A 57,245-nucleotide genomic window follows, 5' to 3' on the forward strand; every position below is an offset into this window, starting at 1 on the left:
TCTGTTGTGCAGTTGACCTTGAGCTTGAACATTCTGAATGATTCACATTAAATGATTTTAAATATTTAGTCCGTCAAAAATGGTTTATATAAGGAGTCCCAATCCTACTGGTTATAGACTGGAGAACAAAAGAAACAGCACATCGGTTTTGTTGGAGACATTGAGCGCACTGACTTATCATTTAAAAGAACTTGTAATTTAACAATGTTTATCATGCTTTTTTCTCTCTAATGTTTTATTTACTTTAAACTGACGTGTTGACCCAAGACCCGTACCCTTCTGGATCTTCCTGATATTTTTCTCTTCATATTTTTTTCTATCTATCATAGTTTTCAGACTAATATTCCAAAACGAAAAAATTAATCCGATCCATTTTAAATTAGATATTCTTATGATGATTGTGGTCAAGTTTGGTGTTGGTGGTTTCAGATAGGAAAATGTTCTTACAAAGAAACCAATCGACAGCCACTGGATTACAGCTTCCATGGTAAGCAGATCCTGCTCCACATGTGGCACCCGTCGTGTTGCTTATGTGATAACAAATCCGGTAAATAGTCTAATTCGGTAGGTCACATTCATGAAAGGGAAGGGGATTGTAGTTACGACGTAAGGAATATATCCGATATCATTTGTGAAACGGTTATTCCATAACGGTCAACCAACTCGTGATGGCGTTCGTAAAATTTACGAAGGGATGATTTCAACTTCACCATTTGGAACTCTTGGTTTAATAGCTTCTTTGTGAGCAGCAACCCTCTATCAAGAAAATCATGATAGGAAATGCAAGCACGGGAATATCGTATCAATTGGGAGATATATACCCTGTATGCAGGTGCTGCTGGAATGTTGCTACTTAGAAATGGAAAGTTCACAATTGGAAAGCTGAAATCATCTCTTTTGTCGTAAAGTTTTGTTTTCAACCGACATGTGCTTGTATTTATATATCGTCATTGACAGCGACAGTCAACATTCCTAAAGTTTTAACTTCATATATAATAAGATGCCTTTATATCACTTTACGATAAAATATATTCTTCAGAATTTTTTTTATATAACTGATAATGAAGAAACAAACAATATAAATACTTATTTCTTATGCAGCAAAAATACTGCAATCTGATTGGTTGACTACCCCGGTGTAAATAGCACCCCACCCTTGTTCACCCGGGGATAAATAAAATTTTGCCAAAATTTTTAAAAAAATTAAATTTTGCCAAAAAAAAATAAAAAATTAAATTTTCAAAAAATATAGAAAAAAAAACAAAAATTTAGAAGAAAAATAATAAGAAGAAAATGCTAAAAAAAAAAAAAAAATTTTTAAATATTTTTTTTTTTTTTTTTTGTAAACTCAAAAGAACACAAAAATTTTCAGAATTTTTCCAAAAATAAAGTAAAAAGTATTTGACAATGTGCAGCAACATGGACATTGAAATAATATTACGCTGGAAGTTTTTCATTACCATTTTTACAATTTTACGTCCTGGTTTCAAAATGAGTAAAGGAATTGTTCATAAGAAATAAATTCGTTATCTTGGTGTAATCAGGGGTGTACGGAATTTTACACCGTTGTTGAAAATTCATACACCCGTTCGGCTGCGCCTCAGGGTGTATGAATTTTCAACAACGGTGTAAAATTCTGTACACCCCTGATTACACCAAGATAACTAATATTATCCCCGGCTTAGTATATATCTAGGATTTTGATTGGTTAACGCACGTCGTTACAAAACCCATAGCCCCTGGGTGTTGCTAACCCATATCCCCGGACGTTGCTAACCATTATTCCGGGGAACTTCACGCAAGTTTTCCTTAGTTCCATGATTGCTCCTTGTGAAATATTGAATTTTATAGATTATCCATGATGTTTGTAATTAAATATTTAATTCATTAACGATTTTGTCCTATTATACCGATCATTTACACTCATTCCATTAAATGCATCACTTGAATGCCACATTTTCAAGGAATGGGACTACTGACCTAGCTATGCAAATGACCCACGTGGACGTCACACCATCTATGGCGTAACTCTCACAACATTGAGCGCCAAATTTGACTCGATCCAGTTTCTCTGTCTTTGTGATAAAAACGTCTTATATTTGACTACCTGTAGGGTTCTACCAAAGGTAGTACCCTACACCCCGTAAAAAATATGTAAAATTTCCAAATTTCAATAAAACTTTTTTAGATAATGAAAAAAACGTTGTTTTCACGTTACACTTTGTACCCGAATTTTTATAAAACTCGCCCGATTCGGACTAAGACCGGGGATAAATTCGTTATCTACGTTCATATCCGTAGATATGGATATTTTAACACCCTGAAGTACCCCGTTATCTACGTTCATATCCGTAGATATGGATATTTTAACACCCTTCAGTACCCTGTACACCCTTCGGCTACGCCTCATGGTGTACTTGGGTACTTCAGGGTGTTAAAATATCCATATCTACGGATATGAACGTAGATAACTTATAATAATATGTCCCCAACAAGTGATGATGATCAAGCAAAGATAACTCTTACAAAAATAAATAAAGGTGCACAGTAGATCTCTTGTGCAGAAAAAAAATTAGATATGTCCTATTTTCAATTGTGTCATTTGTCATTTGGTCATTTATATTAAATCAAGCATTTAAACTGAATTACTATATTCAATATTTGTAATTTATCGTTGTGTCCATGTGTCCGGACACAAAATGCATGTCAACTATATTTTGCACCGAAACCTTGCCACTAATGAAAAAAAATACTAAATAAATTATATTTCTGTTATTTATATGAATAAATATTTATTTTATTATTATATTTTATGTTATAACCTCAATAAAAAAAAAATTGTGGACGATACGTCTCAAAATGTGTGGTCGATATGTCCCATGGACGATGTGGCGGTATGGCCGACACATGTCACACATCATACGGCCGTCATGGAAGTATGGCCGTCGCGTCTCGACGTAGTCTCCGATATTTGTTAACAAACAAATTGTATATAGTCAATTTTATTTTAATGTAGTATAACTGAGACTTGTCTCCGAGTATTATAAATGAACTATTTAATCCTTTTTCATGATTTACAGTTCGTACATCATTGTTTTTATTTATCAAAACAAAACTAAACATTTGTTGTAATTATTAATCCATCAAAAGACAAGTATTACAACAATCTGTGAGATTTATCAAGTCATTGAACAATTAGTTAATTAATTATCCTGAACAAGCCAACAACTTTTAAATATTTCCATATGTTTTCATAAATTTCAAGAATATAAACCATATAAATATCTGAATATCAACTGCAATACCCTGATTTTTTGTAGGCCGAACGGACTCTATGGGCGAACGAACTCAGAGCAAACGGACCCAGGGCGAACATGTTATTAGGGCGAACTGACCCGATACCATGAAAGGGGTGCAATTTGTGCCTATAGGAAAGCCTACAACTTGTCAATGATATTGTCGAAAGTACATATTAAAATGTTGTCCATGACTGAGACTACTATGTGTTATAGTAATCTCAGTCCATGAGAACAAATTAACGTGTTTTTTGAATTTAAATACAATTTTCTCATGTTTTTTTTCAAAGTGGATATGTTGTAAAAAGGTAAAGAGAAATGTTGAAATAACAAAATTATGAAGTACAATTATTTTAGGAAGCTTTTGTTTGTTTACAAAGATTAAATTATAATCCGCGGGAAATTAACTTTTTAGCCATTTCCGGTGTTTAGATTATGAACCGGATGTTGCGATCACAACGAGGCTATAAATAGTTTATGAAGGTGAAGAGCAAAACAAAAGTGCCTTCCTTTGTTTCTTTTAATAACTAAAGTAGTAGATAGCTTAGTGGAAATGTTTTGAATCTTCTGTCAAAGGACACAAGAGTTTGTTCCAGTACATGTGTTCAGTCATTTGACACGGAAGAAAGTCCGAAGGTTTCAATCTGTATGATCGGATAATTTCCTTGCACTACGTCGAATGCAGGCACTTTCGAGTGCTCATTCATTAGTCACAAAGAATTTCCGTGTGACATACTGTACTCATAAACGTGATAGGTTGGAGTAAAGTTATATATCTGACCTAACCAGAAAAGGGGGTTACCCTGCTGGGGTTTTAACCTCAGAGGTCTAAACTTAGTTTAGACAAAGGTAAGCCAGACCAGACCCCCAGACACAATGGCAGACTTTGACCCAGAGACGTTGTTAGAATGGCTGCAAATGGGACAGGGAGACGAAAGAGATATGCAACAGATTGCCCTAGAACAACTTTGTATGCTGTTGTTGATGTCTGACAATGTTGACAGAGTATTTGAAAGGTAAAATTTTTAATTTATACATGCAGTGTTCTCCCCAGGACCTTTTCATATCATGGTTATGTGATGATATCTGTAATGGTTATCTTATAGGTTGTGTTATGGGTGTGATGCTATAATTTTTAGATACATGATGGTGTTTCAATTTCCCCTGTTACCCAGGATGCTAAATGAAATATCTGGGGATAACATATATTATAACCAAACTGAATATATTGTCACATGTAGAACTACATGTCAATGTGCATGAAATGTATGTTCTATGTCTTTTATGTTTTATTATTAGTATTGTGTATGATTGTTATGTAAATGTATGGATATTTCGGTTATAAAAGCTCTCTGTTTATTTGTTATGTAACATGCCAACTATATCTAAAGCTTTGAATTGAATTAAATGAATTGAGTCACTGTGACAGAAATAAAACAAAGTTTGGAAGCCTATGTGTAATGCTGCAGTTCAAAAGTTCATGAAGTAGTGGCATTCTGATAAGGCTTAAGAAATTTCATACAATGTACATGTACAGGTACTTAAACTTTCAAATACATGTAGATACCTTAAAAATTGGCAATGTTCTCATCATGGCTGAAATATATTCTGATCAATCCCTGAAATCGGATATACAGTCATGACAGTGGAAAATAAATTTGAATTAAGGAAAAATAATTCAAAGTGAAAATGGTTACATGTACATTTTACAATCAAAATTAACTAAACCACAGCAAGACAGGAAAGTCAGTTGTGATACAGGCACTAGTAAATATAATTATATGCAATTTAGCACGTTTCTCCTTGTTTTTCTATGAAGTAACCCAGTTTTAACATAGACATTTATTCTTACTCGCACAATTTAAAAAAAAGTATATTGCAGTATTACTGATCTCTTCACTTGTCATGCTTGTAGAGCACTCGCCTCAAAGAAACTCATGGGTCAAACAAAAAAAATTACAATCAAACAAATTTTGCTTGCTTGTCCCATATTTTTTGGAGCATTTGTCGAAAGAACTACAAATCAAATTGGTGTGGCCTTAGGACTAGCAAATCTCACAATTTTAATTATGTCAGACATCTTTTGAAGGACAGGTCTATTTAACATGTTTAAGCTGTTAAGTCTATAATTCTGTGTTAACATGTACATGTTTTTAAGAAACTGTTTTTTTTTCAGCTGTCCACCAAGGACATTTCTCCCAGCTTTATGTCGTATCTTCTTGGATGAATGTGCTCCAGACAACGTGCTTGAGGTGACAGCAAGGGCTATTACTTACTACTTAGATGTATCGGCAGAGTGCACCAGACGTATTGTTGCTGTAGATGGCGCTATTAAAGCTTTATGCAATAGACTGGTGATTGTTGAAATGTCATCAAGGACCAGTAGAGATTTGTCTGAACAATGTATAAAGGTAAATGCTTATGAAAATCACCCATGTTTTTCACCATGTTTAAATTTACATTATTTTATTTATTTATAGTTTTTGCCAAGCCTGATCCCTTTTAATTTTATTTCACTTGTATTTGAAATTCCTTATAACCACATTGTATGAAGTTTAACAGGTACCCTTGGAATTACAATGTTACAGTCAGACTTGATAAATCCATCCTAGAATTAGAATTTAGGTCTTCTTTAGATAATGTTACATGTACTGTACATGTAGGTAAATCAGTGCAATAAGTGTTTAAAATGTCTTGATATCATTATGTTAAAACGAAAAGTTGTAAGTTAAGCATTTGAAGTATTTCATTCTTGCCAAATCCAATGATTTGAGTAAAAATATGCATATGTGTAACTGTGATGAGTGACATTGTATTTTTGTTACATTTGTAATTTACTGTTGAGTATTTTTTCATGTTATGCTGTGATAGACCCTGATTATGAAGCATCTGTTTTAAATCCCTTTCTTCACAGATTTGAGTAAGTCCTCTTGTTTATTTTAGACAATAAGCCTTGATTAAATGTGATAACTAAACTTAAATACAATGATTACATTGTTGTACATAATAAAATGGCAGAACAAATTCTTGTCAGTTCATTAACCTTATATAAGACAGATAACCTTTTCCATTTGGCCAAAAGATTGGTATATTATTTATTTTACAAAAGATTTTGTTTTATTAATCCTTTTTAGCAATTACTTGTAGTAGAATAGGAATTTCATAAAACTTGTAAATATACAGTTCTTTTACTGAGTTTACTATTAAAAAGTCCATATACATTTAAAAAAAAAAAGAAGAAATAACCAAACAAAAAAAAAACTACCTTTAGGCACAATCTTTTTTATGGCACTCTGGCTTTGGCAAACAATTTTTTTTTTAAATATGTCCCTACACCAAGAATTGATAGACCCAGAAAGAAGTCTATTATATAATTTGTAATGAACAATTACTATTAAGAGATCATAATTTTTATTGATTTAATAAAAACTACAAATCCATCATGCATCGTTTAAGTTTTATTTTTCGTCATTTTTCATTATATTATTATTAAGACACAAAAAATTACATGCATCCTGGACTCATTAAAATCTTTTTGGACTCACCATTTTTAAAAGTGATGAGTGAGTCCTTCACCATGAAAATTTCCTAGTGAGAACCCTGATACTCTAGAAAACAAAAAAAAAATCCAGGAAATACTTTCGATTTTTAAAAAAAGATGTGGAGTTATTGTCTCTTATTTTAAAAGTATTTTTTAAAAAGATATATGAAATTTGTTTTACTGACAGTTGAAAAGTTATAATTATGGGTTTAACTGCTTGAGATTAATGGATGAATAAATGTCTTGGAAAATTTATGAACTTTTTAGTAGACCACTAGGCACTATGTTAGATGTTTCATCGTTTGTCCCTTTGTCCTCAGTTTTAAGCTAGAACTTTACATGAATCACCATTCTAACTATATTCTATAGGTTATGGAGAGAATGTGTACCAGAGAATCAGGAGCTGTCTTTGATGCTGGAGGACTACAGTGTGTTCTCACCTTTATCAGAGAACATGGATCACAGGTTCATAAGGATACCTTACACTCTTCAATGTCTGTAGTTTCTCGTCTCTGTGGTAGGATGGAACCCCAAGACCAATCCTTGGAGACTTGTGTAGAGTCACTGTCTACTCTTCTAGAACATGATGATCAATTTGTATGTTTATATATTTTACGACCAACTGGAAATAATAGCCAATCTACTTGCATAATAAATTGAATAATGCATTGGGCGTGGCCTCCAGGGTTATAACTTTATACAAATCCCTTTAAATTTTATAATGTTCAAATATCATTAAAAGAGTTGAGGTACCTAACTTCTCAGACATTTTAATTTTTATGAAAATGTGCCAAAGAGACAACAACCCCAACAAAGATCAGAAAAGTCCACCAATGGGCCTTCAAGCTCAAAAATGTAGTATGGTTGAACATGTTTTGTGAGATTTCGACCCTCCCCCTTTACCTTTAGCCAATGTAGAATAAACGCACACACAGCAATACATTGTACCATGAATAAGGACATTTTACTGTGTTAAAATGACAGTGCTAATTATCATGATCATTATATAGAAACTTCAAGCATTTCATATAAAAAAGCATGTGAGAATGCTTACATATATAAAGTGAAGAGATGAAGTAGGAAAGACATACTGTACAAATTTAACTTTTTGGGTTAATACATGTAATACTTGTATGTTTAAACAGGTAGCAGATGGAGCCTTAAGATGTTTTGCATCTTTAGCTGATAGATTTACCCGTAAAGGAGTAGATCCTGTTCCACTAGCTCAGCATGGACTTATAGATGAACTTTTACAGAGATTACAGAGAGCAGGGGAAACCAGTCACAATGTTTCCTTAGCTAGCACTCCAGGAGCAAAAACTCCAGAATCAAAGTCTAGTCCTAGTATATCAACTGTCATAAGTTTACTATCCACCTTATGTCGGGGTTCACCTGGTATAACCCATGACCTTTTGAGGTCAGATCTTCCTGATGCTATTGAAAGTGGACTGAAGGGAGATGAAAGGTAATAAATTCAAATTTTATTTTTTAATATTTACATGTATATATCACATCTTCATACACATGTACAAATGTGGGACATTCATTAAAGTTGACCACTCTATGTACTGATTATCTAAAGTAATATATTTATATGAATTTTCTAAATTAGCAAGATAATTTTAAACCTGGCATGACATATCAGAATGTGAAAGCTTGATTTAGTTGTCGGTACAGTACAATGATGCCGTTAGTTGACTTTTTTTTATTGATGTCATTATTTGAAGGAAGGAAGACATTCCAAATGTTTATGTTTTCAGTACATATTTTTTTCTCTTCAGATGTTGTCTAGACACAATGCGTTTAGTTGACCTTTTACTGGTACTGTTATTTGAAGGAAGGAAAGCCCTCCCTAAAACTGGTGTGTCGAGTATAAGTAGTAGGATCTCTAGTTTACGTAGGATGGACAGCTCTGGAGAAAGATCTCATCGTCAGCTGATTGATTGTATTCGTAGTAAAGATACTGATGCTCTCATTGATGCTGTAGATAATGGTAAACTATTGCTATGAAAAAATAATATGTTAATATTCATTTGTCAATAAAGTTTTTTTCCTCAGAATCAAGGTAGCATATGAATAGTAATGGTATTCTTCACTAAATATTTAAGCATCATTGTAAATTGTACAGAAATCTGAGAACCTTTATTAGTTTTATTATGACAATTTGCGTGTGACATATAAAAGTTGTAATATGAGGGAAAATCAGAAATATTTTTTTCAGGTTATTTTGCTTAGAAAATAACCAGATTAAAAGTATGAATTGTTTGTAACCTCATAGCTAAATATTTTGCTTTCTATTTTAACTTGGATTGTAAAGAAAAATAAGTGAAATATTGTTCACTTCCATCCATTTATTATATCATTCCTATAGTCCAGTCAGTGTATTTATGTTGATCATTCTTATATCTGACATATTCAAGGCGATATAAACTTAATTATTTATATGTCAAAATTAAAAACAACAATGCTTAATATAGTTTTACACATATTTGAAAACAAGGGATGTATAATTACTTGATTAGCTGTATGAAAGAAAGGGACATTAAAATAATAGCCAGAATCCTTCTAATATGTATTTGCTAAACAAGTTCACCTTTGTGTCATGTTTAACAATTTAATTTTATATTGTTTCTTAAACAGGATTTGAAGTAAATTTTATGGATGATGTTGGGCAGACATTACTTAATTGGGCTTCTGCATTTGGAACTCAGGAAATGGTGAGTAGATTATCACAAAATATTTATCAAGAATTGCCTGTACTAAGTAATTTGTCTAGAAATATCCTATATGATAAAAAATTACTGCTAATTAAATAACAATGGCTTTGATTTGTCAATTTTTTTGAAATCTCCTCAAGAATAAACAAGGAAAATGTTAGACCCTTATTTTGTGTTATTGAGTGGCAAACATGGCAGCATTGAGGGTTCATATTTCCCATTGAAACCCCAAGGAAAAAACATATTTTTATCTTTGGAATTGCATGGGTGATTATGACCAAACATTGCAAGAAAAATTAATGAAAAGACTCCTTATTAATGTTTTTCATTTGGTGCCACAAAGATTTTGAAAAAATCCAACGGTGCAGTTTTTATTTCTGATTGGCCATTTTTCTCTGAGGAAACTAATATAATAGGCAAGATGACTTGGCACTATAGTTAAGTTGGGGAAAATGGATCCAAAATGTTGCCAAATTTCCTTGAAGCAGTATCCCCCATATGGAAAATCTTTTGAAAACGCTGCTTAAAAATCTTATTTACATTGCAAATTTGAAATATCTTCTTTATTTAATTTGACTGTACTGTATTTGTGTGGTTTTAACAGGTTGAGTTTCTGTGTGAGAGGGGAGCAGACGTCAATAGAGGATTGAGATCATCATCTCTCCATTATGCAGCTTGTTTTGGAAGACCACAAATTGTTAAGGTAGGTGAACAATGTTTAACAGTATGAATTTTGCATATGTAAACTTCTATTACAGTGACTTGACTGTTAGTGTTGCTCTCCACCAATTGCAAGTCATTCAAAATTTTGACCAAATTGCAATTTGTTCAGTCAAATTGTGAAAGTGCAAGGTGATAAAATAAAACATGCTTACAATCCCAAATGATTTTTGTCCACTTTAATGTTGTTGTGACAAAATAAGTCTATCAGTTTGTAAAGGTTTATTGTGGTCATTACCATTCTATAGGTGAACTGTTGTTATTTTGAATTGCTATAAAAATATCCAAACTAAGCTTTCATACAGTCAAGTCACTGTAATACAAAAAAAATCTGTAACAGTTAAATTTATAACTGACAATTTTTTTATCAAACAAATACTCAATTTGTCAATACTTGAAATAACTAGTAATTGACAGCTATAAGTGTAATATAATTTGACAAATTACAAATTATTGCAACTATTGTCATACATTTATAAAGGAAGTATGGGCAAGTTCATGATCATTTTCAATATTAGTTTTAAAGTGAAATGTTAAAATGAATAGCAGACATTTTAGTTATCTGTATTTCTCATTTAGACATTGCTTAGATATGGTGCTAATCCAGAACTTAGGGATGAAGATGGCAAAACTCCTTTAGATAAAGCTAGAGAAAGAGGAGATGAAGGTCATAGAGAGGTCATACAGATACTTCAGTCCCCTGGTAAGTTCAAATCACATAAAGGTCATATAGATACTTCAGTGTCCTATTAAGATAAAGATTACAGAAAGGTTTTACATATCCTTTCTTTAGTCTCCTGTAAAGCTGAAAATCACAGAGAGGTCATACATCTTCTTCATCATAGGCAAAAATAGTAAAGAAAACATATACCATAGAAAGGAAAGATTTCATAGGTTATTTTGAATTTCAAGGTCACAAATATTTTTCAGAATCTCTAGACTGCTAACGATTCTGCTGTACAACTTGTCCAGTTGAATGCTTGTGTTAAAAGCCTGTTTAGCATTACCTGTTTGTTCATGTTTTGAAAATTTTCATTGAATAATTGATGAAAAATAAAATTGTACAGTTGAGCAACCTTTTTTTTTCAATCAGGAGATTGGATGTCTTCAGCCACAAGCAGAGAGCCACCAACTACAACAGTGACTACTACTGCTACAGTGGTTCCCCCATCCCCTACAACAACCCCTCCAGAGATCCCTCCAGTGCCAGAGGTAGTGAGGGAGAAAAAGGAAGATTCTACAATAGAGGAGAAGGAAGAATCTAATGAACCTAAAGGAGACCCTGAAGTCGCCCCTATCTATCTCAAACAATTACTGCCTGTATTTACCAATGTCTTTCAAAGTACTATGTTGCCTTCAGTAAGGTAAGATTCTATAATTATATGTATACAGTTTTAGTTATCTTAATTAAATTCCAAAAATGCTATGAATGTTGTTTTTTTTTTGTTGTTGTTGTCTGCTAGCTATAGCTCACCTTTAAACAAAATTAATAGTTTTTATACGACCAAAAAATTTTCAATTTTTGCGGTATATAGGTATGACGTTGGCGTCATCGTTGTCTGAAGTAATTCGGTTTTTGCACTATAACTTTAGTATAAGTAAATAGAAATCTATGAAATTTAAACACAAGGTTTATGACCATAAAATGAAGGTAGGGATTGATTTTGGGAGTTTTGGTCCCAACAGTTTAGGAATTAGGGGCCAAAAAGCCCAAATAAGTATTTTTCTTGGTTTTTGCACAATAACTTTAAGTATAAGTAAATAGAAATCTGTGAAATTTTAACATCAGGTTTATGACACCAAAAGAAAGGTTGGGATTGATTTTGGGAGTTTTGGTCCCAACAGATTAGGAATTGGGGGTTAAAAGGGTCCAAAATTAAAGCTTTGTTTGATTTCATCAAAAAATGAATTATTGGGGTTCTTTGATATGCCAAATCTAACCGTGTATTTAGATTCTTAATTTTTGGTCCTGTTTTCAAATTGGTCTACATAAAGGTCCAAAGGGTCCAAAATTAAACTTAGTTTGATTTTAACAAAAATTGAATTCTTGGGATTTTTGATATGCTGAATCTAAACATGTACTTAGATTTTTGATTATGGGCCCAGTTTTCAAGTTGGTCCAAATCGGGGTCCAAAATTAAAATTTGTTTGATTTCAACAAAAATTGAATATTTAGGGTTCTTCAATATGCTGAATCTAACCATGTATTTAGATTTTTGGGGAAGACGGCTTCAAGCCGTCAATCCCCAATGGGGTTGACCAGAGTGACATTCCCTCACATCTTTCATTTTGTTTTTATAGTGTGGAAAATCCCCCAACAAATCTTACTGAGAATGATGAGATGGGAAGACACAAATGAATAAATTGACTATAAACACTTTTTTACACATTTCCCTTCTGTTTCTCTCGAAATTATCGTATAATGAGCTCTCATTTACACTATTTACGTTTCTTTTACAATCCGGAAAAATCAGTATGACGAGATATGCTAAATATATCCAACCTACATTATATTTTATAGTGACTTCATTGTTGGAATGCCACACTACGCATAAGCAGGGATATCCTTCACTGGTTATTTAAATCATTCTCAAAGATTGTGCACTTATTAAAAAATAGTATTTGTTAAATTTAAACATAACGATGTTTGCTGTAGATGATTCAAACATCAACATGCAATACTTTAATTTGTAGGTCAACAACTTTCAAAGTAAACAGGAAGTCCGAGGGCTACATGAGATCGGGGAGAGAAACGATCTTTTCCATTTTTTTCTTTAAAACTCTGTTTTGAGAATCTTCCTCCAATTCAGGAGCACCTCAATTTATAAGCTAATTATCAACTAAAATAAACATCTAAAATGTGACATTTAGTATATGATAAGTAGTCTTCCATTAAAACTAAATTTTGTGTACCAACATAATCATTGTAATAGTTACAAAAAAAATTACAAATGTTGCATTTTGTAGTTTAAACCCCTTCCCTTTCCTGAATGTGACCTACCGAATTAGACTATTTACCGGATTTGTTATCACATAAGCAACACGACGGTTGCCGCATGTGGAGCAGGATCTGCTTACCCTTCCGGAGCACCTGAGATCACCCCTAGTTTTTTGGTGGGGTTCGTGTTGTTTATTCTTTAGTTTTCTATGTTGTGTCGTGTGTGCTGTTGTTTGTTTGTCTTTTTCATTTTAGCCATGGCGTTGTCAGTTTGTTTTAGATTTATGAGTTTGACTGTCCCTTTGGTATCTTTCGTCCCTCTTTTAAACCTATTTATTCATGAAATTTTTACAAATATTTCAAAATGTAGGATTTGGAAACAAGCTTCACACAGTTTACATCAATCATATTGTTATTATACCCCACGCAACGAAGTTGCGGAGGGTATAATGTTTTTGACCCGTCCATCAGTCCGTCCGTCCGTCAGTCCTGTTTTTTGTCATCGCAACTCCTCTCAAACCACACAACAGAATTTCACGAAACCTTTTCAGATAATAAGGACATACTATGTAGTTGTGCATATCAACAGGAAATTACAATTCAATTTTTTTTCTAGGAGTTATGCCCCTTTGAACTTATTTACTTTAATGTACTACTGCAACAGTTTGTCATCTCAACTCCTCTCAAACCACACAACAGAGTTTCACGAAACCTTTTCAGATAATAAGGACATACTATGTAGTTGTGCATATCGACGGGAAATTGAGATTCAATTTTTTTTCTAGGAGTTACGCCCCTTTGAACTTATTTACTTTAATGTACTACTGCAACAGTTTGTCATCGCAACTCCTCTCAAACCACACAACAGAATTTCACGAAACCTTTTCAGATAATAAGGACATACTATGTAGTTGTGCATATCGACGGGAAATTGCGATTCAATTTTTTTTCTAGGAGTTACGCCCCTTTGAACTTATTTACTTTAATGTACTACTGCAACAGTTTGTCATCGCAACTCCTCTCAAACCACACAACAGAATTTCACGAAACCTTTTCAGATAATAAGGACATACTACGTAGATGTGCATATCAACAGGAAATTACAATTCAATTTTTTTCTAGGAGTTATGCCCCTTTGAACTTATTTACTTTAATGTACTACTGCAACAGTTTGTCATCTCAACTCCTCTCAAACCACAAAACAGAATTTCACGAAACCTTTTCAGATAATAAGGACATACTATGTTGTTGTGCATATCGACGGGAAATTGCGATTCAATTTTTTTTCTAGGAGTTACGCCCCTTTGAACTTATTTACTTTAATGTACTACTGCAACAGTTTGTCATCGCAACTCCTCTCAAACCACACAACAGAATTTCACGAAACCTTTTCAGATAATAAGGACATACTACGTAGATTTGCATATCAACAGGAAATTACGATTCAATTTTTTTTCTAGGAGTTATGCCCCTTTGAACTTATTTGCTTCAATGTACTTCTGCAACAGTTTGTCATCTCAACTCCTCTGAAAACACACAACAGAATTTCATGAAATTTTGTAGATAATAAGGACAAACTATGTAGATGTGTATATTGACAGGAAATTATTATTCAGTATTTTTTCTTATACAATTTTTTTTTCTTATACTTATTTAATTTCTCCAATGACAATGTGGGGGACGTGGGGTATGTGAGCGTGCTCACTAAGGTTCTTTAATTTTTATTAGTACCTGTATCCCTGTGATGAGAGATGTAACTGGGAACTTTATCAATGGAAATTTAAAACTGAATAGATTTTTCAGTCCTAACTTTCTTAAGAAAAAAACTTAAAATCTTAAGAGTACTGTCACAAAAAATGGAAAATGGCCCTAGCCTGCAGTTCAGTCGTACACTATTAAGATTTCAAAAATAATTGTAGTTGTTGTTAAATGACAGAATTCAACTAGTTGAATTTTAGATAATTAACTATCAACTTTAATTGAATGTTTAGATTTAGAAGATGCAGATCTCTTCCATTGGTCTAAATTGAACCCTAAACCAAAGAAACGAAATTACATTAAACAACAATTGATTCCAATAGTGTCAACCTTCCACATGTTCTAGCTGTTCTTTTTTTTCATTCTTTATATGAAGACTATCAAAAGATAACCCCCCCCCCCCCCAAAAAAAAAAAAATGAAATAGAAACAAGGGCCGTCTTTCCCCTCAGAGCTATTCAGCTCTTCGATTAATATTTGGGCCCAGTTATCAAATTGGTTCACATTGAGGTCTAAAGGGTCTAAAATTGAACATTATTTGATTTCAACAAAAATTGAATTCTTAGGGTTCTATGATATGCTGAATCTAACCATGTATTTAGATTTTGGATATTGGACCCTAATAGGTAAATGTCCAATTTAAATTTTTTGAAGATTAAGTTCTTAGACCACATTCATTCTGTGTCAGAAACCTATGTTGGGTCAACTATTTAATCACAATCCAAATTCAGAGCTGTAGCAAGCTTAAATGTTGTGTCCATACTTGCCCAAACTGTTCAGTGTTCGACCTCTGTGGTTGTATAAAGCTGTGCCCTGTGGAGCACCTGGTTCAGTTCTTGCATGGTTAAAAGTTATCGGTTTTCATGTATGCAAACATTGATGTTCTGTTATGATCACCATTAGGAAGTCTTTTCAGATGATTAATGATGAGGCAGGTAACCTTAATGCAGAAGTTGCACTTGATATTTGATCTCTTTCTGGCACAACTTTTTGGATTTCCATTTTCTGTTTAAGATTTCTGCTTTAATTATTTATTAATCAAAACTTCACTGACATGTTGATTCATGTAAATTGTCATGTTGTAGATTTCCATCAAAAGATCAGATATGTTGATTTTAATTTTATATGTTATACAGATATTTTTTTGCACCTGCTGTTTTACCCTTGTCTGTATGCATGTACGTCCCAAAATTGGTTTCCGTTCTCTAACCTGATTTAGCCTCAACCAAATGTTATGAAACTTATACAAAATGCTTATTACCACATAACTCAGATCAAGTTTGAATTTTGGTGGTGTCACTTAAACAGTTCTAGAGTTATTCCCCTTTATAAATGGAAAAATTGAAAAACTTTTAGTTTCCGTTTTTTAACTTAAGATTGCCTTAACCAAATGATATGAAACTTATACACAATGCTTATTACTACAAAATACAGATCTTGTGTTATTGTATGCTACAAACAGTTACTTTTATTTTCTCATAATAACTCCTAAATATTATTGAAACTCTTCTTACAGAAAATCCTGTTTATCATTGTTGAAAAAGATGATACATTACGTCACCAACACATTGATATGTGAACTGTCTAATCCAGAGGTGAATGTTGTTAACTTTGCTGCTGCCCTCACTGAAGTAATGACTAATGTTCTGGATCATGAGGTAATGATATAGTTTGAAGGAAGTAGGTTTAGATAGATATTTTTATTATCAAGCTATCTGTAAAAGAAAATTTATTTATAACAGAAATTAATGTTAACAGATATAGATTTTCGATGGATAAGCTACGTTTTTAAATTTCTTTTAAATTTTGATATTTTCTTTTATACCATGATGATTTTAGGATACATTTTTTGCTTGCACAAGTGATTATTTTGTCGCGTCCATTCTATGATTAATTCAATAGGTCTACATTAACTTTCATATAAGATCAAATATTTGATTGAGATTAGAATTATAAGATTTATTTTGTCAGGATGAGGACGAGAACCACCAGATAGTACTGAACATCATACAAGATATGATGAAGAAAGGCCAGGAATCTCAAGATGTCTTTCTTGAACATTTTGGTAGACTGGGACTATTTGGTAGGGTCCAGTGCATAGCTGGTCCTATGGAGGAACTGGAAGGAGCTATAGCCATGGAAGAAAAGGTATGTTTGTTTTACTAAGAAAAAAATAATTATAGATCATTCCTATTGCGACCAAATGAAAATTTCCCCCAGAGTCATCTATTGGTCAATTTATTTAAACTTATGTCCAATTGAATAAATACAATAGCTATTGTTCTCTGTGTAGTTTATTCTCTGGTGCAGAATTTTTTTCTAAAAGAAATCCATTGATTATTTGAGTAAAAAAATGTCTTAAAAATACATAAAAATACATGTTTCATATCACAAAACTGCATGTTGTGATGTCTTTATTTTATGAATAATATTTTTTATACGACCGCAAAATTTGAAAAATTTTTCGTCGTATATTGCTATCACGTTGGCGTCGTCGTCGTCGTCCGAATACTTTTAGTTTTCGCACTCTAACTTTAGTAAAAGTGAATGGAAATCTATGAAATTTTAACACAAGGTTTATGACCACAAAAGGAAGGTTGGTATTGATTTTGGGAGTTTTGGTCCCAACATTTTAGGAATTAGGGGCCAAAAAGGGCCCAAATAAGCATTTTCTTGGTTTTCGCACTATAACTTTAGTTTAAGTTAATAGAAATCTATGAAATTTTGACACAAGGTTTATGACCACAAAAGAACGGTTGGGATTGATTTTGGGAGTTTTGGTTTCAACAGTTTAGGAATTAGGGGCCAAAAAAGGGCCCAAATAAGCATTATTCTTGGTTTTCGCACAATAACTTTAGTTTAAGTAAATAGAAATCAATGAAATTTAAACACAATGTTAATGACTACAAAAGGAAGGTTGGTATTGATTTTGGGAGTTTAGGTTCCAACAGTTTAGGAATTAGGGGCCAAAAAGGGGCCCAAATAAGCATTTTTCTTGGTTTTCGCACCATAACATTAGTATAAGTAAATAGAAATCTATGAAATTTAAACACAAGGTTTATGACCATAAAAGGAAGGTTGGTATTGATTTTGGGAGTTTTGGTCCCAACAGAATAAGGGGCCCAAAGGGTCCAAAATTAAACTTTGTTTGATTTCATCAAAATTGAATAATTGGGGTTCTTTGATATGCCGAATCTAACTATGTATGTAGATTCTTAATTTTTGGTCCCGTTTTCAAATTGGTCTACATTAAGGTCCACAGGGTCCAAAATTAAACTTAGTTTGATTTTAACAAAAATTGAATCCTTGGGGTTCTTTGATATGCTGAATTTAAAAATGTACTTAGATTTTTAATTATTGGCCTAGTTTTCAAGTTGGTCCAAATGGGGGTCCAAAATTAAACTTTGTTTGATTTCATCAAAAATTGAATAAATGGGTTCTTTGATATGCCAAATCTAACTGTGTATGTAGATTCTTAATTTTTGGTCCAGTTTTCAAATTGGTCTACATTAAGGTCCAAAGGGTCCAAAATTAAACTAAGTTTGATTTTAACAAAAATTAAATTCTTGGGCTTATTTGATATGCTTTATCTAAATATGTACTTTGATTTTTGATTATGGGCCCAGTTTTCAAGTTGGTCCAAATCAGGATTCCATATCAAGTATTGTGCAATAGCAAGAAATTTTCAATTGCACAGTATTGCACAATAGCAAGAAATATCTAATTGCACAATATTGTGCAATAGCAATTAATTTTCAATTGGAGTTATCTTTCTTTGTATAGAATAGTAGTTGATAATATATGTTGGAAATTTGTCAGACATGACTATGATGTCATTTTCTATTTTTATTTGCCAATAACTTTATGTTAATAACTACATTGGAAATTTGCCAATATAAAATGTTGCTGATGAAGCTTTTTTTCCTTATCTTATCTAAAATGTTTTTAGATAATGTATGTTGGACATTTGCCAGACATGACTATGATGTCATTTTCTATTTTTATTTGCCAATAACTTTATGTAAATAACTTCATTGGAAATTTGCCAATATAAAATGTTGCGGATGAAGTTTTTTTTATTGTTTTATACAATAAACAATGTATATTCACTTTTACTACCAACCAATCTTTACCATTCAGTGATAACAAGCACTTTATTTTACATTTTAATATTTTATGATGTATTTAAAAGAGTAGTTATTGTTGCAAACTCCATTAGAAATTTGAATTGATATCAGTTTTGGAAAAAGGGAAACGGGGATGTGAAAAAAAAGGGGGGGGGGGTTTAAATTTTTCTCATTTCAGATTTCATAAATAAAAAGAAAATTTCTTCAAACATTTTTTTGAGAGGATTAATATTCAACAGCATAGTGAATTGCTCAAAGGCAAAAAAAAAAAAAGTTCATTAGACCACATTCATTCTGTGTCCGAAACCTATGCTGTGTCAACTATTTAATTTTAGATTTAAAAAGTTTGAAGAAGAAATCTTTAATTGATTTGTAAAATCTTGACATTTGTTTTGTGTAAAAAAAAAACCATGTAATGTCAAAAATTTGATCACAATCCAAATTCAGAGCTGTATCACGCTTGAATGTTTTGTCCATACTTGCCCCAACTGTTCAGGGTTCGACCTCTGCGGTTGTATAAAGCTGCGCCCTGCGGAGCACCTGGTTTAATCTGCAATATAAGAAGGTACAAGGCTATTTGTAAATACATCTGCCATCATACTCCACTATATTATTGGTATATATCTCCTATTTATCCAGAAATTAGCTTCCCACCTCGTTATTTGAACTATTTGAACTGTTTTGCAGGTTGAGGAAGATAACTCTTTAGAAGATGCTACAGAGATTGTACAGGGTAGACCGTACCATTGGAGAGACTGGTGTATAGTACGTGGACGTGATTGTCTATATCTCTGGAGTGATGCTGCAGCATTAGAGCTGTCTAACGGTAGTAATGGATGGTTTAGATTTATACTAGATAGTAAATTAGCTACAATGTATTCCAGTGGTAGTCCAGAAGGAGGGTCGGACAGTTCAGAAAACAGAGGGGAGTTCTTGGAAAAATTACAGCGTGCTCGTAGCTTGATCAAGAGTGGAACTGTCAGCCAACCATTATTGTCACATCTTGGTTCACCAAGACTAGTTATTGGGAATTGGTCTTTGTCTTGTAAGAAAGAAGGAGAGTTACACATACATAATGCAGATGGTCAACAGGTTAATATAATATAAATAATAGAATTGTGTAATTAGGATGAAAATTCTGACCTTATGAATGTATTAGTGAGGACTAGGGTTTTCTTCTGAGACTTTCTTTATGCTGAAGTAAAGTAAGTTTTGGTTAATTGATTCTTTCCAAGTTATCACTAATTCACCTGTATTATAGATTAAGTTCTGACATTAATGTGAGATATCTTTACTTTCAAATTCCTGATAACAAATAAAGTAACAGATAAAACTTGATAAGATTCTAACTATGAATTTAAGAGTAGAAGTTTTATTTATGTTTTTTTCTCTATTTTCAGTCAACCATTCTGAAGGAAGATGTACCAGGGTTTATATTTGAGTCAAATCGTGGAACAAAACACTCATTTACAGCAGAGACCTCCCTGGGAGCAGAGTTCTCAACAGGATGGGGAGGAAAGAAGAGTAAGAAATTCAAATCAAAGACAGAAGAAATAAAAACAAAGGTAATTGCCATAAACTCAACATGTGTTCTGTGTTCATATTTCTTAATTTAGAAAAGGAAGCACTTTAATATTAGTCTTTATTTTTCTCACATTTTGATTTTTTTTGTGTTGCTTATCAGCTAAGGTAGCTCAACACATAGGGATCATTTTCTTTCATTTTGCATTGTCTTGTCCTTTTCACACTTTATTTCAACCTACAACTCATCTGAAACAACTTATGAGTTCCACAGAAGTAAACAATTGATTTTCCTTGTTTCAGGTGAAGAATCAAGCTAGAGATATTTATGAGCAATATTTCAGAGCAGCTGAAGCCATGCCTAGAGGTGTGGTAGCCAAGATTAGAATCATTGTACAACAGCTAGAGGCAGCTTGTGCCAAACAAATTAGTCAAGTAAAGGTTAGTTTCAATAACAGGAGAAAATTAGTTCAGCTTGCATAAGGCAGATTTTACAATAAGAAGGAAATATTGTTCTTTTGTATCCATCAAAAAAGCAATTGCTGAAACTGTGAAACCGACTGTGTAATGGAGTAATGCATTATGTTATTGAATAAAATGTGTCTTTCTGAGTAAATAAAAATAAAAATTACTCTGTGTTTGTGTTTTTTGTTAGAATTAGAGGGTTTTCCATTTCAAAATATTGGACATGGAATAGACATCATGACCTACTTTACTGACATCCAGCTTATTTGGAGTGGAATTTTGAAGTATTATTTATAAGTGGAGCCTAATAACATGGACTTATATTTTAATAAAAAGTCTTCTTTTGTGTTTTAATCATAACTTTAAGGCAGTTTTTTATTGGTAAAGGCTAAAAAAGGTAATTTAATAATATTGTTGCTAACGTCACGTCTTTTCCGTCCATTGTGGTATGTCACGATCGCAATTTTCTTGATGGTTCTCAGACAGCCCATTGTAGTTATTTTTATCCTGGGTTTTATAAATAATTGAAAATAGCAATCATATTAAATTTGGATGACGTAAGGGGTTCAAAGGACTTGAGGAATCAATATCATTGGCTGTTTTATTTTTTGCGAACGTTACTCTCGACGTTTCCGTCCAAATCAGTGTCACGTGAGCAACATATATTTAGATCTGTAACTCTCCTGTATAGGAGTTACGATATCGCCCTTTGCAGAAATAGATTCGGAGTCAGTTCCTTCACATGATGGGGAAGCAAAGATGGAAAGTTGTATGTAATATCGTTACAAGAGGACCTTAAATGTATTCCGTCCACCAAAAAGACGTTCGCAACAAAACGTAATGTCATGATAGTAGATGTTGCTAATGTTACTATTACGAATTGGTTTCTTGTGTATTCAGTTGATATAAAGTACACCTGCAAATGACATTCTGTATATTTAGAAATTCTAAACCAGACTGTACAATTTTATTACTCCAGGCATATATTAAACATCACTGTGTGCATACATTTTAACTTTTAAAGATGTTGTTGCTCATGTGACATGTCCAAATGTCGCTAACGTTACTCATTTTTGTCTCTGTCACGTTAGCAACATGAAAGTAGGAGACAGAACACAATACTGTAAAATCTGCCATAATATAATCCTAAGTAATATGATTCTATTATTTTACTTCAAAAATGATTGACACTTATCATAATGGTTCACTGGATCATTACTTAAATATTATAAGTATAATTTTATTTGATCTTCACTTTTAAATATGCCTGTATTGTAAAATTTTTAATCATTAACCATTGGTGATAACGTTAACTTTTTATTCAATTGCTTGATGGTAAAGAAACGTTACTCTATTTTCAGTCCCCTGATGGTGAAGTAGCTTGGAGAGATGACATGAAGGCCTCTTTTGAATCTCTGGTAGATTTACTGAAAGAAGAGCATACAGTATCCTCTTATGAGCTGCATTCCAGTGGCCTTGTCCAAACACTTCTTAATATACTTAGTAATGTAAGTAGCTTTCTCTTTGCCTTACTTTAGAATTGTTTCAATTGTGACTTTAATTTATTTAATTTATTATTATCTACAATATGTTTCATGGATTTCAGCCACCAATGAATGAACATTAAACTAAAAAATTAGGAAAGAAGTGAATAAATTTTAAACTTAATTTCTATGAAATAATGCATTCAAATTGTAAAAGCTGTTTATATGACCAAAAATGGGCATTGAAGAAACCTGTCATTGTCTACAACATTGGACAACTGGTCTAAATCCTAAGAATTGATGTTGCAAAGTAATTATATAAAAAAAAAAAACTAAAACGTTCAAACCCTTCTTGTTATAGAATCACTCTAAATGTATCTATCTGTGTTATTCCAGTAATGCACCTTTAACTTTGATTTAAATCACATGTTTATTTTTTACTCAGAATGTAGAGGATTCGGACAGTAAAGAGAGCAAGAAAAGGACAAAAGAAAGAATCAATATATTTAGGACAATCTTCCAGGATCAGGGAGAGTAAGTTGTACTTATTTTGATAAGAAATGCTCAATATACACCAAGTATGTTACATGTGATAATGATTGGCTTGGTGAATTTATCAGATCATTCTGTTGATATTATCACCGATATTGTGATGAAATAACTTTTCAATTTAGATATTTTATATTAGTTTGAAATATTGAAAAATTTAAAATGACTAGAATGGTAAAATTTTTGCAATTATTTAATCAGCCAAATGTTGTTTACCTTTCATTAAAAGTTAGTTCTTATATCTTTGTTTGAAAAAAACCCACATGAAGAATGATGATTGTAAACATTTACAAATATAAGCCAAACAAAAGCTTTATGGTAATGGAAACCTTTGTAGATTGCATGACTAGCTATTTTAATGTTTACGGCTGTACTATTACTTAATCACAGTTGTAGTATATTACTGTAAAGTGATAGAATTGGTTTAAATACTTATAGTCTTGTTTTATAATTTAAGCTTATCAGAAGAAGGGTGAGCACTTAAGCTTAATCTACTTCTTTATTTATGCTACTTACATTTTTGCTTGTATCAAATTATACATGGGCTTACAGTGTTTTCCCTAGGCTATTCATGCATTGGGGTGCCGCTATGCTTAAAATTCGGCTGCCATGCGTTTATCATAGCCGCAATGCATCCCGCTATGTGTGAATTTTTTATTATCTTATAATGTGAAGTGACAAGGGACAATACTCTACAGGTGTTTCAAACTCACTGGACTGACGCAACGCTCTGATTTTACAACAATGTTGATTAGATAGAACAACATTCAAGACTTTGATTACATAATAGAAATTGGGAGTTCAAATTGTTTTAATGATAAATAAACTGACACAGCTTTCAAATATCCTTCCGTGAAAAATAAAAAGTAAACCTTTTGCAGTATAAATTTTACGATTTTGAAATTGTATGTTTGACATCGTTATAACTTAATTTATTGAAATATTTTTATCAAACTCAGTTGATAGTTGAAACAGAGAATACACATCATTGATTTGAAAAATGATGTAACTTTAACCTGCGTAGCAGAGTTCAAATAATATCCAAATTAAATTAATTAAGAGCTGTAATCCATGATCACAAATGGAATATTTTGTTAACAATTGTTGAAAGCCATGTGCTTTTTGGCGGGGAAATTCAGGAAACCCCTTTTAAAAAACAGGAAACAGTTACATTTCATTGTTATTTATAGACAGAAAGAATTTCGTTTTGATTACCTTCTAAGATTTATTCATGAAAAATTAATAATTTCTTGGGGTGAAACTGGTAATACTTTAATACTCTACATCTAGGGGTGAGGGTTTTTTTTTTAATTTTTTTTTTTTTCATAATATTACAAATATAAGCTAACCAGTCTGAAAAGGCATGGTTAAATGGATTTTAATTCTGAAAAACTCAATGGGGTTTATTAAGTCCATTATTATTTCCATCTTAATCAGAAACAAGCTACATGTATAAGGTATTTCAATCATATATTATTGGCTTTATAAGAATATTAAAGACTATAAATAAGTATGTACCTGTAGTAAAAAAAAACCTGGTAGAGCCTAAAAAAAATTCTACAGGGCCCTCAGAAAACACTTTTGGATCCAGGCTGGCCTTGAGAGAAAATGAAAATGTTAAGTATTGTTCCTGACTGTATTGCAGATCTATGTGAAGTTTTTAAACTGACATGCACAATTCATTTCACTAGTGTAATAAAAATAATTCTACAAAACAACGCTGCGCTTCGCATTGCAAATTCGCCTTAGACCCACGATGCATCAAAAATTTCTAGGGAAGACACTGGCTTATTTCCATTTAAATATGCATAGCAACTGGGAAATATAATCTGGCAAATCAGTTATATTTACAATTTAGACCATTTTGAATGACTTTCTTTCTTTATGTGTTATTTGAATAGAAACCTCTAGAGCTTTTTAAAGTCAGGTTACAACCCTTTAGTTATTCTATTTCAGTTTGTTATAATGGTAATTGAAAATCAGTTAAATAAGAAGATATAAGAATACATTTCATTTTATATATGTATATATATTGAGTAAAGTGTTTTGTTGAATACTTCTTTTAAAATATTGTTGCTAGCATTTGCTGAAAAAATATATCTGCATAGTTCATTTATCTGTACAACTCTTCATGTACATATATATTTATACATTTCTAAGAGGGTATCCAATGATTTAAATTTGATAGTAATTAATGAAACTAAACAAATTTACTTTGACTTAATTTCTTGGCTTTCCTTTCCTTGCCAGACTTTTGCATAAACTTTTGAAATTCATTTTAACTGGATTCAGTTGTTAGAAAAGAAATCATTTAACAATGAACATTTATCCATATGTTATTTGCTTTAATTGCAAAGACTTAGCTACTGGTTTAAGTTTTCTGGATAACTTAAGCTAGTGTCCAATTCTTATGAACAACTGAGTCCAGTTTTACATACGTCATCATAGCTTATGAATTTTATGTTCAGTAGCAGATCCAGAGATTAGAGCAGCCTGTTGTGACATAATGGGACTGTTTCCGATTTGTATCTTATGGTCTCACTGACATTTACTTCACACCAACTTTCATTCAATTGATTACATATCATTTTCATTCAAGTAGTAGCAAAAATTCTCATTTATACATGTACACTAACTACTGACAAATTTTGATTATTTACCTGATAACAGAAACCCAATTTCTTTCAACCCAACAAATGTTGGAGTCTTACTATTTTCTTATGGTGAACTTTGATTGGATTCTACTTTCAACTGAATCCCTGTGTATAGATTCTATAACAGTGTACATAATTGTGATTATGGTGTTAGATACAACATATTTTATTGATAGGTAATTTTTTGGGCAAATTAAATTTATAAACAAAAAAGACAACACACATTCCTATTTCACAGTTCTTAGAAAATATACTTAATAATTTATAATATGGTTTAGGTGGATGAACTGACTAGCCCCTGTGTAATGCATAATTAACATAGACACATATCTAGTTGATAATATGATGATGCATTACCATCAATGTAAGCTTATAACCAAACTATTTTGTTACAGGTTAACTCCAGCTATAGCACTTGTAAGAAAGCTGATATCAGTCCTAGAATCTATAGAAAAATTACCTGTGTATAGCTATGATTTACCTGGTTCAGGTTATGGACTACAGGTATGTAAATTACCTGTGTATAGTTATTATTTACCTGGTTCAGGGTATGGACTACAGATATTTGAACTTATTTGCCTCAATATACCTCTGGAACAGTTTGTCATAACAACTCCTCTGAAACCACACAACAAAATTTCACAAAACTTTGTAGATAATAAGGACATACAATGTAGATGTGCATATTGACAGGAAATTATGATTCAATTTTTATACGACCGCAAAAATTAAAATTTTTTGGTCGTATATTGCTATCACGTTGGCGTCGTCGTCGTCCTGCGTCGTTGTCGTCGTCCGAATACTTTTAGTTTTCGCACTCTAACTTTAGTAAAAGTGAATAGAAATCAATGAAATTTTAACACAAGGTTTATGACCACAAAAGGAAGGTTGGGATTGATTTTGGGAGTTTTGGTCCCAACATTTTAGGAATAAGGGGCCAAAAAGGGCCCAAATAAGCATTTTCTTTGTTTTCGCACTATAACTTTAGTTTAAGTGAATAGAAATCTATGAAATTTTGACACAAGGTTTATGACCACAAAAGGACGGTTGGGATTGATTTTGGGAGTTTTGGTTCCAACAGTTTAGGAATTAAGGGCCAAAAAAGGGCCCAAATAAGCATTATTCTTGGTTTTCGCACCATAACTTTAGTATAAGTAAATAGAAATCAATGAAATTTAAACACAAGGTTTATGACCACAAAAGGAAGGTTGGGATTGATTTTTGGAGTTGAGGTCACAACAGTTTATGAATTAGGGGCCAAAAAGGGGCCCAAATAAGCATTATTTTTGGTTTTTGCACCATAACTTTAGTATAAGTAAATAGAAATCTATGAAATTTAAACACAAGGTTTATGACCATAAAAGGAAGGTTGGGTTTGATTTTGGGAGTTTTGGTCCCAACAGTTTAGGAATAAGGGGCCCAAAGGGTCAAAAATTGAACTTTGTGTGATTTCATCAAAAATTGAATAATTGGGGTTCTTTGATATGCCGAATCTAACTATGTATGTAGATTCTAAATTTTTGGTCCCGTTTTCAAATTGGTCTACATTAAGGTCCAAAGGGTCCAAAATTAAACTTAGTTTGATTTTAACAAAAATTGAATCCTTGGGGTTCTTTGATATGCTGAATTTAAAAATGTACTTAGATTTTTAATTATTGGCCTAGTTTTCAAGTTGGTCCAAATGGGGGTCCAAAATTAAACTTTGTTTGATTTCATCAAAAATTGAATAAATGGGTTCTTTGATATGCCAAATCTAACTGTGTATGTAGATTCTTAATTTTTGGTCCAGTTTTCGAATTGGTCTACATTAAGGTCCAAAGGGTCCAAAATTAAACTAAGTTTGATTTTAACAAAAATTAAATTCTTGGGCTTATTTGATATGCTTTACCTAAACATGTACTTTGATTTTTGATTATGGGCCCAGTTTTCAAGATGGTCCAAATCAGGATTCCATATCAAGTATTGTGCAATAGCAAGAAATTTTCAATTGCACAGTATTGCACAATAGCAAGAAATATCTAATTGCACAATATTGTGCAATAGCAATTAATTTTCAATTGGAGTTATCTTTCTTTGTATAGAATAGTAGTTGATAATATATGTTGGAAATTTGCCAGACATGACTATGATGTCATTTTCTATTTTTATTTGCCAATAACTTTATGTAAATAACTTCATTGGAAATTTGCCAATATAAAATGTTGCTGATGAAGTTTTTTTTATTGTTTTATACAATAAACAATTTATATTCACTTTTACTACCAACCAATCTTTACCATTCAGTGATAACAAGCACTTTATTTTACATTTTAATATTTTATGATGTATTTAAAAGAGTAGTTATTGTTGCAAACTCCATTAGAATTTGAATTGATATCAGTTTTGGAAAAAGGGAAACGGGGATGTGAAAAAAAAATGGGGGGGGGGGGGGGGGGGGGGGGTTAAATTTTTCTCATTTCAGATTTCATAAATAAAAAGAAAATTTCTTCAAACATTTTTTTGAGAGGATTAATATTCAACAGCATAGTGAATTGCTCAAAGGCAAAAAAAAAATGTTTAAGTTCATTAGACCACATTCATTCTGTGTCAGAAACCTATGCTGTGTCAACTATTTAATTTTAGATTTAAATAAGTTTGAAGAAGAAATCTTTAATTGATTTGTAAAATCTTGACATTTGTTTTGTGTAAAAAAAACCATGTAATGTCAAAAATTTGATCACAATCCAAATTCAGAGCTGTATCACGCTTGAATGTTTTGTCCATACTTGCCCCAACTGTTCAGGGTTCGACCTCTGCGGTCGTATAAAGCTGCACCCTGTGGAGCACCTGGTTTTCTTATGCAATTTTTTTTCCTTACAGTTATTTCATTTCTCCAGTGACTGTGGGGATCTAGGGTATGTGAGCGTGCCCACTAAGGTTCTTTAATTTCTTCTGTCAAGTTATATTCTAATTGTAGATATAATACATGTATTTAGTTATAATGTAGATAAATCAACCACATAAAATACCTGGTTTCTAAGTTGTGATTCGCAAAGATCCAAGTTTTGTTTATAGGCAGTTAAATTAAATATGTGTCTAGTTATTAATCACAGGTTTCAGGTGATATTAACTATGGTATACACTCATTAAGTGAAATCAAATGAAAGTTCTGTTCAAAACATGCTTGATATTCATACTTGAACACATTTCAATAATTTACTTTAACTCCCTCGGACTGTTCATGGAATTGGTCACATTTTTCTCAGAAACTATGAATCAGAGTTCCTTGAAATTTTGTTTCATCATCCATGTGAGCATGCTATACTTTGTCTTCACATGTATTACTCTTCAACTTCCTATTAACCAAATACTTAAAGATTGGGTATCATTATCAGCATTAGCTTCATGTTGACAGAGCTGCTAAAAAACCTTGTTAAATCATTGTGTAATGATTTTAAACCCTGTATTATCTAATAAAATAGCTTCAGTGAAATTTAAGATTTTTTTTAAATTTCAGATCTTAACCAGGAGAATCAGATTCCGATTAGAAAGGTCATCAGGTGACACTACTTTGCTGGATAGAAGTGGTTGTAACCTGAAGATGGAGCCACTTACAAATGTAGCCTCACTAGAGAGATATCTACTGAAAATGGTGGGTTTAACTAGTATATATATATATATATATATATATATATATATATATATATATATATATATATATATATATATATATATATAAAGCATACTGTTGTCTACATCATAAAAATAATTGCAATTGAAAACACGAAGGAACTATACTGATATTCTTAAAAGTAAAAAGTTCATCCGAGATTTCCATCTGATTATAATGGCTGAATATCCAAAAATTGAGTTCCTTATCATTCATGGGTTCTTTCGGTAAATATAAACTACAAATTTAAATGAAGTAGTAATTTTCTATGAGCTTGTATACAGACAAAAACTAGATATCAGATATCTTTGGCGAAAACAAGATATCAAATTTCTGCTTTATCCACATAAATTGGTACCCAAGAAAATGAATGATGGTTTCTCATAACTGAAAATTTAAGTGAAGAAAGATTCTGAAGTGTAAGTGAAGAAAGATTCTGAAAGGTATCACTTTATCAACAATCAGAAAAAGTTCAATAGTTTAAATTTTAGAATTCATATTTATATATATTTAAATTATCTGTATATTTCTATGAATTTAAATGACTTGTTTTTGACAGGTTGCCAAACAGTGGTATGATTATGACAGACAAACTTTTACCTTTGTGAAGAAATTAAAGGAAGCTGTATCATCCATTACATTTACCTACCAGGGTGACTTTGATGAACATGGATTAATGTATTGGATTGGTTCTAATTCAAAGTAAGTATTATAGGATATCAGTACATGGTTTTCACTTAAGCTGTTTTCAATGTTGGCTTTATTTTCAATATTTTGGTTCAACTATACAATTTTTATATGCCCCTTTTTTACATTGGAAAAATTGAAGAATTTTTTTTAGTTTCTGTTCTCTACAACTTAAAGTCATATGAAACCTCAAATTAAAAAAAAAAATGCAACTTATGTACATAAACTTTTTTTCTGAGGAAAATTCTTTAATTTGTCCACATTTAGAAGAAGTTTACTTATTTTTAATTGTTTGCTGCCAGGAAGCAATTCGCCGACATATTTTCCGTATGCAAAGTGACCTAAGCGTGACCCTCCTCGTAAAAATCTGGTGATAGCAATACGCATGAATCTGTCATTAAAATAAACAATTACCTGATTGTATATGTTAAACACGTGCTAAGTAGCCATGCTTTTTGTTGATTATTTACTATAAGGTGACAATCGGTAAACTTTGCGTTCAAAACACGGCATTTAATGAGTAGCCATATTTGTTAAATCATAAACAGGCAGATAGAAAAAAAATTGACGATTATACGATATATTTGCGTAAAAAATGATAAAATCGTGCACAGAGGACTAAGTTTATGATATATACATGCATTGGTTCAAGAATTGGATGAACATTATTTTTCACCAGTCACTCATTTTTTATGACTTTAACTTGTCTCAACTAAATTTAATGAAATGTGTATATAATGCTTATTGCCTCTAAACTCAGTTTAAGTTCAATTTTTGGCAGCTTTACTTTTACATTTCTTGAGTTATGTCCCTTTAAAATGTTATATGCTAGCGGGGGCATTAACTGTATCCTTTTGGACACATTCCCCATTTTTTTTTTTAGAAGTTACTATTATTAATATTAATTTTAACCATGACTGTATGACATTTTATATTTTAATATTTTATGATGGATTTAAATGAGTAGTTATTGTTGCAAACTCCATTAGAAATTTGAATTGAGATCATTTTTGGAATAAGGGAAAGGGAGAAGTGAACAAAAAATTGGGGTGAGGGTCAATTTTTTTTTCTCATTTCAGATTTCAGAATTTAAAAAGAAAATTTCTTCAAATATTTTTTCTTTGAGAGGATTAATATTCAACAGCATAGTAAATTGTTCAAAAGCAAAAAAAAATGTTTAAGTTCATTAGACCACATTCATTCTGTGTCATAAACCTATGCTGTGTCAACTATTTAATCACAATCCAAATTCAGAGCTGTATCCAGCTTGAATGTTGTGTCCATACTTGCCCCAACAGTTCAGGGTTCAACCTCTGCGGTCCTATAAAGCTGCGCCCTGCGGAGCCTCTGGTTAAGAATTATGCCCCTTTGAAATATCAAATATGTGCAACGCAGGGTATATTGCAACTCTGTTCTTTTATTGATCATTTAAATTGTCAATAAATGCATATGATTTGCTGATAATGGATAATGCTTTGACTTTTTCCTAAAAAAAATCTACACCAAAAAATCAGATAACAGATTACTAAAAACTAAAATTGGTATTTTTATGAAGAAAAGCAAGAGATTTTACAAATTCAAAATATCATATTTTTTTTTTCTTTTTCAGAACAGCCTATGAGTGGGTTAATCCAGCACATTATGGCTTGGTTGTAGTAACATCATCAGAAGGAAGAAATCTCCCATACGGTAAACTGGAGGACATTCTGAGCAGGGATAGTGCTGCACTCAACTGTCATACAAATGATGACAAGTAAGTAACCATCAGTATAGCTGCTTTAAATCATAAAAACCCAATCATAAAATATTGATAAGAAGGCCGTTCATTTTCTCTTTATATTCATATTTTGTCATTACAAGGCCTTTTATAGCTTTGATATGCAGTATGGGTTTTGGTGATTGTTGAGGGCTTTGCGGTGACCTAGTGTTGTTTCATTGGCAAAAATAACACATCTCCTTATTTATATAATTTTTGAAAATATTATCTGATGGTAAATGTTATCAAAGTACTTTCTGTTTTAATTTTATTCAAGAATTACTTTTTTTATTTATTATCAAGTTTTATTTCGATTTCTTGATTGAATTGACAAACTATGGATACCTTATAATTGATATTTATATGATTAGTATAAATACATATTATTTTGTAGGAAAGCCTGGTTTGCAATCGACTTGGGAGTGTGGTTAATTCCATCTATGTATACTATCAGACATGCAAGAGGATATGGCAGGTATAAGTCAATTACTACTGCATAGTTTTATGTATTCAATCTTTTTGTATCTTAATGTATAGTTTTTCTAGTAAAAACAGATAAACATAGGTCCTAGACTACAACATTTAAGCACTATAAATTATGGTCTGGTCTGAATCAATAATTGTTGAAAGTTTTTCTTAATACAGTCGATTCCACTTAATTGCTTACTGCTTAATAGCATAATTCGGTTAATTGCATACTTTTCTCCTGCACAAAACCCTTTCCCATTCATCTAATGTTAAATTGTCCGGTTATATGCATAGCCCCAGAAGTGGCATTTAGGTTAATTGCATAGAAAATAATCGCCAGCTAGATATGATCAGATATGCTTAGTTAAAACTGACGAGATTTTTGACCGGAAACGGCAATTTGGTAAGTATATTTTTCTTGAATGCATCATAATTTTCGTTATTATTTCACATTTACTTCTGTGTTATTTAAATAAAGTTTTAAAACAGTTTCTTTCGTGTTTATATGAGTATAAAAAAGGCCTCGATGTATACACAGGTAAAGTTTCCCATATTCTATTTTAAGCCTCGAGGTCATAAAAATGTCAATCAGCTGATTGTTGTAAAAACACAACCATTCTATGATATTCTATCTCAAAAGGTGTTAATTATTGATTGGGTTTCAAACATTGTTCATAGATTACGTTTTGGGTGAATTTTTAAAACAATAACACCTGCTAATTATCGATCATTATCCAATGTGTAATCTCGTAATTTGGCTAGGGGTGATCTACATTTATGTTAAATATTACACGGCATTTATATATGATTGAAGAATTGTATGCATCAATCTTTTATTTTCAATATTTTTTTAAAAGAACATTAACTTCTAATTATTATATTTTCTCACTTTCAACACCCGTGTCCAGCAAATAACCCGTGCAGGGCCCCATTACCTGCTAACTGCTTTGCATATACGAAACTAACGAGGTTAAAGTAACAGTGTTATATCACTGTGCAATCGGTAAATACTGCATATTAAAGGCAGATCATTACACATTTATTGTTTAAAACGATTATAAACTGTGTAGCATTGTTCAACAGTTTGTTTTAATCAAAGCATAACAATGTTATTTGTACATCCGGGTCATAGAAACAAATCTATTTTTAGATCAAATTTATTTTCGTATCTCAGGTAAAGGAAAAGTCAGTAAAATGAACTAAAACAAAACATGTTTATAAACTTTATTGAAAGAATACACAATGAAATAAAATGTATAACACTAGACAAATAACTTTTATTAGAATAAATAAGCAAGCAATATTTTGTAAGTGGATTATGGACGTTCATCTTTCTTCAGGGATTTCCTTTACTGATCTGTTCTATCGAAGTTACTTGACTTTGTAATTTGGTATTTCGGATATAAGCATACTCCGCTTTATTGCATAGAAGGTGTATTTTTACAAAGGTTACTTTTAAGTCAGCTTATCATGATTTTGTATAAATCCAAGCTTATTTTATACTATTTCAGATCTGCACTGAGAAACTGGGAGTTACAGGTGTCAAAAGATGGTACCACCTGGATAACATTAAGAAAGCATAAAGATGACAATACTCTCAATGAACCAGGGTTAGTTTAAAATAGATAAGATTAATGACAATACTCTCAATTAATGACAATACTCTCAATGAACCAGAGTTAGTTTAAAATAGATAAGATTAATGACAATACTCTCAATGAACCAGGGTTAGTTTAAAATAGATAAGATTCAAAAATAGGCAGAAATTCAATGACTCAACAATGTTTATTATGTTTAAAAGACTTTACAAACCTTTGAAGTATCATGTTTGAATGCAGTATCAAGTTTGAAAAAAATGACCCTCATAGAAATCTTACCTGTCTTGAAGACTTCTTTTCTGTGACAGAAGTGAATGTGATGATCTCTATAGGTAGGTTTAAATGTATTATATGCTGCCAACTATTGCTTGTAAGATTAAATGTGTTATATTTTTATTTGCAGGTCAACAGCCTCGTTTGCCTTGACTGTGTCAGATGATGAACCTCAGGGATGGAGACATATCAGGATACAGCAGACTGGGAAGAATGCTAGTGGACAAACCCATTATCTATCATTATCTGGCTTTGAAATATATGGAACAGTAACTGGGGTTTGTGATGATTTAGGTAAGTGCAAGTTTCAAAAGGATATCATTATTATTAAGGTCACTAATACATCTCTGATTGAAACATGTGGAACAGTCCTGCTATTAAAGAGGATTTAGGTAACTACTTGGTTCCATATGTCAGAGGTCAATATCAGTACAGTAAATGAAAGTAGGAAGATTAAATCGTTGAAAAACTATTTGAATTAAAAGATTTGTGGTCTAACATGAATAAGATGCCTTGTTAGGTCTTTGTTTGTTTTGATTAAGGTGATTCTTGGTATCCAAAACTCAAAGATAGTATATAGACGTATTTAAAATAGATTGTCATATTTTGTATTTATGTAATTTACAGGCAAGGCTGCTAAAGAAGCTGAGGCTAACATGAGAAGATTGAGAAGAATTATAAGGACTCAGACATTGAGACAGATGGTTCCTGGAGCCAGAGTTGTACGTGGCATGGACTGGAAATGGAGGGATCAGGATGGTAATCCGTCAGGGGAAGGCACTATCACCAGTGAATTAAGAAATGGTAAGTCCCATGTTTGTATATAGATATATATCTTTTGATAATATAACAATACAAAATATGTATGAAATGACTGAAAAGTTAGTGCAATATGTGAAGTTTTAATAAGTAATGGTTAAATGGGATAGTTATATTGCTCAGTTGACATACAATATAACATTCAGAAATATAACTGTATATATTCAATAATATTCATGGGAGACCAATTTTTATGGTATTTTGTTGGTGTACAATGAAGTACAAATTTTATATACACTTCTATGCAGACTTTGGCAAAACCATGAAATTAAATGTCCAAAAATACAAATTTATCCACGAAAAAATAAATAAATCCACAGTTCATCAGAATTCTGAAGGATAAAAACATTGGTATTACAAAATAAGTTCTTTCTTATCGTAACAATTACACAATTACCATGACACGAATCTGTTTTTTTGACAACTACATTTGGATTCTGTCTTTTTTAAGTCAAGTTTTTTCGTTCGCTAATATTCCATGTTAACTTGTTGATCAGGATGGATTGATGTAACATGGGATGCTGGAGGAACTAACTCTTACAGAATGGGAGCTGAAGGCAAATATGACCTTCAACTTTCACCTAACCATGACCCACAGAATCTCAGACCTGTACCTGTCAGACAGGACAAAGGAAGTCTTAAAGTCAAAACACATGGTGTGTCAGTTTCTGATAAAATTAAGGTAAATTATCATTAGTAACATCTTTTCATTCTCTGGCTTTCGCTGAAATTTTGTTCTCTCTATTTAACAAACAAATAAACATGCATATTATTGTCAAATTTAACTATTTTAAACATTAATTGATTGATCAATGTCGTCTCAGTTTACATTGGCATTACTTATAATACAGGTGATTCAACAAAAATATGATAACAACAAATGATCCAATTAAAAACCAGGTTACTGTTAAGGTCAATACTGATGTATACATTGTTAGGAGAACAAAAGTATTCAACAGTGACATAACTTCAACAAGAAATTAAAGAAAAGATCTTGTAAAAATCACCTTTACTAATTTGCTATGTCCATAATAAAAATTACTATAGTATATAAAAAATAAATAAAAAAGATCAAAAACTTTGTTTGAAAATTTACATGTTGGAAAGAACAGAATAATATTGCAATAAAACATCTGCAGAAAAATAAGAGTTTCTTTCAGTAAACACAATGCCATGTGAACTGGTTACAAATATAAGAAAAAAAAACAAACATTTTTATGTGTATCATGTCATGCGTTGATGAGTTTTCTATGTGTTAATAGGTTAGTGTGTTGACAAGTAGGAAGAGTAGTTCTACTCCAAGTCTGACAGATGTAGAGGAAAACAAACCATCAGTAGCCAGCACAGAACAAGCTTCATCAGCTGAAAATTTAACTTCTAAAGTGAAATCTGTAAGTATTTAAAAATCTCTGCCTTTAATAGTTACGAAGAAAATTTCAAAGTAAAATCAGGAAATGATTAAATCTCTGCTTTAGTTACCTAGAAATTTCTTAAGTCAAACCTGTAGAATTTACAATCTCTACTTTGAATACCAGATAGCACCATTGCTGGACTTTACAATCCTTAATTTTCTAGATTACAATCTCTTTTATATTAAGCCTTTTGAATTTTCAAGTTGAAAGACTGGGACAAATGAACATTAAAAAGCATACTTAGGCTTAATGTTATTTTGTTTGAATTCTCGGCACAAAAAGTCCAATGAAATCAATTATGTGTTACCAGAATTTTTTTTAAACTCCTGGATGGATGATTATAAAACTACTAAGGGCTATTCCAGTAAAATTTACCTAGGAGGGGCGGAACGCCGACGATATTTTTTTCCATAGGTGGGGGGTTATCAACATAATTGTATTCTGGAGGGTGGTGGTCCCGATTTAAATTCATTTCTGTTGGTGGGGGGTTTCTGAAACATATTGTTCCCCCTGTTATGAAGGAAGATTCTCCTGAAAAGGTCATCCGACTGCAAATAAAGTTGGCAGACCACTAATTTTAAGCGTCCGTTTGTGTTCTTGTCAAACCAGTGATCGGGAAGGACGTGCCCCCTGCGCCTATAGCGCATATTGACAAGAAATGGCGCATACAGTGACAAATGTAAGCGCCCACGTGGCGCACGATACTTTTCACTTCGTTTCGAAACGTTTAGATATCGTCAAATGAATTTCCGATCGTGTTCCATGCCGCCATGTGTGTGTACACAACTGTGTAATGTTCCTCCAATAATAGGAGCACTTATATATTTTTGGGACGTCTCGGATGTTTACCTATGATAATAGAACCATGCGATTTCACGTCTCGGGTGTTTTCCTATTGTAATAATAAAACCATGCGGTCTAACTGATAACCCGAAAAACGTAATTAACCATCATTCATGATATATATTTTTTTTATAAACAACTTTAAATTTGTTAAATTTGGCTAGTACAGACGAGATTTAGCCCTTATAATAATCTCATTTAGTTTAGCTTGCTATTATTTCGATTGAAGAACCCCAAAGACTTTTTAGGAATATAGTTTTTGTCTCCATAAAAGACGCTTAACTGTCCTTGTCATTTTTTGGTCTTTGGCTCATTTTGACATTTTGTAAACATGACTTCTTCAGCGATTTGTTGTTTTGTTCTATGAATTAATGGTACTCTATACTGTTATTCTTGTCACCGTGATGAAGATATAATGATACAAGAAGTGCAGAGGAATTGCCTGAAATGTCCTCTGATACGGAACGTCTGGAATAAGTATGGTATCGACGAAGACCCAAATTTAATGTAAAAAAAACCAACATGAACATGAACAAGGCAACAGTACCAGTTTAAACATTGTAAATAAAGGTTAACTTAAATATTGTTGCGGTTGGAAGAAGTTATTGTATATTCATTGAAATTGAAATGGCAGAATTTGCTGTACTTAAATCTCTTTCCTTGCAAAGAATATGTCCTTAATAAGGTGGACTGGCCAATTCTTTGCAATTTTTGTCCCAAATAATATTTTATTGCATACAGTTTATAACAACTTCAAGTACCCTCTCCCTTGTATACCGTCTCCCCACAAAAAAATATGTGTGGGTGACATCCAAACTATGCGGTCCATAAAAAAATATTTATATTTGGCACAGACAATTAGATTTTTATTGCGCATGTTGCGTGGGTGGTATTGAAGGAAAAAAATGGCCTAATTTTTGCGGAAAAATATGGCCTTGTTACACAGGAGAGTATATCATCTTCCTCAACATTTGCCTATTGAAAAAAAAATGTATATATAAGAAATACAAAAAATAAAAAAAGAATTACATTGTGCCTACCAAAAATATTTTATGGCTCAAACTAAACTCTGAACATCAAATGGTTGGTGCCAACCAGTTTCCCCACCTGAAGAATATGTCGTACCTGAAAATGTTATTGACAGTTTTAAAAATAAAATGGGCCATAATTAAAATCGCACCCCCCTTTTTCGGTCACTGTGAGCTATTGCCGTCATGTTGCATCTGTCGTCTGCTGCTCCATAACATTGTTACATGTTTCATTTTATATTTTAATAGCAACATAGCTAGTATAAAAAAGAAGATGTGGTATGATTGCCATTGAGACCAGAGGCGGATTTAGGGGGGGGCCAGAGGGCCCCCCCTTTTTGGATGCACTGAAATAGATAAACCAACAAATTTTACATTTATTTGACAGGATGCAACATTTTTGTATACTTTAAAAAACTAGCTAACTTTTATTTTTTTTCTCTAGGTAGGGGGTCTTGGAAGAAAATACATGTTCTAGGTGGGGGTGTATTTTTTTAATCTTTTCCATAGGTGGGGGGTCAAAAAATAAGTGGCGTTCCACCCCCCTGGATAATTTTTACTGGAATAGCCCTAAACATTTTTGTATAGGCTGGGAAAGACTCAAATATATATATATATATATATATATATACATTTGTAAATATGATAAAATATTTTAATCAGATGGAATAAAATCTTCTATTCAAAAAAATTATACATCCATGTCCTTGTATTGCAGATGGCTCAGAATCTCAGTGACAACCTTGTCAACCTTGCCAGTTCCAATAGACTAATGGGAAGTGTTGAGGAAGACAACAATTGTAACATCCCCAGGGAACAGTTTGTTGTGGCTCACCGTAGTAATAGATCAGGGGAGGTTACTCTGTCAGAATTTGCCACGTTATTAGAGGCAGACAATGAAGATGAAGTGAAAGGAGCAGAAGGAGGCCAGCCTGTAGATAATATATCTGTCACAACAACGCAGCTGCATAACAAGGAAAACAAACGTCCAGAATCACAGACAAGGAGTTCCCCAACCAATCCTATGAGTGTTAGTGTACCTAATTTACCAACCAGTATGGAACAGACAGTCAGTTTGTTGGAATCCTTTGCAGCTGTAGCCAAGAGAAATCTAGGAACTGTTGGCATGAACAATAGGAGTAACAGTATAAGATTAGCCTCACAAAATGCTATCAGTATGTGTTTATTATCAGTAATCATACCTAATCGTCTTATCTTTTTATATTGAAAAAAATCATTGTTAGGTTGAAAGAAAAATATTCTACACATAACAAATCTACATATCAAACACAAACATAAGAGAAGAATCATGAACATGGAGTCTAAACTGTATTTACAAAATATGACAAAAAAATAGACTGATGATGAAGTATCATGTGATCAAATATTTCAAAGTTTCAGAATCATATTTGTCATGAAAAAAAAATGCACTACTGTCAATTAATGATTACTAAGTTCCTAATAAATCAACTGATCATTGTTGACGACATATGACTATAAGCTCACACATACATTGATATATCCCTTTGTTATTATTGTCAGCTATGTTAATACCTATTAATAAATAAATATCTTTATGGTTTGAGAGATAAGGTGAATTTTATGTTTAAAGCATGTACATTGTTGTGCAGGTAATCTTCTAAGTACTGCACAGAGTTATCCTAGCTTGACAACAAATAGTGCTGCCACCTCTAACACCTTGACAACGACACAGACCATGGCTAATGTGACCTCACTGAGCCAGGCTCTGACACGTAGTCTAACCTCTACATCGAGTGAGAGTGACAATGAATTTCTAGAAACAAGTAGGGCAACAAATCTCCTTGCAGAACTGGAAGACGAAGAAGATTTACCTGTACCTGATGAAGATGATGATGAAAATGATGAAGAAAATGAGGATGATGAACTTTATGAAGATGTTCTGGTAAGTAGAAATTTTGATAGATTTGATGAAAAAGATTCATTAAAGATAAAACTGTTCTCAGGAGTATTTAGATAGAAGGGAGAATAAAAAGTAGAAAATACTAAGGGTGGATTAGAATCTGAAATCCAATAAGGGAAGACAATGTCATAGTAAAAATACAAAAACTTGAAAAGTCTTCACAACATCACATAAAGAACTAAATAACAATAAAACTGATGAACCGAAAGTTCATAATGGAAACAAAAAGGCAGTTATTTCATAGTATTTTAGCCAGTCTTCACTGCACCTTTCTGGGTATATAAGCCCTTGTATTAAGCTGCTCTAGTATTTTTTATTCATATTTTAGTTGGTTAGATAAGATTAACATAGTCACCAAACTCTAAATTATTCATCAAAAAATTATTGTCTTTAAAGCAGATCATGAATTTAAATGGTAGTTGCTTATTTGTATTTACATTTAAACCCTGACATCCTTAAAATGACTAATTGAAATTATTGTTTGTTTTTGACGAAATGTGTTATTGCTATACTCTTATTATCTAACTGTAGTATTAGCATGTTAAAAAGGGGAAATCTTTTGCTAAATTTTAAGCAATTCTACTTATTTTTTAGGAGGAAGAAGATCTTGAAATGAGAGGAGAGAGACGAAAAACTTGGGATGATGAGTATGTTCTAAAGAGACAATTCTCTGCACTGATTCCAGCATTTGATCCAAGACCTGGTAGAACTAATGTTAATCAGACTCAGGACTTTGAGATACCAACTCCAGGTAAGGCCCTTTGAGATACCAACTCCAGGTAAGGCCCTTTGAAGTTCCAACTCCAGGTAAGGCTCTTTGAGATACCAACTCTAGGTAAGGCCCTTTGAAGTACCAACTCCAGGTAAGGCTCTTTGAGATACCAACTCCAGGTAAGGCCCTTTGAGATACCAACTCCAGGCCCTTTGAAGTTCCAACTCCAGGTAAGGCCCTTTGAGATACCAACTCCAGGCCCTTTGAAGTACCAACTCCAGGTAAGGCCCTTTGAGATACCAACTCCAGGCCTTTTGAAGTACATTGTCACTTAGAGAATGGTGTTTATACAGTATGTTACTGATATTAAAACTTTTCCATTTGATAATCTTAACAATTCAAAAATATAGCATAGCATTAAAGTATCATTTCCTACTCACAAAAGACTGAAACCAGATATATATAGAACATGTATACATGTTATGATATAAAGATATGGAGATGTGGTATGATGGCCAATGAGACATCTATTCAACATAGTTGAAGTGAAGTGGATTTAAGCAATTGTAGGCAATCATACTACTTCAAAAATGAGAAAAAGACATACCGTACAGTTGGCTATAGAATCCAAGCTTTTCTATAAACTCAACAGAATCTAACTGTTTACTAAAATTAAAATTTGAATATATGTTTTTTGTAGGTAAAGAGCCAGTTCAGGCCCCAGAGAATGTCTATCCTCTACAACAACCAAAACTGGTACTCTCTTTCAAAGCTCCTTGTCTGCCAGGGGTAAGTTTACATTCTAAAAGTTGAGCAAAAACCAAATAAAATTTTAATGAAATTTTATGTGACCTTTTTGAAATTTTCTATGATATTAATTGATATCCAAATAACAACTTTTAAATGAAAACTTAATAATATTCCCAAACAATATTCTTCCCAAGATAAATATAAAATTTGTTGTATTTTTCAGTTGGAGGACACAGAAGTTGTTTTAACTGAAGATAAACAATGTATATTCAGGTTTATACAAAAATTACTTATCCAAGGTGGTTCAGGCAGCAAGACAGAACGATTACGTAGAATCTGGGAACCAACTTATACGTAAGGTCCTAGTGTTTATATCAAATAGAAATAAATATCATCAATAAAATTGAGAATGGAAATTGGGAATGTGTCAAAGAGACAACAACCCGACCATAGAACAAACAACAGCAGAAGGTCAAAGTTGCTTAAGCATCAACTTGACAGTCTGGAAATATATATTATAAACATCATGCATTTATGTTAGATTGTTACATGATGTAGGTAAGAAAGGGATGATTGAATGGTAGGGTTGTAGATGGTTGAATTTACAATTTACATAGAATTCAGGGACTTTTTAAAACACACATAAGTTACAAGTTCCAGTTAGTATTTTAGATGAACATAAATATTGACAATGAAACTGTTATCACATAAAAGCTTTGAATTTATTTTTGAAAAGAAAATTATCACAAACAGATATGTTTATGCTGTAAAATGATGAGTTCATTAGTATATTTGTTACATATTTCTTTGCAGAATTATATACAGAGCATTAAAGGATGGAGAGGTGAAAGAAGATATTGAAAAAATGACAGTGAGTACCATGTTGTCTAAAATTTTTAGTTTATTTTAATCTTTGTATGTACACTGTAATTTATGTTTTGTCATATTCCTTAATACAGACAACCTTTATAGAATTTATTGGGGCCCTGCATCAAGGATATTTAGTTTCACTTTGTTACTCTGTCCATCAGTCCATTTAGTTTTCATACAATTTTGTAATAGTAAAAACTTCAAAAGAATGGATAAAATGCAGATGAACTCCTGTAAAGTTGTCATAACTTCTGCTAACTTAGAATTTCTTCAACAATTTTTGGAAACAGTTGAAAAAATGAACTTAATCATTTATTTATGATCTCTTTTTAGGATTCTACTTACAACCAGTTGGAGAGCAAATCTGAGAGTTATCAGATTCTTAGTGAATGTGATGTTCCTAGAAACAATGACCCAGCATCCTGTACAATAGACCATGTGTTACAGTTACTACAAAGACTTTATGCTATTGGTATGGAACAGTCCATGAAACAGACTATAGGTATACATTTTATACCAAAAAAATTACAAATATATTTTTTAAAAAATCATTGCAAAGATTTACATAATATGAAACTTCTCATTGTAATTTCCTCAAAGTAATTGTTTGCTGGTCCTGTGATAGCAATCTCACTTTTAAGTGTGGGGCGTAAAGGACTTGATCCCTGACCAGGTAAAAATAAAAACTTTTATAAATTGACATTTGCTGCTTCACTGTAAAGAAAGTGGTATTGAGTATGAACAAAGGGTTTCTTTAAATTGAAAGTAATGTCAGAGAAGGGTGAAACTACCTTGTGTTCAGCATGTTAAAAGTCTGAAAAAGCATGTCAAATCCTATATTAAGCAGGTAATCTTGATTTCTAATGAACATGTTACTATTCTAAGTATGCATGCAATAAGAATTACTATACATTGTCAATCAATCATGTAATTATCCACATATTTCATGAACTTCTCGATGAAATACAATTTGATACATTGTATTTTTATAATGTTGAATTCTGAAGGAAAGGCTTAATAACATGGGTACATATTTATTTATTTCAGATGAGGTAGGAGGCCTTGTAAACCTACCAACAGGAGAATTCTGTAGTAAGAAAATAACCAACAAAATAGTCCAACAGATACAGGATCCATTAGTATTAGCTAGCAATGCTTTACCAGACTGGTGTGAGAAACTAACCAAGAATTGTCCCATGTTGTTCTCCTTTGATACCAGACAGCTCTACTTCTCATGTACAGCTTTTGGATGTTCTAGGTATGATTTTGAAATTTTATACCTAAAAAGCATTTCTTTTTCTTGCAAGAATGTCCTGGAGACATCTACTTTCAGTGAAGACTTCCAAGTCAGTTCAGGTGTAACTGGAGAGCATGAATTTCATTACAATATTAAATGTCTTCAACTAGACTCGAAAACTGGGACCTCTACGTTACAAGGCAGCAAGTATATCTACTGAGATAAAGAAGAACTTCCTTAGCTCAACCTCTCAGGGCTGACTAAGTATCTACTACATTTACTAAGGGATGCAATCCTGTCACTTAAAATATAGAATTCCAAGAGGTCACTCTCTTTGTTTAGATTTGTTGTTGTGTCAACTTCCTATTTATAATTCATCAATGTTTATATTTTAAATCAATGCAAAGTTAGGTATAACATTATTTCAGTCTAGGATAAACTTTTTTTGCAGGTCAATTGTATGGTTACAAGAGAGAAGAGATGCCACTTTGGAGAGAAGCAGAGGTGCATTACCTCGTAGGGATGAGGGCGGGGAATACAGAATTGGTCGTCTGAAACATGAACGTGTTAAAGTACCAAGGGGAGACCACTTGCTAGAGTGGGCTGTACAGATGATGAGATGTCACTGTCAGAGAAAGTCAATCCTGGAGATAGAATTCTCTGGTGAAGAAGGGACAGGGTTAGGACCCTCATTGGAATTCTATGCCTTAGTAGCAGCTGAACTACAAAAGAAAGAGTTAGGACTTTGGTTATGTGATGATGATGCTCCTAATAAATTAGAAAGACAGGTAATAAAGTCAAATCTATGATAATTAGTCAAAACATGAAAATGATTATATATTACATGAAGTAACAGTGTTTCTTTCTAATTTTCTGTGGTGTAGTAATCCTTGTATTTCTTGGGTCAAATCAATACACGGATAGATCTATGGATATCAGTTATTGAAGTTATTAACGACTCATAAATAAGAAAGTAACACTATATATATTTTATGCATCTTAAGATTTTCCATGATTTACATTCATCAGGGATGTTCAAAGCCAAAATTTGAAGGAGGGAGTTAAAACCTTAGTTTCTTTGTACTTTCTAAATCTGGTGTTTATGAACATGTATTACTAAAGTATTAATGAATGGGTATTTTTATAATGGCCCTGTTATATATCCAAGGTCTGTAATAATGGTCAAGGAAGTCTGTAATGGCCCGATGCAACGCCGAGGGCCATTACAGACATCTGAGGCCATAATTACTGACCAAGGACATATAACAGGGCCATTATAAAAACACCCATTTCTTAATACATTTATTAACCAACTGAAAAAAGTGTATGTGTTGCTGCCAACTTGATGTACTCCCTTACTCTTTTAATGACATTTTAGTTTGAAAAAAAAAAATGTACTTCACCATGATCAAGGAGGGTCTGGATGGGGGGGTCTGTTATTCTGTAAACATTAATTTTCACCCCTTTTTTCTCTAATCTTCCAAAAAATAAACCCCTTTTTTCTCTAATCTTCATTTTTTTCCCCGTTATTCTCTAATTTTCTTTTTATTTTTCATTTTTTAAGGGCATTATTCTTTAATCATTTAACCCCATCCAAACCCTCATCAAGCTTTAAATATACCAAATATCCAAGATATTAAGTTGAAAGAAGTTATGTGTTGAAAACAGGATGAACAGTGATCTCTTTATATGGTTCTTTAATGTTTGTTACTGGTTACTAAATTAAATAAAATACAAAAAGGTATTATACACTTTGCAGCTTAATTTTATTAACTTTATTAAAAACCCTAACTAGGCTTAATACAGACAAGCTGGGCATTAATACAGGGCCATTACAGAAATAACAGGGCCATTACATGAAAACAGGACCATTACAGAAAAACCGGGCCATTACAGAAAAAAACCGGGCCTTTACAGAAAAACAGGGCCATTACAGAAAAACAGGGCCATTACAGAAAAAAACAGGGCCATTACAGAAAAAAAAACAGGGCCATTACAGAAAATATGTTATTTTTAATAACCAGTCATTTTTGACAATAATGTAGTTAATTAATAAAATTATTTATACTAGCAATAATTTATTTTTCTCATGAATTTTTTTTGACTGTAGATTGACATAGGTCATGGTATAAAGCCACCAGGGTACTACATTCAGCGAGTAGGAGGTTTATTCCCAGGACCCTACCCACAGGAAAGTCCAGACATGCATAATATTGAACAGCTTTTCCAGTTTCTTGGAACTCTTCTTGCCAAATGTCTTCAGGACAAACGTATTATTGACATTCCGTTATCAAGACCTTTCTTAAAGCTGATGTGTATGGGTGAGGTTGGTCATCATATTACACAACAGTATACACAGTCACTTCATCGTTCAGTAGGGAGCTCCATGGAATCTTACCACTCCGACCTTCCCAGCAGTAATACGACTAGCTATACCACATCATACAGTATTGAGGACATGGACAAGGAGTTAATACTTGATCCACCAAAACCTAAACAACCAGAGACTCCAGCATGGTATACAGGAATATTAAATGATGATGATTTTGAAATTATTGACACACATCGAGCTGTATTTCTCAGTCAACTCAAAGATTTGGCTAACCAAAAACAAAAAATATTGAAAGACAAAACATTGACTCCTGATCAGAAAAATATTCTTATTCAGCAGTTAGGGCTCAGAAATCCACAGGATCCTGAGGATAAATATAGATTAGAAGATTTAGGGTAAGTTTAAGGGAAGTTAAATAGATTCATTCAAATATTTAGCAAAGGATAATTTCAATCAATGGCCATCAATCAATCAAAATCAATTCTAGGTTTACTATAGGAAAAAGAGAATAAAGTTAAATCAAAGGATAAGGATAATTCAAATTGAATTTTTATGAAGATATAGAAAAGATGTAATGTTACAGATTATACATTATTCCAGAGAAATTTTCCGTAAATTAGGACTATGGATTCATCTTTATATTTTCAGAATAAATTTCCAGTTCAATCCATCATCAAAGGTATATGGTTATACATCATATGATCTCAAACCAAATGCAGAAGATGTAAGTATTTACTGTGAAGTCATCAAATTACATGGCTTAATATTTTAGGATTTTATAGCACATAAAAATAATTAAATAGATTTTAAAATACAATACTGCAATCCCCTAAATAGAGGAAGGGGTATACAGGGTTTTCACTAGGAATTTTTCATGGTGAGTCCTGGGACTCCTCACTTTTAGAAAAGATTTTGATGAGTCCAGGATGCATGTATTTTTTTTTGTTTCGTAATATAATGAAATATGACTAAATACAACTGAAACGATGCGTGTTGGGTTGGTAGTTTTTATTAAATTAATAAAAATTATGCCCTCTTAATAGTTATTGCTCAAAATATATACATGTAACAGACTTCTTTCTGGGTCTATCATATTCTTGATGTTGGGCCACATTGAAAAAAATGTTGGTTTGTCAAAGCCAGAGTTCCATAAAAAAGATCAGGGCGATAGGTAGGGTTTTAGTTTTTGTTTTTAATATGAATGGACTATTTCATAATAAACTCAGTTAAAGAACTTGTCTGGTCATTTTTAGTTACCAAAATTTATTAAAAATACAAAAAAAAAAATAACTTTACAAATTAACCCCTTCCCCTCTACACCCTTTTCCCAATTAAATAAGTCTAGATTGAATTATATACACCAAGTTTAACTACTTTCATGGCACTACCATATCAGCTGTTTATTTTAAATGTCTATAAATATCCAGAGGTGTTTCCCCAAGTATTTTTCCCGCCTAAAATGATCATGTGACATGTTTGTCAACAAAAGAAAACATTTGGTGAAGGAATTCATTTAATTTCTTGATTTTTCTGCTTTTAATAATTTAGTTTGGATTTATATTCATTCCATTTAAGGTAGAGTCAAGCATTTGTATTTAAAAAATAGTTTGCAAACAATTTTTACTCTTCAATTTGACAAATGTCTCATGATCCCCATTCATTGGCTTGTTCAACTATTAAACTTAGTCCCCCACTGGCGGCCATCTTGGATGTTGGATCTGCAATTAAGTAACAACATTCGGTCAGCATCTCATAAGGAACATTCATGCTATGTTTGACTTCATTCCTTTCTGTGGTTCTCTAAAAGAAGACATTTGTATGTATTTTACATTGGGTCCTATGTTAAACTAAGTCCCCTGCTGGCGGCCATTTTGGATGATGGATCAGCTACAAAGAAACAACACTTGGTCAGCAGCTCATAAGGAACATTCATACTATGTATGGTTTCATTCCATTCAGTGGTTCTCTAAAAGAAGTCATTTGTATGCATTTCCCATCGGGTCCTATGTTAAACTAAGTCCCCCACTGGCGGCCATCTTGGATGATGGATTGGCTACAAAGTAACAACACTTGGTCAGCACCTCATAAGGAACATTCACACTATGTTTGGTTTCATTCCATTCAGTTGTTCTTTAAAAGTAGTCATTTGTATGCATTTCCCATAGGGTCTTATGTTAAACTTAGTCCCCTGCTGACGGCCATCTTGGATGATGGATCAGCTGCAAAGTAACAACACTTGGTCAACATGTCATAAGGAACATTCATGCAATGTATGGTTTCATTCCATTCAGTGGTTCTTTAAAAGAAGTCATATGTATGCATTTCCCGTAGAGTCCTTTGTTAAACTAAATTCCCAACTGGTGGCCATCTTGGATGATGATTCAGTGGTTCTCTAGAAGAAGTTAAATATGTAAAAAGTTAACGCTGACGACGGATGACTACGCCGGACGACGGACGCCAAGTGATGAGAAAAGCTCACTTGGCCCTCCAGGCCAGGTGAACTTAAAAATGTATTTTTAAAAAAATAATTTAAATAGACGATCAATGATTGTCAAAGGCATTTCATTAAGTAAATCCAAGTCATAATATAATAATTTTGTTTGATTTTTTAAGGAGGAGGTAACTCTAGAAAACATAGAAGAATATGTAGATCTGGTCACAGATTTCTGTCTAAACAGTGGTATCAGGAGACAGCTTGATGCTTTCAGAGGTATTTAATACAGTACAATTTTGTCCTAAATTTTCTACAATGAATTTTATCACTGAATTGTCTCTTATGATATATAACTCACACTACAAAGTAGTGGGAATATATATATATTGTATTTACAATTTTTGGATGCTTTATCTATTATTTTACATATTAAAGATTGAAATCTTCTTGGTAATCTTGGATATGTGATCATATTTCAGGAGATGGAAGATCCCTAAAGTTTTTGAAGTTACTAGGTCTATGATCAAGTTCATAGTTACATGTATAATATTTAGATACAGTCAGTTATTGTACAATAGTGACATCATTTGAGCTGCACCTCTTGCGCTGTTGGGAAATGTATCATATTTACAGTATTAAGGAATTCAATCAATTATTATACGACCGCAAAAATTGAAAATTTTTTGGTCGTATATTGGTATGACGTTGGCGTCGTCGTCTGCGTCATCGTCCGAATACTTTTAGTTTTCGCACTCTAACTTTAGTAACAGTGAATAGAAATCTATGAAATTTTAACACAAGGTTTATGACCACAAAAGGAAGGTTGGGATATTTTTTGGGAGTTTTGGTCCCAAAATTTTAGGAATTAGGGGCCAAAAAGGGCCCAAATAAGCATTTTCTTGGTTTTCGCACTATAACTTTAGTTTAAGTAAATAGAAATCTATAAAATTTTGACACAAGGTTTATGACCACAAAAGGAAGGTTGGGATTGATTTTGGGAGTTTTGGTTCCAACAATTTAGAAATTAGGGGCCAAAAAAGGGCCTAAATAAGCATTATTCTTGGTTTTCGCACCATAACTTTAGTATAAGTTAAGGCCAACTAAAATTAATTAGTAGATTTTCATCCAAATTTTTGAAAAAAATGGGGCGGGTGGGAGGATTTTATTTTTTAAATTTTATTTCATATGAAACCTTCTTTTCACGTGTTATTCGATCATATATGCAAGTGTAATAATAAGATTATATCATGTAAATACATCATTAGGTATCGTGTATAAGACAATAACAATCAAAACCAAGGAGTAACCAAAGACTCATAAAACCAAAAGACATTTGCACCAACAGTTACAAATAATAAGTAGGAAACAACACAAACTCCACTAAAAACCAGGAATGAAATCAGGTGCTCCGGAAAGGTATGCATTTCCTGTACCGTATACGGCACCTGTCATGTTATTTGTTTGTTCTGTTCGGTAATGATGGAAGGTTGTTATGACTGAGGAAGAATATCACTGAGATATAATTTCTGACACACTTTTGTCATAATGGCCAATCAGCTCATGATGGCAACCATACTTGAGTGATGACCTTAATTTGATGATTCATAGCCCTGTCTTAGCAACTTTTGAGAAAGCAGTATTCCTCGTTCAACAAAATCAGCGTACATGTACTTTGAGCTAGCTCTAGAGTAACGTATCAATATTGAGACACATTTACTCCATATGCTGGTGCCGCTTTTTCTAATTCGTATTCAAGTATATATCTCTGATTGGCCACCACTGTTCTACATGTAATTGCCGCTTTAGAAACCTATTTTATAGTAAACAGCAGAAATGTGAGGAAATGCTCTCTTCAGTTGGACTACCTACATGAAATATATTTTGCTTTCTAAGTTATGTTTTGTTGTCCGAATAAAATGAAGCAAATCCATTGGTATGCAACACGAGTACGATAAGTACAGAATAAAATGAAAACTCAAACAGTGTTGAAAAAATAGGGTTGGTCCTTAATATGCAAGATGCAAATAAAATTACAATGTAGAACATAGTTGTTTAATGACTCTATCGTGGGTATTGGGACAGAGGATGTTTGCTGGGTTTTTTTTTTTACAAAAAAACGAAAGGCATGGATAAATTTATTTGTAAGAGCTTGCTGTAAATTAATAAATTAAAAATGCGTATGTTTGTCAATTTTCTGAACTCAATATACGGTCATTAATCTAAAAAGTTCATGCTTGTGTCAATTTCTTTATTCCAGTCAAATGTGTTTCACGATTCTGACGCTTTTGGGTTTCCTTTACAGTCCAAATTTCTTGACACAAAGTCATTGTATAAATAAAATAAATCCAAGGTGTTTTACTCGCAAACATTTGTCATTTGTGACATAGTGTACGGCGATTTGCGTTCTTGGACACAGCGAATATTTCACGCCCTTCTCATAATCAATCTTTTAATTTATTCTCGGTAAATGATGTTGTCATCATAGATCAGCAGAATATATCGACTTAATCATCCAGTTAGAATATTTTAAGCAATACGAAAACCGAAATTTAAAACAGGAAGTTTTACACGAAACGAAATATCGACGGTTACCGGTAACGGAAATGAACAAAATCCGGAAATCGTAATTTTTTCAAAAATAAAAAAAATCAGGGCGGGAAGATTTCAGAGGGGCGGGCGGGGATGAAAATCTATCAATTAATTTTAATTGGCCTAATAGAAATCAATGAAATTTAAACACACGGTTTATGACCTCAAAAGGAAGGTTGTGATTGATTTTGGGTGTTGAGGTCCCAACAGTTTAGGAATTAGGGGCCAAAAAGGGGCCCAAATAAGCATTTTTCTTGGTTTTTGCACCATAACTTAAGAATAAGTAAATAGAAATCTTTAAAATTTAAACACAAGGTTTATTACCATAAAAGGAAGGTTGGGTTTGATTTGGGGAGTTTTGGTCCCAACAGTTTAGGAATAAGGGGCCCAAAGGGTCCAAAATTAAACTTTGTTTGATTTCATCAAAAATTGAATAATTGGGGTTATTTGATATGCCGAATCTAACTGTGTATGAAGATTCCTAATTTTTGGTCCCGTTTTCAAATTGGTATACATTAAGGTCCAAAGGGTCCAAATTAAACTTAGTTTGATTTCAACAAAAATTGAATCCTTGGGGTTCTTTGATATGCTGAATCTAAAAATGTACTTAGATTTTTGATTATTGGCCCAGTTTTCAAGTTATTCCAAATCGGGGTCCAAATTAAACTTTGTTTGATTTCATCAAAAATTGATTAATTGGGGTTCTGTTATATGCCAAATCTAACTGTGTATGTAGATTCTTAATTTTTATACCCCCGCTTTAAAAAAGGGGGGTATACTGTTTTACCTCTGTCTGTCCGTCCATCAGTCCGTCCGTCAGTCAGTCCGTCCCATGAAACTTTCGTCACATTTTTCTCAGGAACTACACATCCACCCTTTCTGTAATTTGGTATCAACATTTATATATGTCAGCCATACCGTGTGATGCGTTTTCAGATTCATCACTTGACAACTTCCTGTTTACCGAACACTTGTCTGATTTTACACATGATAGCCAAGTTGAAAATTTTCGTCACATTTTTCTCAGGAACTACAATACAAGGATTTCTGAAATTTGGTTTCAGGATTTATATAAGTCAGCTATACCGTGTGATGCGTTTTCAGATTCATCACTCGACAACTTCCTGTTTACCGAACACTTGTATGAATTTACACATGATAGCCAAGTTGAAAATTTTCGTCACATTTTTCTCAGGAACTACAATACAAGGATTTCTGAAATTTGGTTTCAGGATTTATATAAGTCAGCTATACCGTGTGATGCGTTTTCAGATTCATCACTCGACAACTTCCTGTTTACCGAACACTTGTATGATTTTACACATGATAGCCAAGTTGAAAATTTTCGTCACATTTTTCTCAGGAACTTACAATACAAGGATTTCTAAAATTTGGTTTCAGGATTTATATAAGTCAGCTATACCGTGTGATGCGTTTTCAGATTCATCACTCGACAACTTCCTGTTTACCGAACACTTGTATGATTTTACACATGATAACCAAGTTAAAAATTTTCGTCACATTTTTCTCAGGAACTACAATACAAGGATTTCTGAAATTTGGTTTCAGGATTTATATAAGTCAGCTATACCGTGTGATGCGTTTTCAGATTCATCACTCGACAACTTCCTGTTTACCGAACACTTGTATGATTTTACACATGATAACCAAGTTAAAAATTTTCGTCACATTTTTCTCAGGAACTACAATACAAGGATTTCTGAAATTTGGTTTCAGGATTTATATAAGTCAGCTATACCGTGTGATGCGTTTTCAGATTCATCACTCGACAACTTCCTGTTTACCGAACACTTGCATATTTTTACACTATTAATATTATCCACTTGCGGCGGGGGTATCATCAGTGAGCAGTAGCTCGCAGTTTCACTTGTTGGTCCTGTTTTCAAATTGGTCTACATTTAAGTCCAAAGGGTCCAAAATTAAACTAAGTTTGGTTTTAACAAAAATCGAATTCTTGGGGTTCTTTGATATGCTGAATCTAAACACGTACTTAGAATTTTAACCGGATTTTTGTGTCAAAAATGTCGGTTATTGATTTGGGAATGTACGGCGGGCGAATGTTGTCCGTGCATTTACTCATGAAGCGTTCAACCAAACCTTTTAAAATTTTAATATGTTGTTACTGACAACAAAATGGAGGTCAAGTTCAATAATGACGATTTTGACTTTTACCGTTCAGGAGTTACGGTTCTTGAAAGTTTAAAAAAAATGTTTGTCCGTGCATTTACTCATGAACCGTTCAACCAAACCTTTTAAAATTTTAATATGTTGTTACTGACAACATAACGGAGGTCAAGTTCAATAATGATGATTTTTACTTTTACCGTTCAGGAGTTACGGTTCTTGAAAGTTTAAAAAATGTTGTGTCCGTGCATTTACTCATGAACCAGTCAACCAAACCTTTTAAAATTTTAATATGTTGTTACTGACAACAAAATGGAGGTCAAGTTCAATAATGACGATTTTGACTTTTACCGTTCAGGAGTTACGGTTCTTGAAAGTTTAAAAAATGTTGTGTCCGTGCATTTACTCATGAACCGTTCAACCAAACCTTTTAAAATTTCCTATTAGGAGTTTTGGTCCTTGTAACATTGATAAATGCCAGAACACAAATAAATGTTAAAGAATCCGGTTTACTGTCATTTTGACAGCTCTTGTTGATTATGAGCCCAGTTTTAAAGTTGGTCCAAATCAGGATCCAAAATTATTATATGAAGTATTGTGCAATAGCAAGACATTTTAAATTGCACAGTATTCAGCAATAGCAAGAAATCTTCAATTGCACAGTATTGTGCAATAGCAAGAAATTTTCAATTGCACAGTATTGCGCAATAGCAAGAAATCTTCAATTAGCAAGTATTTTCAATTGCACAGTATTGCGCAATAGCAAGAAATATCTAATTGCACAATATTGTGCAATAGCAAGAAATTTTCGAAAATTGGAGTTATCTTTCTTTGTCCAGAATAGTAGTTGAATCAACTTAAATCATTGTTTTATACAATATACAATGTATATTCACTTTTACTACCAACTGATAAATTAAAACAATCTTTACCAAGTTCAGTGATAACAAGCACCTTTTTTACATTTTAATATTTTATGATGTATTTAAATGAATAGTTATTGTTGCAAACTCCATTAGAAATTTGAGTTGAGATCAGATTTGGAATAAGAGAAAGGGGGATGTGAAAAAAAGGGGGTGGGTTAAATTTTTATCATTTCAGATTTCATAAATAAAAAAAAAATTTCTTCAAACATTTATTTGAGAGGATTAATATTCAACAGCATAGTGTATTGCTCAAAGGCAAAACAAAAATTTAAAGTTCATTTAGACCACATTCATTCTGTGTCCAAAACCTATGCTGTGTCAACTATTTAATCACAATCCAAATTTAGAGCTGAATCCAGCTTGAATGTTGTGTCCATACCCCAACCGTTCAGGGTTCAACCTCTGCGGTCGTATAAAGCTGCGCCCTGTGGAGCATCTGGTTTTATATTGTGCTTGTTGTCTGTAATACAATTATGATTGTCTGAAGTCAATGTTGAGAAATCCAACCCTGTTAAATCACTATCACAAATATACTCAGAACGATTATTATTTTTAACATTTTGATTAATAAGATAAACTTTACAATATTTTAGATGGCTTTAACTCTGTATACCCTATGGAGAAACTACATTCCTTCAGTCCCACAGAATTAGCCTCCTTATTGTGTGGTGACCAGACACCAGAATGGACTAAAGAGGACATACTCAATTACACTGAACCAAAATTAGGATATACACGAGAAAGGTATGCATATTAAAGTAGGGTGAAATTGGATATGGTTAAAAAAGGACATTTCAAAGAGCAATTTTTTTTGTAATTTGAAGTTTAAAAATTTTTTCCATATTTTCATTTCTGCAGAATTTAACTGGTGACTACTTTAATACTGAAAAAAATATGTAAAAGAGGTATGGCTCTTCTCAATTTTATGGCACCTTACGTGTTCATCTAGGTGTTCACCATACATCTCTGTATGATATTGAATTTTCATCAAAAGTAAACATATGCATTGAATTGCTCAGAAAAACTGTGACAAAAATATGCCCCTATTTAAAATGACATGAATACAATTTGGAAATAAAAATGTTAATAATTATGATTATATTACTAAATATCCTTAAAATTCCTTGCAAGAAAAATATGTTGACTGTGTTCCCTTTTTTTGCAGTCCTGGATTCCAGAGATTTGTCAGTGTTATGGTAGATCTGAGTTCTGATGAGAGAAAAGCCTTCTTACAGTTTACCACAGGATGTTCATCCCTGCCACCAGGTGGCCTGGCAAACTTACACCCAAGACTGACTATAGTAAGAAAAGTTGATGGGAATGACACCAGTTTCCCATCAGTAAACACATGTGTTCATTATCTGAAACTACCTGAATATTCTTCAGAGGATATTCTACGAGAGAAGTTGTTAGCTGCAACTTCAGAAAAAGGATTTCATCTTAATTAATGAGAAAATTTTAGTCTTGAGAGCAGAAAATTAAGTGTCTGTTCTACTTTCTGTTTAATGTGATTGAAAATAATTGAATTTGAAACTGATGACATTTTTCTGTTGTAATTGATTATATTATTATTTATTTATAATTGCTTTTTGTAATACATTAGCAACTTTGTATAGAGTCCTCTAACTTACTGTTGATGTTTGATAGAATGTTTTATTGAAATGAATGGATGTATTCAGGGAATTCATTATGCTCTGAAACATAATGTGAGAGTGAGGCCTTGAATAATTATTGATAAATATCCTCCTAAACATGTACGTTTTTCACCATTTTAGGTGACATAATTGACATATTTTTCACTATTTTAGGTTTATCTAATATGACTTTTACTGTTAAATGATTGTAATTCTGATAATGTGTATATTACAACACATAGATTTTGTGCAATAGATGAGAGGACGTTTGTATTAATATTGAAAGTGCTTGTGGTTGATTGTTAAGAATAATGTGTTTGTATAATTTGACAGTGTGTTCTGTTTTAATTAGGTCAATATAAAATTTGTTTTTCACATAACTCTGTGATTTTACACAGTAAAAATTGTTAAAAAAAAGTGTTTTTGGTTTTTCTTTGCCACCTGAACTAGAATTGTAGAATACTTTAGCTGTTTTGGTGTGCAGATATATTTCTTGACTTTATTGTTTCTAATGCTATCAAATGTTTACAAGTCTGAATAAGCCTCAATTTATATATAAGTACAGAAGGAGATTTAGTATAATTGATAATGAGAAAACTATCAACTAGAATTCAAATGATGTGGATGTGAACTATTATAGGTCTTTGTACAGCCTTCAACAATGAAAAAAAGACCCATACCATAGTCAGCTAAAAAAGGCCCCAACATGAAAATGTAGAACAATTAAAAAAAGAAAACTAGCAGCCTACCATATAACCAGATGTATTGCAGGGCACAGCTTTATACAACCACAGACGTTGAACCCTGAACAGTTGGGGCAAGTATGGACACAACATTCAAGCTTGATACAGCTCTTAATTTGGATTGTGATTAAATAGTTGACATAGAATGAATGTGGTCTAATGAACTTAAAAAAAATAAATTTACCTATTATGGTCCAATATCCAAAATCTAAATACATGGCCATGAATTGATTCAGCATATCAAAGAATCCCAAGAATTCAGTTTTTGATGACCCTTTTGACCTCAATGTGGACCAATTTGATAACCGGGCCCGAAAATCAAAAATCTAAATACATGGCTAGATTTACCATACCAAATAACCCCATACATTCAATTTTTGTTGAAATCAAACAAAGTTAAATTTTGGACCCAAATTTGGACCAACTTGAAAACTGGGTCCATAATCAAAAACTTAAATACATGTTTAGATTTAGCCTATCAATGAACCCCTAGAATTCCATTTTTGTTAAAATCAAACTAAGTTTTATTTTGGACCCTTTGGACTATAATGTAGACCAATTTGAAAACGGGACCCAAAATTAAAAATCTAAATACACGGTTAGATTCAGCATATTTAAGAACCCCAAGA

At 32.5% G+C, this 57,245-nt stretch overlaps 1 protein-coding gene across 3 annotated transcripts; it reads left to right on the forward strand.

The window, feature by feature from the left end:
* Window positions 1-3,758: 3,758 nt before the first annotated feature.
* Window positions 3,759-56,290, forward strand: LOC143067636 (E3 ubiquitin-protein ligase HECTD1-like). 3 transcript variants are annotated; one of them, XR_012975992.1, is made up of 42 exons: window positions 3,759-4,312; window positions 5,473-5,707; window positions 7,207-7,434; window positions 7,983-8,302; window positions 8,619-8,830; window positions 9,478-9,554; window positions 10,159-10,257; window positions 10,854-10,977; window positions 11,368-11,638; window positions 16,486-16,627; window positions 16,941-17,117; window positions 19,784-20,188; window positions 20,497-20,661; window positions 20,921-21,058; window positions 22,444-22,590; window positions 23,012-23,100; window positions 23,573-23,587; window positions 26,165-26,273; window positions 29,266-29,400; window positions 29,978-30,120; window positions 31,715-31,858; window positions 32,256-32,336; window positions 33,841-33,939; window positions 34,331-34,494; window positions 34,828-35,004; window positions 35,517-35,701; window positions 36,282-36,410; window positions 39,021-39,477; window positions 39,934-40,226; window positions 40,839-40,995; window positions 41,657-41,745; window positions 41,930-42,060; window positions 42,520-42,577; window positions 42,910-43,078; window positions 43,624-43,834; window positions 44,265-44,601; window positions 45,924-46,540; window positions 46,794-46,869; window positions 48,759-48,855; window positions 54,833-54,983; window positions 55,405-56,014; window positions 56,048-56,290. XR_012975992.1 is itself a non-coding variant. In XM_076241032.1 (41 exons), exons 1-41 carry the CDS (start codon window positions 4,173-4,175, stop codon window positions 55,685-55,687), a joined length of 7,476 nt encoding a protein of 2,491 aa, XP_076097147.1. In that variant the 5' UTR covers window positions 3,759-4,172; the 3' UTR covers window positions 55,688-56,290. The 3 variants fall into 3 exon arrangements, 2 of the variants coding, with proteins under 2 accessions (XP_076097147.1, XP_076097148.1); XM_076241032.1 differs by having other exon boundaries at window positions 55,405-56,290; XM_076241033.1 differs by lacking the exon at window positions 23,573-23,587 and having other exon boundaries at window positions 55,405-56,290.
* The last annotated feature ends 955 nt before the right edge of the window (window positions 56,291-57,245 follow it).

The sequence above is a fragment of the Mytilus galloprovincialis genome, chromosome 3, assembly GCF_965363235.1.
Source record: "Mytilus galloprovincialis chromosome 3, xbMytGall1.hap1.1, whole genome shotgun sequence".
Taxonomy (NCBI): domain Eukaryota; kingdom Metazoa; phylum Mollusca; class Bivalvia; order Mytilida; family Mytilidae; genus Mytilus; species Mytilus galloprovincialis.

Excerpts from the sequence above, each read along its gene's own strand:
- LOC143067636 (XM_076241032.1), top strand. The coding sequence starts at position 4,173 with ATGGCAGACTTTGACCCAGAGACGTTGTTAGAATGGCTGCAAATGGGA. Across the intron at positions 29,401-29,977 it reads AGAGATATCTACTGAAAATG|GTTGCCAAACAGTGGTATGA; the intron begins GTGGGTTTAACT and ends TGTTTTTGACAG. Across the intron at positions 43,835-44,264 it reads ACAGCTTTTGGATGTTCTAG|GTCAATTGTATGGTTACAAG; the intron begins GTATGATTTTGA and ends CTTTTTTTGCAG.